Source organism: Carcharhinus amblyrhynchos, chromosome 18, assembly GCF_965287045.1.
Source record: "Carcharhinus amblyrhynchos chromosome 18, sCarAmb.v2.hapA, whole genome shotgun sequence".
NCBI lineage: Eukaryota > Metazoa > Chordata > Chondrichthyes > Carcharhiniformes > Carcharhinidae > Carcharhinus > Carcharhinus amblyrhynchos.
This window is the reverse complement of record NC_137341.1, coordinates 55,185,601-55,257,689: the sequence shown is the minus strand read 5'-3', so window position 1 is coordinate 55,257,689 and position 72,089 is coordinate 55,185,601. Positions and strand designations below refer to the sequence as shown.

Below are 72,089 nucleotides of genomic sequence, written 5' to 3'. Positions count from 1 at the left end.
CCTTTATGCCTGTCCTTCCTAAATACTGAATACCCTGGGACATTCAATTCCCACCCCTGGTCACCCTGCAACCATGTCTCCGTGATCCCAATTATATCATACCCATTTATATCTCCATGATTAATTCATCCACTTTATTGTGAATGCTCCACCCATTAAAGCACTGAGCCTTTAAGCTTGCCTTTTTAACATTGTTCACTTTGCTCCCAGTATTTTTCTCTGTAGCCCTTTTGAACTTTGTCCTCAGTTTCTTTGTCTATCACTTCTTTTATTCCCTTTTCTTCCTGTTGTTTCTGTTCTTGCTTCCTCCTTCTCTGACTCCTTACATCGGTTCCCATCAACACTGAGGGCCGAAGGGCCTGTACTGCGCTGTAATGTTCTATGTTCTGTAAAGAGATGGCAGAACAGCTGGATAAATACTTTGGATCTGTCTTCACTAAGGAGGACGCAAATAACCTTCCAGAAATACAACGGGACAGAGGGTCTAGCACGAAGGAGGAACTGAAGGAAATCCTTATTAGTCAGGAAATTGTATTGGGGGAATTGCTGGGATTAAAACCCGATAAGTCCCCAGGGCCTGATGCTCTGCATCCCAGAGTACTCAAGGAAGTGGCCCTAAAAATAATGGATTCATTGGTGATGGTTTTCCAGCATTCTATAGACTCTGGAAGAGTTCCTGTGGATCGGAGGGGAGCTAATGTAACTCCACTTTTTAAAAAAGCAGGGAGAGAGAATGGGGATTTATAGACCGGTTAGCCTGACATCGGTGGTGGGGAAAATGCTGAAGTCAATTATTAAGGATGTAATAACTGAGCATTTGGAAAGTGGTGACAGGATCGGTCCAAGTCAGCATGGATTCACTGAAGGAAAATTGTGTTTGACAAATCTTCTGGAATTTTTTGAGGCTGTGACCAGTAGGGTGGACAAGGGTGAACCAGTGGATGCTTTAGTAATGTATTGATGTGGATAGAGAACTCATTGGCAGACAGGAAGCAGAGAGTAGGAATAAATGGGTCCTTTTCAGAATGGCAGGCAGTGACTAGTGGGATATCGCAGGGTTCAGTGCTGGGACCCCAGCCATTCACAATATAATTAATGATTTAGATGAAGGAAGCAATATCTCCAAATTTGCAGATGACACTAAGCTGGATGGCAGTGTGTGCTGTGAGGAGGATGCTAAGAGACTGCAGGGTGATTTGGACAGCCTGGCTAAGTGGGCAAATACTTGGCAAATGCAATATTATGTGAATAAATGTGAGATTATCCACTTTGGTGGCAACAACCGGAAGGAAGATTATTATCTGAATGGTGGCAGTTTAAGAAAAGAGGAAGTGCAACGTGGCCTGGGTGTCATGGTGGAACAGTCGCTGAAGGTGGGCATGCAGGTAGAGCAGGCAGTGAGGAAAGCTAATGGCACGCTGGCCTTCATAGCAAGAGGATTTGAGTATAGGAGTAAGGATGTCTTACTGCAGTTATACAGGGCCTTGGTGAGGCCACACCAAGTATTGTGTGCAGTTTTAGTCTCCTAGTCTGAGGAGGGACATTTTGTGATTGGGGGAGTCCAGTGAAGGTTCACCAGACTGATTCCTGGAATGGCAGGACTGACATATAAAGAGAAATTAGATCGACTGGGCTTGTACTCACTGGAATTTAGAAGAATGAGAGGGGATCTCACAGAAACATATTAAATCCTGATGGGACAGGACAGGCTGGATGTGGGAAGAATGTTCCTGATGTTGGGGAAATCCAGAACTAGGGATCACAGTCTAAGAATAAGGGGTAAACCAATCAGGACCGAGATGAGTAAGAACTTCTTCACTCAGAGAGTTGTGAATCTGTGGAATTCTCTCCCAGTTGGGGCCAGTTAGTTAGATATGTTCAAGAGGGAGCTGGATGTGGCCCTTGTGACTAAAGGGATCAAACAGTATGGGGAGAATGTGGGAGTGGGATACTGAAAGTACATGATCAACCATGATCATATTGAATGGTGGTGCAGGCTCAAAGGGCCGAAATGGCCTCTCCTGCACCTATTTTCTATGTTTCTATAGAACTTTTTCCTTCGATCCCCCCATTGGATCTGGAGGATGTAAATGAGTCATTGCTGATAGAATTTTATTAACATTCTCATGCCACACTGATACACAGTGTGGGCCTCACTACAGTGCAGCAGACATCAACTGCTCTGTACTTTCAGACTGTTTTGGAGATCTTTGTTGGTCAAATGCAGCAGCTCAGGTCTGGACATGACGCTGTTATAGTGAAGCTTCTGGAACTGTAGAACAACTCAAACAGAGACTTCCTGATCACTGTGTATGATGGAAGTTGCTGTTGGTTAATATTTCAGTAACACTGATAACTCCCCCAGTAATTTCACTGTAAAATCGGGGACATTACTGCTCTGGGTGATTGGTGATTGGCTATTCATGATTGCCACGTTTTTGGTACCCTTGTGAAAAGGTCAAATCTGTGAATGATCAAGTCCGACACCTTCTGGAATTTATCACGTTGGAATGGAAGTTGAAAGCAGCCCCTCTGACTTTGCTTTCTAGTTATTAAAGCCTTTCGAAAAGCAGAGTCTGTGCCTTTCTAACCTACAAATGCCTTGCAAGCTTCAGTGGTGAGAGATTCCCCTCAGTATAAATATACACTGGGCTGTCCTTTTGTCTAAGAGTGGAGATAAAGAACTAGACCCAGCCTGGCTTTGACAGGTACATTGCAAAGCTTTGCCTGTAGGTCAGAAAGAGTTAATAAAGAATGATCTTACCAAGATTTTAGCAGCACTTTTTTTCATGATGTACAATTGGTGATAGAATTAGTTTGGTAACTGCTCTTAGTATTCCAGTAAAATGAAAGAAAAACGTGGGGTTTGACATTCACTCTGTTCAAGTGAATGGGCTTTGAGTGAATTAGAATCCTGTCCATAGTTACAGGACTGTTCCTGTTTATGTTCCGGTATAAGAAAATGACAAGAAGCACAACAATATAAGAAAAATTGCAAAGGACAGTTTAATTGGGTGATTGAGTGCAATCAAATGAAATTAACACAGTTCTATAAATATTTAAGCTTAAGTTTATTTGTGAGTGTCACAAGTAGGCTTACATTAACACCACAATGAAGTTACTGTGAAAATCCCCTAGTTGCCACACTCCAGCGCCTGTTCGGGTACACTGAGAGAGAATTTAGCATGGTCAATCCACCTAACCAGCTCATCTTTTGGACTGTGGGAGGAAATCGGAACACCCAGAGAAAACACACACAGACGCGGGGAGAACGTGCAGACTCCACACAGTGACCCGAGGCCGGGAATCGAATCCAGGTCCCTAGTGCTGTAAAGCAGCAGCGCTAACCACTGTGCCTCCCATATGTTAATAATTAAATATTAGAGGAATAGTGTTAATGGACTCACTGCACTTTGCTGTAATGTAGATGAGCTGCCAGTTGAGAATTTGAAGATTCTAATTATTTAATTTGACATCAGTTGAATTTTGTGATGTTTTGACAGTTTAATTACATTTTGTTATCATTCAAAAAAGTTCCAGAAAATAATGTCCTGCAAAATGTCGCTAATTCTGGAATTCCTTAATCGTGTGAGACGGACAAGTAGTCTGTTTACTTGCTGCTCATTTTTTGTGCTTTTCGACATCTGAGGGACACGAGCTGCTTGTGAAGAATGATTAGTGTGGAAGCTTAACCAAATTAGGCCAATACAAAAATAGGACAGCAAAGTGCAGTGAAGTCACCATTTCATATCATGTGATCTTTGACTGTAAAGGTGCTATATGTGGAGGATTGGTTCAGGCAGGCCTCAGCTGATTGACGTTTACTCATGATGTTATCTGATAAAGAGACAGAACTGGTCGCCAAAGTTGTGCAAGTTTTTATCACCTGCTTTTAGCTTGATGCATGAAACAGAAGAAGGCAGAATTCACACAAGCTTGTTTGATCACACTTCAGACATTCCTTATATCTTCAAACAAAGCCAGCTGAAGCTGTTTGCAGATCCACCTCAAATATTGTCTGTGCTCATTCGAATGCTCCGTATATCGCACTTGCAGTCCCATTAATTACAAGCAAATTTACGACAACTTGACAGATTGCAGGTGGTAGGACTAAAAGTGAGCACAGACAACAAATAAATAATGGTAATATACCATGGAGAGAGAATCGAGAGCTCCAGTGTCCATTAACCATTACATGATAGCAGTTTGAGAGTCAATCTGTTATGGCCATTAGCTTTTTAATTACTGAATATAACCCACAAAGGAAAAATATCAGCAAGGATTCATTTTTATTTTCACAATCCTGAATGGAACTTTTCCGTGATTTCCTTTGTTCTGGAATTCTTTTGGATAAACAGTTGAGGTTCTCGAGCACATGAGCTCATTTCACCCTGGTGACCTTTACTCCTAAATAAGACATGATTGTGGATCTGGTCACTTGCACCAACCTTCACTGAATGCAAGGTTATCTCTTGTGAGAATGTGTGTCTCATTAGCCTGGAGAAGTGAGACAGATAAAGGAGAGTAACAGTCTCAGATCTCTGAGCTTTGTTACAAAATCAGTCCCGTTTTCTTGTCCTGATATCAGTTTCATTGGGACTGAATTTAAATTTGGGAGGAAAGGTTTCGAACAATGATGAAATAACGAGGAAACAATACAAATGAACAAAACAAATGAGATCAGCGCCTCACTTATAAACTAAATACTTTACTGATTTTAATTTATTATCCTTCTGTTACGAATCCTAATTGGTTCCAGGTCCCAGTGGGAAGCCATCCTGTGGAATTGCCATCATCACCTCTCAGTAAAGGTCAGTTCTGCTGTGTACACGTACAGAATGTACGATTCACATTACTTCATTTTAACTTCAGTACTTTTCAGGTGTTGCAGGACTGCCTTCTTTTCAGGAATGGTCATATATTCCTGTATAAGCTTTCTAATCTCCACATCACTAATAAATCTGATGTGGACTTGAATCCTTCTCACTATATAATGGGAAGGTGATGCAGTGTGTTATTGACTATCTTATAGAGTTTTGTTTGAATAGAATGTGTCGACATTAACTAAGCACTGTACAATCTAAGCTATTCTCTTTAGTCTCAGTTGTCCCATGCTGAATATCAACAACATGAACATTGTCCACTGACTTTCAAATATTTCATTTCATTCAGAGAAACTGCACAATCTCTTTCTCTTGTCTATGTGTGTGTGCAGAATGGGAGGTGCCTTATTCCCCAGGATATCATTTTAATGGACACAGTCATTGTCCAGTAAACACCTGGCAGATTCCTGAGCTCATAGTTGGTGAAGAAATCCTATTTTCATTCAAACTTCATGGAAAGCAAAACAAAACTGGGGGAAGATGCAGTTTGGAAATGTGTCATCTCAGAAAACTAGGAACTATCAAACCATCCTTACAATAAATACACCACCAATGTTTCTCAAATAGCAAATAAAAACCTAGAAACTAGAAGCAGGAGGCCATTTGGCCCTTCGAGCCGGCTCCGCCATTCATTTTTATCATGGCTGATCATCCAATTCAATATCCTGATCCCTCCTCTCCCCCTCCCCCATATCCCTTGATCTCTTTAGCCCCTTTAGCGATATCTAATTTCTTGTTGAAATCAGACAACGTTTTGGCCTCAACTACTTTCTGTGGGACTGAATTCCACACATCCACCACCCTCTGGGTGAAGAAATTTCTCCTCACCTCAGTTCTAAAAGGTTTATCCCTTATCCTCAAACTCTGATCCTGTGGTTCTGGGCACCCCCACCAATGGGCACATTCTTTGTGAATCTACCCTGTCTAGTCCTGTTAGAATTTTATAAGTTTCAATGAGATCCCCTCTCACTCTTCTAAACTCCAGTGAATATAATCCTAAGTGACTTAGTCTCTCCTCATATGAGAGAACTGCTATCTCAGGAATCAGCCTGATAAACCTTCCCTGTTCTTCCTCAATGACAGGGACATCCTTCCTCAGATAAGGACACCAAAACTGCACACAATGTTCCAGGTGTGGCCTCACCAACACGCTGTACGATTGCAGCAAAACATCCCTATCCCTATACTCAAATCCTCTCACTATGAAGGCCAACATATCATTTGCTGCCTTTTCTGCTTGCTGTACCTGCGCACTTACTTTCAGTGACTGATGTATGAGGATTCCAAGGTCTCATTGAGTAACCACCTCTCTCGATTTACACCCATTCAAGTAAAATTTATTTATTTATTAGTCATAAATAGGCTTACATTTATGTAATGAAGTTACTGTGAAAATCTCCTAGTAATAATCTGTCTTCCTATTATTGTTACCAAAGTGGATAACCTCACATTTATCCACATTATACTGCATCTGCCATGCAGATGCCCACACACTCAGCCTGTCCAAATCACACTGAAGCATCGCTACATCCTCCTCACAGCTCACCCACCCACCCAACTTTCTGTAATCTGCAAATTTAGAAATAATACATTCAGTTCCCTCTTCCAACTCATTAATATACAATGTGAACAGTTGGGATCCATGCACAGATCCCTGCCGAACCCCACCAGTCACTGACTGCCAATCAGAACAAGACCCATTTGTGCCAACTAACTAAAGTAGCTAAGTGAACAAGCCCTGCAAGCTTTGTTGGTGCAGCTGTGCAGTAAGCAAGATTTCCAAACATAACTCAAACAGAATGTAAAAATCTCAACTGCAAATGGATAAATTGCTGTCTGATATAATCGTTTACACAGAGAAGGAGAAATCAGCATTTATCATTCGAAAGAGGCATAAAAACAGAAAATGTTGGAAACACACAGCAGGTCAGAGAGAGAAAGTATTCCAGCATCTTTCATCATCCAAAAGCAGCAGCCAGGGAGTCATAAATATCACTAATGAAAGTTGGGGGAGATGGTGGTGCAGCGATAATGTCTCTGGACTAGTAATCTAGTGGATCCAGGCTAATGGGTTCATATCCCATCATGACAGCTGGTGGAATTTCAATTAAATTAATTTAAAATTCTGAAACTGAAGCTAGCCTCAATAATGGTCATCGATTGTCATCAAAACCCATCAAGCTCACTTACGTCCTTTTAGGAGGTAGTGGCGGAAGCATAATGATAATGTCACTGGAATAGTAATCCACTTACTGCTCTCGGTTCAAACCCCACCAAGACAGCTGAGGGAATTTAAATTCAAATCATTCATCTGGAATTAAAAGCTATTCTGATGTTGTCCAGGAAACCATTGTTGTAAAAGTCCATCTGGTGACTAACCCCCTTTAGGGAAGGAACTGTGTTGTCCTTACCCCACCAGACACAGAGACTCACAGCACTGTGGCTCACGCTTAACTGCCTGCTGAATACTTAGTGCTTTTAAACCACCGCAAAGTCTCAAAGGAGCGAAACCAGACTGATAGCCCAGTTATCAACCTCGGCACTGGGAATGACAACGGCAAACTCAGCCCTTTGACCTGGGAAAATCCTCCTTACTAACATCTGGTGGTTTGTGCCAACATTGGCAGAACTTCCTCACAGACTGGTCCTAATCATAGCTGGCACCCTCATCATTGTCCCTGTGTGTGTCCTGTCCCACCAACAGGGCAGAGCCAGCAGAGGTGGCAGCACCGTGGTGTACAGTCAGGAGGCTGTAGCCCCGGGAGTTCTCAGCATTGACTCTCAATCCCATAAAGTCTCATGGGCTCAGGTCATGAGTGTAGAATCCTCTTGCTGCTTCCCACATACCCATTTCCCCCTCATTCGCAGATGTGTCTGTCCATAACAGTGACCACTGCACAGCCCTTATGGAGACACAGTCCTCACTTCTCACTGAGGCTTTCCTCCGTGCTGTTGAGTGATATTTCAGTGCTAAAGGTCAGGCTGAAGGACTCACAATAAGTCTTCAGCCAGAAGTGCTGATTGGATGATCCATCCGGGTCTCCTCCGAGGTCCCCAGTCTCCAGCTAATTCCATTCACTCCACACGGTACCAAGAAACAGCTGAAGGTGCTGCCCACTGCAAAGACAGTGGATCCTGGAAATATTCCAGCAAAGTAGGGAAAACTTGCCCTATCCCTGGCAAACTGTTACAGTGACAATACTGACATCAATCTGGGCAGCTTTTCACCTTGTTAGAGCTGGGAATGGCTGGGAACAGTCTCATCGTTTGTGCTTCTGTGCTGGGTTCACCCATCACTGAGGATGGGGAGACTCCTCCTCCTCCTCCTCTTCCTCCCCCTCCCCTTCCCCCTTCCCCTCCTCCCCTCCTCCTCCCCCTCCCCCTCCCCCTCCCTTCTCCTCCTCCCCATCCCCCTCCCCCTCCTCCTCCCCATCCCCCTCCCCTCCCCTTCCCCCTTCCCCTCCTCCCCTCCTCCTCCCCCTCCCCCTCCCCCTCCCTTCTCCTCCTCCCCATCCCCCTCCCCCTCCTCCTCCCCATCCCCCTCCCCTCCCCTTCCCCCTTCCCCTCCTCCTGTCCTCCTCCTCCTCCTCGTCCTCCCCCTTCTCCCCCTCTCCCCGGATATGATGGCTGGATACGTTGACTCTATTTCGGTTGGGCCTTGTAACGGCCCCGATGGAGTTCTTTCACTGCACGATGGATCTTTCTTCTGCCCTTCTGCCTCCTTGCCTATCATGGTTATCTCCAGGTGTGTATTCAAGGATTTCAAGGCAGGAGCACATCTCTCAGATCAAACTTCAATCCTGTTGACTTCTGGAATCCTTCCCCTGCTGCCACCGTGTTGTAAATTTGTGTGTTGTCTCATGAAGTGGTTACGATGTTTGTACAGTTCAACGATTACTGTTTATTGATACACACATAACCATATCCACACATACAGCACAGCCCTGACTAGGCCTATCTTCATGCTGACTTCTACCAGGTTCAATACTACACGCTAATACTCCCATGTGACTCTCTACATCATAACATGGGTGGTACCCCAGCCCCACATTAACCCTTACAGTCCTAAACATCCTAACACTCAAAACCCCCTCAGGGCGAGTATAGCCTGCTAAGAGACTGCACACCATTCTCCAGGTGTGGCCTCACCAGTGCCCTGTGCAACTGCAATAATTACACAATCTTTACTCTTCTACCCTAATGCCTTTGTCACAAAAGCTAACATATTCTTAGCTTTCCTCATTGCTGTATTTGTATGTTAGCTTTCTCTGATTTATGTACAAGGACTAGATACTGACCCAAAACTTATCACCGTTCCTGCCGGTGGGAGTTTCCCATCCTACTGCAGTGGGACCGTGGTGAGGACGGCTGGTTAGGTCATGCCAATGTTTCTGTGGAGTTCCAAAGTGAGGGAATCCCAAAGGAAATTCATAGAAATGTTATTATTAAACTAGAAAGAGTGCAGAAAAGATTTACTAGGATGCTACCAGGACTTGATGGATTGAGTTATAAGGAGAGGCTGGATAAACTGGGGCTCTTTTCTCTGGAGCGTAGGAGGCTGAGGGGTGATCTTATAGAGGTCTATAAAATAATGAGGGGGCATCAATTAGTGAGATGGTCAACATCTTTTCCCAAAGGTAGGAGAGTTTGAAGGGGGGAGAGATACAAAAGTGTCCAGAGGGGCAATACTTTCACACTGAGGGTGGTGAGTGTCTGGAACAGGGGTAGTGGTAGAGGCGGGTACAATTTTGCCTTTTAAAAATCATTTAGACAGTTGGGTCTAAAGATGAGTATAGTGGGATATGGGCCAAACTTGGAGAATTGGGATTAGCTTAGTGGTTAAAAAATGGGCAGCACGGACAAGTTGGGCCAAAGGGTCTGTTTCCATGCTGTAAACCTCTATGACTCTGCCAGGTCTGGGGTCACTTGCTCATTTTATATTAAACCTTGGACATCCGTTTCATTCTGCCCCAGTTAAAGATCATTCTTAGATCATCAAACACACCCTCACAAAAGGGTGAAAACATTTTTTTAAGCGGACCATTTTTGCTGTATGTCAGAGATTGTTCTTCAATACAGTCACTGTTGTAAAACTGTCATCACTCAATTCATCTGATTTTATCCTTCACACCAGAGGTAATAAATATCCCAACTTAAAGAGACTCTGTTTAAACTGTGTTCTCTTCACACACTGAGAATTGTTTCGATACACATAAACTGCTGCCACACTAATCTACTCAGAATAGCCCGAGCTGCTCCTGCTTTGAACACTTGACTCCTGAATGGAATTGGAGAAGCATTTTTGGAATGTGGAACGAGAAATTTCCGATCTGCTGCCAATGGACACTCCCATGTGCTCAGTGAGGGCACCGTCAGCTCTACTGACTGACATCAACTCACGTTGTTTGCAGAATTCTTTTACAGAGGTTGTGTGTCACAGACTGACCAGGAATCGATCTCTTGAAGATGTAGAAGGTTTTGTGTGTATCAAAAAGCAGAATCGAATCCAGTCATTTGTTGTAATCCAGTGAAATTACCACAAGTATTTAGTGTTGTAGGAAAGTTTCTTACTGACTGGTTTTATTAAAAAGATTACGTAACAGGTATTTAGCAGCTTAACAATTCTGATGATCCCAGTTCAGAGGGTACAAGGGCAGATGGTTTAGTTTTAGTGTCAGCTACGCAATTGTACAGATAAAATGCAGATATTTATACCGTAAACTTTTAAAAGTTTTTATCTGTTCATGGGATGTGGGCATTACTGGCTAGGCCAGCATTTATTGCCCATTCCTAGTTGCCCTTTCTGAGTCTGCTGCAGTCATTGACGAGTAGGTACATCCACAGTGCTGTTAGGGAGGGAATTCCAGGACTTTGACCCAGTGACATGGAAGGAACGGTGATACATTTCCAATTCAGGATGGTGCGTGACTTGGAGGGGAACTTGCAGGTGGTGGTGTTCCCATGTATCTGCTGCCCTTGTCCTTCTGGATGGAGTGGGTTTAGACAGTATGGCCTAGGGACCCTGAGTGAGTTCCTACCGTGCATTTTCTAGATGGTACACATTGCTGATATTGTTTGTTGGTCGTGGAGGGAGTGAATTCTTGATCACCTTCTTGATCACCTGCTGCACCTGCAGACTGGGTTTTTGCGACTCATGCACAAGGACCCCCAGGTCCCTCTGCACTGTAGCATGCTGCAGCTTTTCACCCTTTAACTAGTAATCCCTCCTACTATTATTTCTACCAAAGTGGATAACCTCACACTTGCTAACATTGTACTCCATCTGCCAGGTCCCTGCCCACTCGCTCAGCCTATATTCCAATATTCCAGTTATTGGAGATTAACTTTTATTATCAGCAAAGACTCAGCTCATCCTCTTCCTGACAGGAAAACTGACGCCGTGGGAGAGGGACAAAGTCTTTGTTAGTTTCATTAAAATTGTGGTAAAGAATTCATTCGAAAGGAAAGTGTTAGCCACCAAATCGAACAAATGCACCAAAATCTCTGACATTTCCTTCATTGGGCAAATTTTACTCCAAGGTTTTCATTAAAAAACAGAGATAATAATTATTTCACAACATTAAGAAAGCAGAATACTCTTTCATCCATTGTTCCTTCTCATGGGATAGGGAAGTCTTTGTGACCTTTACACTCGACAGGATTTTATCCCTTGCTAATTTGCTCAACTAATTTTCTCCCTTCTCTGGTGAAGAGGATGTTTTAGTTGCTGGAATATGATTCCTCTTTTATTACCTCCACACGTTGCCATGAAGCCTTGCTGGATTTGGAAATTGAGTCCTGGAAAAGAGTTTAATCACAGGAAAATAATCATTGAGTTTCATCTCGCCGATATCTGATTTGCACATCTGATTTTTTAAGGTGGATTTCTTAAATAGGGATCCGAATTGGGACTGGAAGCCAGTTTTCTTTCCTTTATCCTCAAAGAGATCCTCGGAGATCTCTTGTTACTGAATCCAGATTAAATGGTTCAAAGTAAAAACCCTGAAAGGTCCCAGTTTTAGACTCGAAATGGTACAGCTATTGACTGACTAAACTGGCTGAAACTTCACAGCCTTTTCAAGTCTGAAATAGTTTCCTGTATAAATGAAAACCTTATTACTAACAGTTATTCCACAGCTAACTCTAAGCTAGCTCCGGACGGGGACAGGGAAGGGGGCAGTGATATTGTCACTGGACTAGTAATCCAGAGACCTGGGTTCGAATCTCACCACGACAGGTAGTAAAGTTTAAATTCCATTGATGTTTGCCGTCCCTACCTGGTCCAGCCTCGGTATGACTCCAGACCCACAGGGACAGGGTTGGCTCTTAACTAACCCCAGAAATGGCTGAACAAGCCACACAGCTCAGGAGTAATTAAAGATGGACAATAAATGCTGACCCAACCACATCCCAAAAGTGAATAAAAGGAAATGTACCATAATGTGGCAAGGCAATCATTTCTAATACGAAACAATGCTTATAGTTTAACTTGGGGACATAGCCACGTACAATCATCATTCAGTAAAGGAGGAGATTGTGACAATTAAATAAAATGCATTGGTTAAAATGATGGGAGTTATTAACAAGTTCAAAAGTTAAAATATGGAATTTACTCATTGATTCATTCTATTTATTAGTGGGACATGGGTGTCGCTGGCTGGCCAGCATTTATTGCCCATCCCTAGTTACCCCTTGAGAAGGTGGTGGTGAGCTGCCTTCTCGAATCGCTTCAGTCAGTGTTCTATGGGTTGATCCACAATGCCGTTAGGGAGGGAATTCCAGGATATTGACCCAGTGACTGTGAAGGAACGGTGATATATTTCCAAGTCAGGATAGTGAGGGACTTGGAGGGGAACTTGCAGGTGGAGGTGTTCCCATTTATCTGCTGCCCTCGTCCTTCTAGATGAAACCAAAAGAGAAAATACCAAGAAATCTCAGCAGGTCTGGCAGCATCTGTAAGGAGAGAAAAAAAGCTGATATTTTGAGTCCAGATGCTCTTTTGTCAAAGCTGCTTTTTTCTCTCAGCTCTTTTCTCTCTTTACAGATGCTGCCAGACTTGCTGAGATTTTCCAGCATTTTCCCTTTTGGTTTCAGATTCCAGCGCCTGCAGTAATTTGCTTTTATCCTTCTAGATGGAAGTGATCGTGGGTTTGGAAGGTGCTGTCTAAGGATCTTTGGTGAATTGCTGCAGTGCATCTTGTAGATGGTACACACTGCTGCTACTGAGCGTCAGTGGTGGAAGGAGTGAATGTTTGTGAATGTGGTGCTAATCAAGTGGGGCTGCTTTGTCCTGGATGGTGATGAGCTTCTCGAGTGTTGTGGGATCTGCTCCCATCCATGTTAGAGATGGTCATTGCCAGCATTTATGTTACTTGCCATTTGTCAGCCCAAGCCTTATCGACTTGAGAAAAGAGTTTTCCACTACACCAATTGCCTTGATGGGCAGATATTTTTTCAAATATTCAGGTCTGAAAGACCAAAATCTAATCACTGTGACACCCAAATATATTTTCAAAATGATTTTGAGAAACTGTGTGCATTCTTTTCATTTGAGAATTAGGTTCTTGGATCGATATTAAATACTTATCAACATATCTTCGGAGACAACACTCACATTTTGAAGTGGATTACACATTTATGATTTCCAGCTGGTTCCTCACTTTAATGTTCAGATTATATTCCACATCAGCCAGAAATCTAGTGAATTATTGACAATGTCTACATTTGAAAAATATCAGAAACGATTTACAACAATTCCTTCATTTCTGAGATATTTGAATCTGTTTAACACATTGCAAGACAGCACTGGTGAAAGATGGATGAGATGTTTGTGTGAAATCTAAAATCGGACTTAAAAAAAATGAAAGGCTAATTTATGACAGTGTGAAATATTTGGACAGGCTGATCTGTATGATGTGCGTGCTTATTTGATTTGTTCCTGGTTAGATGATTGTATACTTGCTCACTGGAAGTCATGAAGATCAAGTTGGGATTTGGCAGCACATGAGAGGTAACTGTGAGCCTGCAGAGTGTGACTCTATCAGACAGGTCCCTCACACTCTGCAACACACTCATTTACCTCTGTGTATGAACTGTAAAAATAGACTGATTGCTTTTGGTGCAAGGTACAACGCAACTTTATTTTGCAATTAAAATTGAAATAATTAATAACAAAGGACCTTCAATTATCTTCAAATAAATTCTAGTTGTTAAAATATTTTATGTTTTTTAAGTGTTTAATTTCTTTATCTTTTGAGTCTTTCTATACCACATGCTGCACACAGTCTCCCTCTGCAGACTCTCCACACCCTCCGCACAATTTGCCGTTCCACCAATCTTTGTGTCATCGGCAAATTTCGACACCTTACATTCAGCCCCCTCCTCCAGATCATCTATATAAATGGTAAATAGCTGAGGCCCCAGCACCGACCCCTGGGGCACTCCACTAGTCACCAACCGCCAATCCGAATAGCACCCATTGACCCCCACTCTCTGTCTCCTATTTGACAGCCAATCCCCTATCCACGCTAACACCTTACCCCCAACTCCATGCCCCCTGACCTTCTGCAACAACCTTTTGTGCGGCACCTTATCAAATGCCTTCTGAAAATCGAGAAACACCACATCCACCGGTTCCCCTCCATCCACCGCACTAGACACATCCACATAGAATTCCAATAAATTCGTCAGACACGACTTCTCCTTAACGAATCCGTGCTGCGTCTGCTCTAACAATTCTTCTCAAGGTGCCTCGCTATTTCCTCTTTGATGACGGATTCAAGCATTTTTCCTACAACAGATGTTAAACTAACCAGCCTATAATTCCCTGCCTTTTGCCTGCTACCCTTTTTAAACAGCAGTGTAACATTAGCCGTTTTCCAATCCTCCAGCACTTCCCCGGAATCCAGCGAGGTTTGGAAAATAATCGCCAAGGCATCCACTATCACCTCTGCCATTTCCTTCAGAACCCTGGGATGCATTCCATCCGGTCCTGGGGACTTGTCCACAGTCAGTCCCTCCAGTCTGTCAAGCACTACCTCTCTAGTAACAATGACCTCATTCAGGCCCTCCACTCCTACCATCTTTCCATCGTTAATACCCGGCAAACTATTCGCGTCCTCCTCCGTGAAGACCGAAGCAAAAAACTTATTCAAGGCCTCAGCCATTTCCTCATCCCCCACCACTAAATCCCTCCTCTCATCCTCTAAGGGTCCAACGTTCACCCTAGCCAGCCTCCTTTTTATATATTTATAAAAACTCTTACTATCCTTTTTTATATTTAGCGCTAGCCTAGATTCATAGTCTAAAGGATAGGGCAATATCAGGATAACAGGAAAACTTCATCATTTTTCTTGCAATTGTGCTCCTGATTTAGTGATATTTACCAGCCTGCCTGTCACAGGAATTGCAGCATGGGAAGGTCCATTGAGCTCGAATGGAATTTTATGGTTTCGGGACAAGCAAAGCTGTAAATCCCTGCCCACTGTCTGTTATCCTGACAGGAGTGTGTGGTATTATCACCTGCTATCCTGTTATCAGGATTCATTAATCCTGGATTGTAATGATATCCTGGTGTTGATCCTACACGGTGTGTTGTCATATTGATGTGACAATCCTGTAACTGAGCTCACAGGTAAATTTCACTGTCTTTCCTGTGTAGAGTCACATTCTGCAGCTCTTCATTAACCCACGTTAATCACTGAATGTACCTTCTTTAATTTCATTGATCCTATTACATGATGTATCACATTGATGGGACAATTCACGGGAGTGAGCTTGTTATCCTGTTGTCCTGATATCCTGGTGAATCCAGAAACCTCCACGTATCCTTAGCGGAATGGATTCCGCAACGTACTTTCCCGTTTCTGAGGAGTGTGTTGTGAGGGTGTAACGTACAAGATCCATGAGATTTTTATCCATCTTCTCATTGTATATCCTGGCATTTATAGGGTGGAGTTTTCTGGCTGTTAATCTTTATCACAATTATGGTTATAATGGAAGTCTCACAACACCAGGTTAAAGTCCAACAGGTTTATTTGGTAGCAAAAGCCACTAGCTTTCGGAGCGCTGGCTCTTCGTCAGGTGAGTGGGAGTTCTGTTCACAAACAGGGCAATATAAAGACACAAACTCAATTTACAAAATAATGATTGGAATGTGAGTCTTTACAGCTAATCAAGTCTTAAAGGTACAGACAATATAAGTGGAGAGAGGATTAACCACAGGTTAAAGAGATGTGTATTGTCCCCAGACCGAACAGTTAGTGAGATTTTACAAACCCAGGCAAGCCATGGGGGTTACAGATAGTGCGACATGAACCCAAGATCCCGGTTCAGGCCGTCCTCATGTGTGCGGAACTTGGCTATCAGTCTCTGCTCAGCGACTCTGCGCTGTTGTATGTCATGAAGGCTGCCTTGGAGAACGCTTACCCGAAGATCAGAGGCTGAATGCTTGTGATCATGACCTTCATGACACATGACAGCTGACGAAGGAGCAGCGCTCCAAAAGCCAGTGGCATTTGCTACCAAATAACCCTGTTTGACTTTAACCTGGTGTGAGACTTCTTACTGTGTTTACCCCAGTCCAACGCTGGCATCTCCACATTATAACGGATAGTGTCATTGTAGGGAGAGCTGGGTTAATGTGGAGGTAGTGAGTAAGGACCAAAAAGTTCCCACAGCAGGTGAGGAAAACCCTGCTGGAACTAATGGGCTCGTGTATTATTGGTATTTCAGTAATTTCGGTGTTATAGAATCTCTGATTAACCTCCGTAATGGTGAGGACAGACTATATAGTCAGAATTTTACCAGCACGTCTGCCCTGGAATCGGGATGGGTGAGGCTCACAGAACGGAATTCTCTGTTGGCCTCAGGTGGGATTTTACAAGCCTGGCCCGAGTGGGGTGGTATATCCTGGGTTTTCCCAGCCCGCTGCACTGAATGGAGATTTGGCTGGCTGCCAGCTTTTGCAGCCTTGCTGCAGTGGGTGCGTGAATGGCAGGTAAGATTTTGCCCATTGTATTGTATCGTTGGTGCCTCTAAGGTGGCTGGAGACGGGAGAAGCTTTCTTTGATGCACGTCCAAGTGTGATGCAAAAATCCATGTGGTATAACTGCCATTTTACTTGTATTCACCTGTAATTACCTGTATTTTTTATTCTTGAATAATCAATGGCAGTTGCCACTTTAATGAATAGAAGCTCTATCACTGTTATAGTGTGAGATGGGTTGTACATTGCTCAGGTAATTGTGGTGTATCCTGTTATCCTGATAACCTAATATTCCCTCATCCATTGATATATCCTTTCATTACTTGTCCCATGAGAGCTGCTGGATACAATGAATAACCCAAACCAATTGTATTGGCTTTATTTTTCTGTCTCTTCCTATTTGTATTAGTTTGAATGTGATCTTTTTTGAATGTTTTATGGGGATTTGGGTGTCACTGGCTGGTCCACCATTTATTGCCCGTCCCTAATTGCCCCTGAACTGAGTGTCTCCCTGGGCCATTTCAGAGGGCAGTTTAGAGTCAACCACATTGCTGTGGCTCTGGAGTTACATGTAGGCCAGACCAGGTAAGGGTGGCAGATTTCCTTCCCTAAAGGACATTTGTGAACCAGGTGGGTTTTTCCGACAATCGACAATGGTTTCATGGTCATCAGCAGATTCTTAATTCCAGATATTTGTTGAATTCAAATTCTACCATCTGCTGTGGTGGGATTCGAACCCAGAGCATTACGCTGGGTCTCTGGTTTGCTTGTTCACTGACAATACCACAACATCACCACTTCCCCATAGTGACAGTCCTGGGAGATGTTTGCGGAGTTTGCCTATCACTAAGATGTGAGGTATGTGGAAGTGAGGGTTACCATGGTGCTGAGATTGTCGGTTTGATAAGAAGCTGGAGTGAAAGGTGTGGATCAGTGACTATAGAAACTGAAGGGGAATGGGTGTGGGAGTGTGGCTTCGAGATACTGGGGCATGAACAGAGAGTAAAGAGAATAAAGGTACCTGGCATAGCAAGGGTTAATGTGGATTGGGAAAGAGTACCTCCCACAGTGTGATGTAAAGAGACACATGACCTGAGACTACAGACAGTCGTGGACGGGGCAGAGACCTGTGTATGAGGAAGCACGGAGCTAGCTCTTAGCTTGAGTTATATCCTGTGTATGTGTCCGGGAATCACACAAGACTCACAGCCTCTTACTGGACAGCCAACATATGACAACACCCTTTCCATGACAACAGTGCTGAGATTATTGACATTGGAAGCTGGGATCTGGAATTATCTCCAAGGCAAACCATTTCCTATTGATTGAAGGATCCCAGATCCTGGATCTCGGAGAGATTCCTGTTCCTTGGGGAAAATCATCCTTCTCCTCTCTGCCCTGGAATAGGGTTTCATACATAGCATTGTAAAACCAAAGTGGTTTGTCTGGATTTCTTCCAGCCATCGTCTGCATTCTGGGGAATGATTCTGGGATTTACGGGGAGCTGCCTTTTCACAAAGGAATGTCACCCTCCAGAAAATCGAAAGGGTTTACGTTCAGCCATTGCTGCATTTGCCATTCACTGGCCGGTTTGCCTGAATTAAATAAAATCCCAGCATGCGTTCCATCTGTTGTATTTATCTTTCCAGCTCCTTATCTCTGGAGCTGTGAAAAAAGACAAACTAATGAAGTTACAAAGTAAAAGTCCAAAGGAAATTCTTCATGAAATCACGTTAGACTGTGGCAGCATTTACTTCTCAAATACACCTGCTTCACAGCGTCAGGGACCCGGGTTCAATTTGCTTGTTCACTGACAATACCACAACATCACCACTTCTCCATAGTGAAGTTTGCACATTCTCTGTGGAGTTTGCACATTCTCCTTGTGTCTGCGTGAGTTTCCTCCGGGTGCTCTGGTATCGTCCCACAATCTGAAAGATGTGCTGGTTAGGTGCATTGGCCGTGCTAAATTCTCCCTCAGTGTCCCCAAACAGGTGCCGGAGTGTGGCCATTTGGGGATTTTCCTAGTAACTTCATTGCAGTGTTAATGTAAGCCTACTTGTGACACTAATAAATAAACTTTAAACAAATTAAATTTTTCTAATCTCTACAAAAAATAATAATGTGATTGTAGCCCAGCAGAACAGGTTTTTTAGGAGTTAATTAGGTGAGCTGACTAATACTGAGGTTGACTGCATTGATTTGATTTGATTTATTATTGTCACATGCATTAACATACAGTGAAAAGTATTGTTTCTTACAGGTTATACAAACAAAGCATACCGTTCATAGAGAAGGAGAGAGTGCAGAATGTAGTGTTACAGTCATAGCGAGGGTGCAGAGAAAGATCAACTTAATGCGAGGTAAATCCATTCAAAAGTCTGACAGCAGCAGGGAAGAAGCTGTTCTTGAGTCGGTTGGTACAGGACCTCAGACTTTTGTATCTTTTTCCCAATGGAAGAAGGTGGAAGAAAGAATGTCCAGGGTGCGTGGGGTCCTGAATTATTCTGGCTGCTTTTCCGACACAGCGGGAAGTGCAGACAGAGTCAGTGGATGGGAGGCTGGTTTGTGTGATGGATTGGGCTACATTCACAATCTTTTGTAGTTTCTTGCGTTCAGTGTTGTTCAGGGTTCAGAGTCTTAGAAAGATCATTGTTTCTCTCTGTAGGGCTCCTACGTTTGTCTTCACCAACCTTTCTCTTCACCTATCTATAGAAACTCTTAGTGTCAGTGTTTATGTTCCCTGCAAGCTTATTTTTCCCCTTCTTAATCAATCCCTTGGTCCTTTGCTGAATTCTGAACTGCTCCCAATCCTCAGACCTATTATTTTTCTTGGCCAATCTGTATGCTTCTTCCTTAGATCGAATACTCTGTCTAATTTCCCTTGTAAGCCATGGACTGACCCTTTCACCCATTTTGTTTCTGTGCCAGACAGGAATAAACAGTTGCTGCAGTTCCCCCATGTGTTCCCTGAGTGTTTGCCACGGCCCATCCACTGGCATTTCTTTAAGTAACTCTCCCCAATCTGTCAAGGCCAACTCGTGCCTCATCCTCATAGTTTCCTTTATTAAGGTTCAGCACCCTAATCTCCAAATCAATTATTTCACTCTCCATCTGGATAAAATATTCTATCATGTTCTGGTCACTCATCCCCAAGGGGTCTGGTACAGCTGGATTGGTAATGATTCCTTCTCGTTACACAGGACTCAGTCTATACGGAATAATGTTAAAATTAAAGTCTTTAATTTGGCTCTCTATCTCCAATTTAACTGCTACAATGATTGAGTTGAAAGCATTGCCATGTTCCCCTACAGTAATTTGAAATGTAACTTCTATTGTTCCCTAATTGCCCGTCACAATAAGACAGTTTTATATTTGAATAGAGACAGGGGTATACTTAGCGCTGCATTGTGCTATAATGAAATAACATTCTCTTTGAAATTAAAACTTTGCCACACATTTAAATTAATTTTAATAACCTGGATGCAATTTAAGAAGTATTTAGATACGCACTTGCAAAGCCAAGGAGTCCGAGGCTGTGGGCCACGTACTGGGAAATGGAGTTAGAATATTTGGGTGGTTGGTCTTTGACTAGCACAGACATGATGGGCTGAAGGGCCTTTTTTGTGCTGTTTGGATTCTATAATTCTAATGAAAGATTTCATTTTTGTTCATTGGGTTCAAGGAGAGAGAATTTTTTCATCATTTGCAGAACTATGGAGACAGCATTACTTTTTTAACTTCTTGGAGAGGACAAGCCCCCTGTCACCCACCCCCGATCCTCCCTTTGTCCAAACTTACTGGACCAGACACGAGGGCCGGAACTCTACCACCTCTCCTTCCACGGAATCGAAGCGAGTGAGGGTCTGACAACGGGAAATCTCTGTGGACCTTAGGCAGGGATTACTGGTCTTGCCCAAGTGAGGCGGTAAAATCCCACCCAATGTGTGGTCTGAATGAAGAGGGTCGGAACAGTCCTGTCAGTGTGAAGGAGGAGACAGATAGGCCTTTAATTACTGACAGGATGAAGGGTTATGGAGAATGGGCAGGAAGATGGGATTGAGGTTGAGATAAGATTAGCCATGATTGTATTGAAGGAGGGAGCAGGCTCGAGGGGCTGAATGGCCTCCTCCTGCTTCTTGTTCTTATGTTTGAATTCCAAAGTATGGTAGGGAACTCCATAGAACATAGAACATTACAGCGCAGAACAGGCCCTTCGGCCCACGATGTTGCGCCGACCAGTTAAAAAACAATGACCCTCTAACCTAAACCAAACCCTTTCCATCCATAAACCTATCCACGGATCTCTTAAACGCCCCCAAACTGGCGCATTTACAACTGCAGCAGGCAGGGCATTCCAATCCCTCACCACCCTCTGGGTAAAGAACCTACCCCTGACATCCGTCCTATAACTACCACCCCTTAATTTAAAGCCATGCCCCCTCGTGCTAGCTTTCTCCATCTGAGGAAAAAGGCTATCACTATCCACCCTATCCAAACCTCTAATCATCTTATATGTTTCAATAAGATCCCCTCTTAGCCGCCTTCTTTCTAACGAAAACAACCCCAAATCCCTCAGTCTCTCCTCATAGGACCTCCCCTCCATACCAGGCAACATCCTGGTAAACCTCCTCTGCACCCTCTCCAAAGCCTCCACATCCTTCTTGTAATGTGGGGACCAGAACTGCACACAATACTCCAAGTGCGGCCACACCAGAGTTGTGTACAGTTGCAACATGATGCTGCGGCTCCTAAATTCAATCCCCCTACCAATAAACGCCAAGACACCGTATGCCTTCCTAACAACCCTATCTACTTGATTCTCAACTTTCAGGGATCTATGTACACATACACCTAGATCCCTTTGTTCATCCACACTATTCAGAGTCCTACCGTTAGCCCTATACTCAACACATCTGTTATTCTGTTAGAGGAGATTTCTTCTCACGATGGTGAAAGAAACTCATGCAAACCAACCACTTACCACTTTATGTGGTTCCTTGTGTCCTGAGCTATTTGAAATATCCTTTTAAGAAAATAATGAATGGAATCAAAGAGGGCGGCGTGGTAACACAGTACGGGTGGCACGGTGGCATGGTGGTGGGCGGTACATGGCACAGTGGTTAGCACCTTCTGCCACACAGTGCCAGGGACCCAGGTTCAATTCCAGCCTTGGGTGACTGTGTGGAGTTTGCACATTCTCCCCGTGTCTGCATGGGTTTCCTCCGGATGGGTCCAGTTTCCTCCCAAAGTTGACACTAAGGGGCAATTTAACATGGACGATCATGTGTAGGATGAATTGGCCATGCTAAATTACCCCTTAGAGTCAGGGAATGCAGGGTAAACACATGGGGTTTTGGGGATAGGGTCTGAGGGAATTGTTGTCAGCACAGGCTTGATAGGCCGAATGGCCTCTTTTTGCAATGTAGGGATTCTATGATTCCAGGTACCAGTTTCTGAATTGTTCAAAAAAATGCAACTGAATCTGTTTCCATATTTTCAGATTAAATCTGATATTTGTTCCAAAGGATTGTTGGGATTTTGAAGTAAGGATTCTATCTTTTAAATCCTAATAATTTCACATGTTAATGTAAACCAGGTTCCAGGTGCTGTCTCTGATATGTTTAAGTGTGTCGAAAATGGTAACATTGATTAAGTAATTATGGTACAATTCATCAAAACTACAAAGAGAATGTCAAACTAAGCAAGTGAAGAGGAAATAAATTACTTTTTTGCATAATCTTATAGAGTCTCAACAATTTTTATTATTTGAAGTTATCCCACAGAAATTGTAATATTTCTAAAGTAGCAATATGAGATTTCCTCTTTCATATTGAGATAAGCAATGATTTTCTCATCAAATGCCCTCGAAAAACATCAGAACCATTTCCAGTGCAACAGGCGCTGGTACAGATCACCTGATGGTGGGGATGAGCTCTTCCTGGTCCTTCTGATCTGGACATGAGGCCGTTTAAACCACACTGTTGATTTGTGCCCTCCTGTGGTCAGCTCACAAATTGCTATTACAGAAATTTCCCTTTAAAGTTTATAGAACATAGAACATAGAACATTACAGCACAGAACAGGCCCTTCGGCCCACGATGTTGCGCCGACCAGTTAAAAAACAATGACCCACTAACCTAAACCAATCCCTTTTCGTCCATAAACCTATCCACGGATCTCTTAAACGCCCCCAAACTAGGCGCATTTACAACTGCAGCAGGCAGGGCATTCCAATCCCTCACCACCCTCTGGGTAAAGAACCTACCCCTGACATCCGTCCTATAACTACCCGCCCTTAATTTAAAGCCATGCCCCCTCGTGCTAGCTTTCTCCATCCGAGGAAAAAGGCTATCACTGTCCACCCTATCTAAACCTCTAATCATCTTATATGTTTCAATAAGATCCCCTCTTAGCCGCCTTCTTTCCAGCAAAAACAACCCCAAATCCCTCAGTCTCTCCTCATAGGACCTCCCCTCCATACCAGGCAACATCCTGGTAAACCTCCTCTGCACCCTCTCCAAAGCCTCCACATCCTTCCTATAATGTGGGGACCAGAACTGCACACAATACTCCAAGTGCGGCCGCACCAGAGTTGTGTACAGTTGCAACATGACGCTGCGACTCCTAAATTCAATCCCCCTACCAATAAACGCCAAGACACCGTATGCCTTCTTAACAACCTTATCTACTTGATTCCCAACTTTCAGGGATCTATGTACACATACACCTAGATCCCTCTGCTCCTCCACACTATTCAAAGTCCTCCCGTTAGCCCTATACTCGACACATCTGTTATTCCTACCAAAGTGAATCACCTCACACTTCTCCGCATTAAACTCCATCCACCACCTCTCGGCCCAGCTCTGCAACCTGTCTAAGTCTCCCTGCAAACTATGACACCCTTCCTCACTATCTACCACACCTCCGACTTTGGTGTCATCAGCAAATTTACTAATCCACCCAACTATACCCTCATCCAGATCATTAATAAAAATTACAAACAGCAGTGGCCCCAAAACAGATCCCTGAGGCACACCACTCGTAACCGAACTCCATGACGAATATTTACCATCAACCACCACCCTCCGTCTCCTATCCGCCAGCCAATTCCTGATCCAATTTCCTAGACTACCCTCAATCCCATACATCTGCATTTTCTGCAGAAGCCTACCATGGTGAACCTTATCAAACGCCTTACTAAAATCCATATATACCATGTCAACTGCCTTACCCCCATCCACCTCTTTGGTCACTTTCTCAAAAAACTCAATAAGGTTAGTAAGGCACGACCTACCCGCTACAAAACCATGCTGACTATCTCCAATCAATTCATTACTCTCCAAATAACTATAAATCCTATCCCTAATAATTTTTTCTAAAACCTTGCCCACAACAGAAGTAAGACTCACCGGTCTATAATTCCCGGGGAAGTCTCTGTTCCCCTTCTTAAACAATGGGACAACATTCGCTATCCTCCAATCTTCCGGTACTATACCAGAGACCAACGACGACCTGAAGATCAGAGCCAGAGGCTCTGCAATCACCTCTCTTGCCTCCCAGAGAATCCTAGGGTAAATCCCATCCGGACCAGGGGACTTATCTATTTTCAAACTCTCAAGAATATCCAGCACATCCCCCTTATCAACTGCAATACTGTCTATTTTACACCCCTGCAACCCAGTGTCCCCCTCAGCTATGTTCATGAACATTTATGTTCAGCAACGTCTATTAATGTTTCCATGAGTTATCACAAAATAAATCTCCGGCTGTAAAAGTACTATCCATTCACATCGCTTTATAATTTCAGTTCCATATTTATTCTTCAATCAAAGCCCTTGCCCCTAACTGCTGGAAACAATTGAAACGATGGTTTGATTTGGTTTGATTTGGTTTATTTTTGTCACATGTATTAACATACAGTGAAAAGTATTGTTTCTTGCACACAATACAGACAAAGCATACCATTCATAGAGAAGGAAAGGAGACGGTGCAGAATGTAGTGTTACAATCATAGCTAGACTGTAGAGAAAGATCAACTTAGTGCATTCAAAGGTTTGATAGCAGCAGGGCAGCAAGGGTGGCACGATGGCACAGTGGTTAGCACTGCTGCCTCACAGCGCCAGGGACTCAGGTTCAATTCCCAGCTTGGGTCACTGTCTGTGCGGAATCTGCACATTCTCCCCATGTCTGCGTGGGTTTCCTCCGGGTTCTCCAGTTTCCTCCCACATTCTGAAAGACGTGCTGGTTAGGTGCATTGACCTGACTGTGACGGCTAGGGGAATTTCACAGTAACTTAATTGCAGGGTTAATGTAGGCCCTTACTTGGCTAATAAAGAAACTTTAAAAAGAAGCTGTTCTTGAGTCGTTTGGTACGTGTAACTTAATTACAAAGTTATCCCATAGAAATTGCAAAGTGTAATTTAATGTCCAAAGCCACACTACCAGAAGGATGTGGAGGCTTTGGAGAGGATACAGAAAAGATTTACCAGGATGTTGCCTGGTATGGAGGACATTAGCTATGAGGAGAGGTTGGAGAAACTTGGTTTGTTCTCACTGGAATGACTGAGGTTGAGGGGAGACCTGATAGAAATCTATAAGATTGTGAGAGGTATGGACAGAGTGGATAGTCAGAAGCATTTTCCCAGGGTGGAAGAGGCAATTACTCGGGGGGCACAGGTTTAAGGGGCGAAGGTTTAAAGGAGATGTACGAGGCAGATTTTTACACAGAGGATGGTAGGTGCCTGGAACTTGTTGCCGGGGGAGGGAGTGGAAGCAGATATGGCAGTAACTTTTAAGGGGCGTCTTGACAAATACATGAATAGGATGGGAATAGAGGGATATGGTTCCCGGAAGGGTAGGGGGTTTTAGTTAAGTCGGGCAGCATGGTTGGTGCAGGTTTGGAGGGCCGAAGGGCCTGTTCCTGTGCTGTAATTTTCTTTGTTCTTTGTCCTCAGACTTTTGTATCGTTTTCCCGACAGAAGAAGGTGGAAGAGAGAATGCCCAGGATGCATGGGGTCCTTAATTTTGCTGGCTGCTTTGCTGAGTTAGCGGGAAGTGTAGACAGAGTCAATGGATGGGAGGCTGGTTTGTGTGATGGATTGGTGCTGAAGGGCTGAGATTTTCAGTTGAGGTGAAACTTGCCCCATCTTCAGCAAGTGTCCGTTTTAGTGAAGTAATTGTCATTTGTATTTCACCAAACTCAGAAAGAGTGTAAGTGGGCAGGATTTCAGAACCATGCCTTTTTCAAAAGTCCCATTTTTTCCTTGCGTATGTGGAAGGTGAGTAATGCAGCGCAGCTTTATTCACCCAGTGAGTTGGGTTTATCAGCCTGAAGATAAAGCATGTTCGATTGCAGGTTCTAGTCCCCCACTCGCACGAGTAACTCAGTTTTAAATAAAAAAACTCCAGAAGAACAACACAGAACCACTTCACGTCACATCAGAGTGTGATAGCAAAGTAAAGACATGATTATTAATGCCTATACTGAGAATAAAGTTCCTTTCTCAGACCCACAAAGAGAGACAATTGATGGGAACCAATTATGTTAATGAACCAATGAGGGGATTTTCTCAATCACGTGGGTTTGGGCAGCTTTTAGTGTTTCACAAACAAATGACCATGGAAATCCAATTTGCAGTGGACCTCATTCACTCCTGAAATTCCTCCATCTTTTGCCCTAGTTAGGCAGATTTCAGCTGAATTGTGCTGAAATAACTAAAACATCTAGTGGAAACTCCAGGCCGAGTTGCCTGTAAACTATAAATTAAATAAAAGACTAACTTTCTTCCTTTAGTTACCCCATTAGCATTGATGTGTTTAGAGATCTTTGCGTTGATTTTCACATTCCATCCGGATAACTAACCCACAAGTGGACCTTGTGCCTGGTTGAAAAATTTTGCATCTCCTTTCCCCTGGGGTGGTTCCTGTGATGGGCTTTGAGATCTAGAATGCCTGGAATGTTGGAAATCTAGTCCCTTGCCTTGTAAAATCAAAGAGATTTTTAGAGGGATAAAGCAAAAATCAAGATTAATTCCATTAAACACCTGTGGACCAAATGCAACAGATACAAGGTAGTATTTCACGCGTACACAAACCTAGCTCTTGTTTTGTGTTACAGTTGATAAGGGAATAAGAAAATTATAAAGTAAATGTACATCTTTCATTTTATAAAACCAAGAATTATTCTAAGATAATAAAACATTAATGTTTGTTCTCTGTTGCAAAGTATTTCAGTGGAACAGTTAATCCAGCTGAAATTAAACCCATTTGATGTGCTTCTAATTGGTGTTGGTAACATTTTCCAGTAAATTGATCTGAGCTCAATTCCTGAACAACATTAAACAGGGAATGTTATCTGTCAGTTCCTCAGACTCAGGAATCCAGTACTCAAAGAATAAGATGTTATTCACAATATATGAGGGGTCATAACTCTGAATTAGCGAACCTTGATAATTGTCAATAACAGCTTCCAATATTCAGATTTATTTTATTTATAAACAATTCACTGTATTAAAGGAACGTTCTCATTTGGGACAGAAACATTGAGGATACAATTGGTAATGCAGTTACATAATCCAGTCAATGATTGGATTGCATCAGTGTCAATACATTAATATATTGCCCTCCCCAAAAAAACCTCACATAAAACACTGGAGATGTGGGTGATCCAGCGCCTGCTCCGGGGAATGTGTTTCCCTGTTCAATGGAATTGCAATTTTCCATTCAGCTTTCAGACTGAGCTATTCCCAGCCTTCCCAGGACCTTGTGAAAAATCTTAATTCAGCAACATTCCTTCAGCAGTAACAATACGGCAACGTAAATAAAATGCAAAGAGACAATTCCCGAAGTTGTTTGAAATTCATTTGTTTCCCGATGTGCAATGATAAGTGCCTGAGCTGCACAATGATTGACGGGAAGATTTCAGTAACTTTAAAGCCATGCTCATTTCAAGGTTGTTAGTAACTGGTTAGCGCTCAGTGAGAAATTGTGCCACATTTTGGCATCAAAGACAATCTGTCAACATTAAATGATTGCTTGAAAGTTACGAGAGTCTGGTGTCACCCCCCCCCTCCCCCGCCTATAAACACTTAAAAGACCCTGCTTCCCTGCAATGACAGGTCCCGTCAATCTTTGATGTCATGGGGGCCTGGTTCTAATGATGGATCTTAGCACTGGCTCAACTAATAGAGCTGACGAATGTGAATGTCCAGCATTTCATTGATGAGTGTTTGGTTAGAGCAGTGCACTCGTGATCTCCTTTAATGATCAATACGTCATCCTCCTGCTATCTGAATGATATGCAGGACAGGTTCAAATAGCCACTGTTTTCCTTCAAAGTGTTCAACAGAAACTTGGTGCTGATGGCTATTTACTTCAGGCTCTCTGGAGAGAAACTCTGTATCTGAATTGAAAGGTAAAGCCTGCTTCAGTAATCTATGTTCTGCCACACCTAACATTGCCAAATGATGTTGTGTTTATTAATAACTTCTGAGCTTTTTAACAGAATGAGCTATTCCCAGCCAGGTTTTTATGTAGAGTTCTGCCTTATTTATTGAATCAATTGTTCTAATGTAGCCTTACCACATTGTCCAAGTGTTGCGATTATTTCAACTTACTTTAGGATATTTCTTCATTCACTTCTGACAAGAAGCAGAAAGAATCTTTGTGAAATTGTCCTGCTGAATTTATTTTGAAAGTGGGTCGTGTTGCTTCCAAAGCATTGGTCTGAAATACTGTGGAAAATTGTAAAACACACAATGCTTTCTTCAACTTGTGTCATTTAGTATGATGACAAGCAGATGGTTGATTTTATTTTTCAAATTTTAATTACAGCTGAGCGCTCTAATGAATTGGTGAGTTTGAGTAGAAGCGGAAAGTGACAGAACAGATTTATAGAAATCTTTGTGTTGAGAATGCTTTCTGTGATCTTTCTATTTGCTAGTTTGTTTTTGTGGATTCTGCAAAGTGAATTCCATCTAAGAATGGAATTTGATTTAACCAGCCCCGCAATCGAGCTTCTCTGGAAGAGTAAGAGAAGGAAGTCAGAAGCAGCAGGATTGTAGGTGTCAGAACAAAGGCGAGATTTATAGTCTTCATATTCATGCCTTTGTGTCCAGTTTATGTCATCTTCACCTTCTTGGCACCAGCTCAAAGCAAGCTTTAAGAAAGAGAAATTTGATCCAGATGGCAACAATATAAAATCAAATTCACATCCGAGATTTGAGTAGATCCAATATTTCTTTCTTTGCACTAGGTTTGGCATCAAGACTAATCCTCACTCATTCACTGTCTTTCAAAGAGTATTGAGACCAAAAGGCTTTCGAATCTAACCTAAGATCACCATTGCAACCTCTTCCTTCCGCACACTTACAAAGGTATGCATTATTTGAAATTTTCTTTTTCAAGTTTACAAAGTTCACTGCTTAACAAGTGTATCATTCTTTGCAGCTCACATTGTACCATGAACCCCTTCAGCTCTGTCTTGTTCATCGCCTTGCTGGGGGCAGCAATGTCCCAGAACAGGTCAAATTCAAAGGGTATATCCAGAAATGCTAACCCAAGTAGAAGGGCTCCGAATCCAGCTGGTGAAGCAACACAAACAGTCAATAATGAACAGTCACCGCATGGTAATCTCACTGCGTCCCGAGATAACAGCAACAACCTCATGTCTCATGGCAGGACTCTCGCTCAGACCCTCTATCAGTGCTCCAAATCAACCACTACTGATGAGATGAAACTTAACTTTCTGAAGAGTACAACAGTAACATGCAATGATGGAACTCCAGCAGGGTATAAAATACATTTTAAATATGTTAAATGTAGAAAAAGTACACACGTCTCCAGTTTGATTGCTTCTACTTAAAGATTAAAATATTCAAACTGACATTTTTAAATAGAATCAAATTTACACAACATATGGCTGCTATGATTGTGTATTATGGATTTTATATTGACTTTTGTTGCATTTATGACTTGTCAATTCACAGATATTACATAAGGGAGTCCAAAGGGAGCAAGCGCTGGTTAATATTTTTAGAAGGTATGTGAAATATAACAAACTAATGGATGTAAACTCTCTATATGTGAATGGAATTATTAAACTCACCACATTAACTGGAAAATAATTTGAACTGAGTTTATAGGTAATGCATTTAATGAATTTATGAGATTTTTAGATAGTTAATTATTATGTCGATATTTTATTGAAACAACATTGGAAATTTCAACTGATGAACTCTATGAAAAAGCAGTTAGCACAATGCTATACCTCGGGTGCTATTTTAATACAATAATCCATTGATAATGTCCACAGGAATGTAGTGAATTCACTGGAAAGGGACAATTTTAACCTGGCTTGCCAGTCAAGAAACTGGAGCAATTGGGTTCAGTGTTGGGTTCATCCCCTGCCTGATTTTCCTGCCTATTGAATGATATTGGACAGGATGTAATATCAGCATCTCACCCCATCCTATGGGCTTTCCACCTGGTGAGTCAGGGTGTTGTGGGTTTCCGACAGCGATGTGGAGGACTTCCTTCTCTCAGAGGATAATGGAACAGTAGAATTCTTTACCGTAGGTGCCGTAGAGGCTGGGTCAGTATGTTTGAGGCTGAGATAGACAGGTTTTTAATCAGTAAGGGAATTGAGGGGATCGGGAGGGGAAAGTGGAGTTGAGGATTATCACATCAGACCAGTCATGGTCTCACTGAATGGCAGAGCAGGCTCGATGGGCCGAATGGCCTATTTTGCACCTACATTTTCTGGTTTTATAGTCTAACAGTTAGATTAAAACTGCCCCTTTGTTTTTGTGAAGTTTTCAATTCAGAATTTAGGCCTTATATTGTTGTACAATTCCTGTTCTGTGACTGGCTTTGTGGAACTGGATAACTTTTTTTTATTCGTTCATTGGACATGGGCGTTGCTGGTTGGCCAGCATTTATTGCCCATCCCTAGTTGCCCCTTGGCTAGACCATTTCAGAGGGCGATTACTTGCGTTCTGGAATTAGTTGCAAATAGGTTGTAGTGGTCTCAGTGTAGATCCCAGTTTCAATCTGTTTACTCGCCAGTCAGAGTTTCAATACGCTGGTCTGCTATGCAGATGGTTTTGAAACATTATTTATGTCTGCAGTATATTTAAATTCTCATGCAATTTCTGGTTAAAGTATCAGGCATCACGATAGGTTGACATATTTCAGTAATGGTTCAATGGGTACCGGCTCATCCCCAACTCAGAATGTTTCAAATTAATGTCCCGTTCCGGTGAGCTGAGCAGATAATCTATACTGAGACTTCTGTGCCCTCTCAGAGCTCACCGTCTCTCGTATGGGATGTGAAGCTGAGGTTGACACCCTCAGGTGAATGTAGAATCAAATCTCACGAGGCTATTTGAGGAAGAATTCTCCCGAGTGTGATTCCTCTAATCCTTCAAACAACTCCACCAAATCTGATCATGACCTCATTACTCTTTGTCACATTCCTGACATTACAGCAATGACTATGCTTTGAAATTAGCTGTGACACATTCGGAGAGACCCTGAGGTCAAACACATCGGGGTAAAACCAAGAGAAATAAAATCTGAAAAAAATAACTTGGTCAAGCGAGGAAGTTACTAGAGCAAAAGTTGTAGAAATGATTGTGGATTAAAATGATTACATTTTATTGAGAAGTTGGTGATAGAAAATCTTTGAACAAAGAACAAAGAAAATTACAGCACAGGAACAGGCCCTTCGGCCCCTCCAAGCCTGTACCGACCAGGCTGCCCGACTGAACTAAAAGCCCCGACCCTTCCGGGACCATATCCCTCTATTCCCATCCTATTCATGTATTTGTCAAGATGCCCCTTAAAACTCACTATTGTATCCGCTTCCACTACCTCCCCCGGCAGCGAGTTCCAGGCACCCACCACCCTCTGTGTAAAAAATCTGCCTTGTACATCTCCTTTAAACCTTGCCTCTCGCACCTTAAACCTGTGCCCCTGAGTAATTGACTCTTCCACCCTGGGAAAAAGCTTCTGACTATCCACTCTGTCCATGGCCCTCATAATCTTGTAGACTTCTATCAGGTCTCCCCTCAACCTCCATCACTCCAGTGAGAACAAACCAAATTTCTCCAACCTCTCCTCATAGCTAATGCCCTCCATACCAGGCAACATCCTGGTAAATCTTTTCTGTACCCTCTCCAAAGCCTCCACATCCTTCTGGTAGTGAGGCAACCAGAATTGAACACTATATTCCAAGTGCGGCCTCACTAAGGTTCTATAAAGCTGCAACATGACTTGCCAATTTTTAAACTCAATGCCCCGGCTGATGAAGGCAAGCATGCCGTATGCCTTCTTGACTACCTTCTCCACCTGCATTGCCACTTTCAGTGACCTATGTACCTGTACACCCAGATCCCTCTGCCCATCAATACTCTGCCATTTACTGTATATTTCCTATCTGTATTAGACCTTCCAAAATGCATTATCTCACATTTGTCCGTTTTAAATTCAATCTGCCATCTCTACGCCCAAGCCTCCAACTGATCTATATCCTGCTGTATCCTCTGATGGTCCTCATCGCTATCCGCAAATCCACCAACCTTTGTGTTGTCCACAAACTTACTAATCAAACCAGTTACATTTTCCTTCAAATCATTTATATATATTACAAATAGCAAAGGTCCCAGCACTGATCTGAGGAATACCACTTGTCACAGCCCTCCATTCAGAAATGCACCCTTCCACTGCTACCCTCTGTCTTCTTTGACTGAGCCAGTTCTGTATCCACCTTGCCAGCTCATCTCTGATCCTACGTGACTTCACCTTCTGCACCAGTCTGCCATGAGGGACCTCGTCAAAGGCCTTACTGAAGTCCATGTAGACAACATCCACTGCCCTACCCTCATCAATCATCTTTGTCATTTCCTCGAAAAACTTAATCAAGTTAGTGAGACATGACCACCCATTCACAAAATCATGCTGCCTCTCACTAACATGTCCATTTACTTCCAAGTGGGAATAAATCGTGTCTCGAAGAATCCTCTCCAATAATTTCCCCACACTGATGTAATTACCTGGATTATTCTTGCTACCCTTCTTAAACAAAGGAACAACATTGGCTATCCTCCAATCCTCTGGGACCTCCCCTGCAGCCAGTGAGGATACAAAGATTTCTCTCAAGGCCGCAACAATTTCCTCCTTTGCCTCTCTCAGTATTCTGGGGTATATCCCATCAGGCCCTGGGAACTTGTCTACCTCAATGTTTCTCAAGAACTCCAATACCACCTCCTTTTTGATCTCAACATGACAAACTATCTACACATCCTTTCCCAGACTCATCATCACCAAGTCCTTCTCTTTGGTGGATACTGATGCAAAAGTACTCATTTAATACCGCACGAATTTCCTCTAACTCCAGTCATCTCACAATTTATCTGGACTTTACTCTGGTAAACTTAATTATATAAGAAAGCAGCAAGGTAAGTGATAAATAAGCGATATTTTTATTAAAATTGAATAAAACATTTCCATTTTAATAGAAAAAGAACATTACAAATTCCTAAGAACTAGAATAGATTTAGGAAGAATGTTCCTAATGGTGGGGGAGTCCAGAACTAGGGGTCAGAGTTTGAGGATAAGAGATAAACCTTTTAGAACTGAGGTGAGGAGAAATCTCTTCCCCCAGAGGGTGGTGAATGTGTGGAATTCACTCCCACAGAAAGTAGCTGAGGCCAAAACATTGTCTGATTTCAAGAAGAAATTAGATATTGCTAAAGGGGCTAAAGGGATCAAGGGATATGGCGGGGGGGGGGAGCGTGGGGGGGGCGGTTAACAGGTTATTGAATTCAACGATCAGCCATGATCAAGATGAATGGTGGAGCAGACTTGAGGGGCCGAATGGCCTCCTCCTGCTTCTTGTTTCTATATACTGTAAACTGCAGCGTATAAAACAACGCAGTGTACAAAGTAACTCAATATTTCTGGCCCAAAAGAATGTTTTCAGGTTAGCACTGTGGGTTCGCACTGTGGGTTAGCACTGCTGCCTCACAGCATCAGAGACCTGGGTTCGATTCCCGGCTCGGGTCACTGTCTGTGTGGAGTTCACACATTCTCCCTGTGTCTGTGTGGGTTTCCTCCGGGTGCTCTGGTTTCCTCCCACAGTCCAAAGGTGTGCAGGTTAGGTGTATTAGCTGTGCTAAATTGTCCTTAGTGTATAGTGAGGTGGATGCATACACTAGTGTATAAATTAACTTCCAGCCGCAAGGTGCCATGCTCATGTTAGCTGCCAACTTCAATGTTGCACCTTGCAAATGCATTCCTTACTTCCCGGACCTTATAACTGGGAGCAAGCAAGCAGGCGAAACCAGCTGTGGTGTGTAAATGTTTGTGTGCTTGACCCCTCTTTGTATCAGGAATGAAAGACAATTCGAAACAGTGGCCTCTCACATCGACGCTGGTGTTTCAGATTTATACTCGGCAAACAGATCGATCTTAGTCTCACAGTTATTTCGAGGCTTCAAAGGTTGATTTATGTGCTGACATTAATGGTAAACTCTTTAACCAAATTAAAATCCCACTCAATTTCATTACTTTAATTTTCATTATTTAAATGGAAGCAATGGTCTCGTGGTATTACGATCAGAGTCATTGAGGTTTACAGCTTGGAAACAGGCCCTTTGACCCAACTTGTCCATGCCGCCTAGTTTTTGCCCCTCAGCTAATCCCAATTGCCCGCGTTTGGCCCATATCCCTCTATACCCATCTTACCCATGTAACTGTCTCAATGCTTTTTAAAAGACAAAACTGTACCCATCTCTACTACTGCCTCTGGCAGCTTGTTGCAGATACTCACCACCCTCTGTGTGAAACAATTGCCCCTCTGGACACTTCTGTATCTCTCCCCTCTCACCTTAAACCCGTGCCCTCTAGTTTTAGACTCCCCTACCTTTGGGAAAAGATATTGACTATCTAGCTGATCTGTGCCCCTCATTATTTTATAGACCTCTATAAGATCACCCCTCAGCCTCCTACACTCTAAGACTATTATCAATCCAGAAACACAGCTAATGTTCTGGGGATCCGGGTTCGAATCCCACCGCGGCAGATGGTGGAATTTGAATTCAATAAAAATATCTGGAATTAAGAATCTCCTCTTGACCATGAAACCATTACCGATTATCAGAGAAACCCACCTAGTTCATTAGTGTTCCTTTAGGGAAGGAAATCTGCTGTCCTTATCTGCTTTCATGCAACTAGGGATGGGCAATAAATGCTGGCCAGCCAGCGGTGCCCATATCCCACAAATGAATAAAAAACCTTTCCCAAAGCTCCATTTGTATTAGATAAATGATGTAGGGGGCAGCACGGTGGCACAGTGGTTATCACTGCTGCCTCACAGTGCCAGGGATCTGGGTTCAATTCCCGGTTTGGGTCACTGTCTGTGTGAAGTTTGCACATTCTCCTCGTGCCTGCGTGGGTTTCCTCCAGGTGCTCCAGTCTCCTCCCATTGCCTGAAAGACGTGCTGGTTAGGGTGCATTGACCATGCTAAATTCTCCCTCAGTGTAACCCCAACAGGTGCTGGAGTGTGGCAACTAGGGGATTTTCACAGTAACTTCATTGCAGTGTTAATGTAAGCCTACTTGTGACAAATAAATAAATAAGGTCCAGTGTTGGATAAATATTGTTGGTCAAGTGAGGAATCCAGCCTTATTTATTTTCTATTTCTTTTGTGAATGAACACAGGTGGCTGGTGTTGTTATAACAAGGAAAGTTGTGATGCGAGGTACAGATCCATTCCACGGCTCATGAGTTCCTCTGAATGGCCACAAGTTCACAAAGGTAAAGATATTCTGTGGAGCCTGAATTTAACAGTAACCCAAGAACACGCTATTTGTTCGGTATGGTCTGGTTTGGTTCAGTTCTGAGTGCTTGGTGCTGCGCTGTGTGTTGCTGTGAGCTGAGGTTTCTTTAGGCAGGCACCTTCTGCACAGCCTGTGTGTAGAGGGTAAGTAACTGGGGCACTCCTTAACCAATCTGAACAAGCACAGAGTGAACTCACAATAGTCGGACATCGAGCTGAAAGACAAGTCAATGGGAGGAAGGAAAGTCTGGATTAAGAGAGAAAGAAAAGGAAAGAGAAAGTTTTAAAAGTAAATCCTTCTTTACAAGTTCATAAGTTCGTAAGATACAGGAGCAGAATGAGGCCATTCGGCCCATTGAGTCCACTCCGCTAGTCGATCATGGCTGATATGCTCCTCATCCCCATTTTCCTGCCTTCTCCCCATTACCCTTCAACCCCATTCCCAATTAAAAATCTGTCTCACTCCTTCTTAAGTTTACTCCCTGTCCCAGCACCCTCCGCACTTTGGGGGGAGAGAATTCCACAGATTCACAACCCTTTGAGAGAAATAGTTTCTCCTCCAACTCCGTGTTAAATTTGCTGCCCCTTATCCTAAATCTCTGACCTCCCGTCCTAGAATGCCCCACAAGAGGAAACATCGGCTGCACGTCTATTTTATCCAGACCCTTTATCATCTTGTAAACCTCAATTTGATCTCCCCTCATTCTTCTAAATTCCAGAGAGTGTCGGCCTAAACTGTTCAATCTCTCTTCAAACCCCCTCATCTCTGGGATTAATCTAGTGAACCTTCTCTGAACTGCCTCCAATGTCACTACATCTTTTCTGAAATAAGGGGACCAAAACTGTACACAATACTCCAGGTGCGGCCTCACCAATGCCTTGTATAGTTACAGCAACACTTCCTTATCTTTATATTCTATTCCTTTAGTTATAAATGCCAACATTCCATTCACTTGCTTTATTATCTGCATTTATAATGTTTAACAACAATTAGAATTTGGGGCAATGAGGCTCCACACTTGTTAAAGTTAATTCTCAGTGCCTAAGAGGCTTTTTTGTCACTAGTTGAGACTTATCATACTTAGAAAAAGGATATTAAGTCTGAAATAAACACCCAAACTATCTGTGGTAAGTTTAATTCATATTAACCATGGGTGCGGTGGCACAGTGTTTAGCACTGCTCCCTCACAGTGCCAGGGACCCAGGTTCAATCCCGGCCTTGGGTCACTGTCTGTATGGAGTTTGTACATTCTCCCTGTGTCTGTGTGGGTTTCCTCTGAGTGCTCTGGTTCCCCCCACACACCAAAGGTGTGCAGGTTAGGGGATTGGCCGTGCTAAATGTGCAGGGTTACAGGGATAGGGTGGGAGATAAGGTGTGGGTAAGATGCTCTATTGCAGAGTTGATGCAGACTAGATGGGCTGAATGGTCTCCTTCTGCACTGTAAGGATTCTATGATATACTGGAGTGTCACACCATTTACTACTAGATCAGACCAGGAGATGTGATTTTCAGAAAGGTAATGGCATCTTGGAGAACATTGCTTGGATTTTCACATTTGGCTGTGATTCTCTCTACATCTAAAGAGCTGTAAAATTTACACAGAAATAACTTCGGAGCCCCATTAACCTGACAACAAATCCCAATCCATTATTTCCTTTGATGCTGATTTATCGAAAACAGATTCTAGAAGTAATTTATTTTTGAAATGAAGGAAACAGTATTATCATCAATGGGAAAATATCAGCTCTGAGGAACAAGCTTGCTTACACTGTTTATTCACTGTGGCAGGTTCTGGTATCCTATCAGCCCAACCAGAGGAAAACCCACACTGGTGGAATGCAAACACTGTGTAAGTTCCTCTTTTACTTTCTGTTTGTCAAGAACTTGTTTTGCACGAAGCGAGGTGAACCTGGCAAAACTTCAAATGTAAAGAGTCAGGAATTACTTTGCTCAAACAGTTGAATAGTCGGGGCAGCACGGTGGCACAGTGGGTTAGCCCTGCTGCCCTCACAGTGCCAGGGACCCAAGGCAGCACGGTGGCACAGTGGGTTAGCCCTGCTGCCCTCACAGTGCCAGGGACCCAAGGCAGCACGGTGGCACAGTGGTTAGCACTGCTGCCTCACAGCACCAGGGACCTGGGTTCGATCATTGTCTGTGTAGAGTTTGCATGTTCTCCCTGTGTCTGTGTGAGTTTCTTCCGGGTGCTCCAGTTTCCTCCCACAATCTGAAAGACGTGCTGGTTAGGGTGCATTGGCCGTGCTAAATTCTCCCTCAGTGTAACCGAACAGATGCCGGAGTGTGGTGACTAGGGGATTTTCACAGTAACTTCATTGCACTGTTAATGTAAGCCTAGTTGTGACACTAATAAATAAACTTTAAACTTTACTTTGAAATAAAACCACGACTAAAAAGTGCTTCTATTTTATATATCTGAGACAAAATATTCCCTGTCTCTCCCATGTTTAGTTATCTTTGCAGTTTGTTTCCATGTGAAATTCTCAAACTAAAAGCAGAGAAACCTGGTTCACCTTGTCCTAGTCAGGAGTCTCACAACAGAGACAGAGACTTCTTACCGTGTTTACCCCAGTCCAATGCCGGCACCGTGTTCTAGCCAGTGTCAATGGGGGCAGTTGTTAGGAGGTACACACATTGCTCACCCTCTGACCTAACCTCCGTATACTCAGCACCCAGTGCGTGAGAACCTTGGAGTAATCAAACCTTGTCTCAGTTTAGTGAGAGATGACAGCAGCACGGGGGATTTTCCCTGGGATCCAGTCTGAACACTTCCCCTTTGCTTAGTCTTGCAAACTCCAGGTCACAAGTTGTAGAGAAGAGTTCCAGCCTGTCTTAACGGGGCAATGTAGGCGGCACGAGAGGTTTCACCAAGAGGGTGAAAGAAGAGAGGAATAACTTATTCAAATATACTTCACAAAGTGAATGACGAGTACAATAATTCCAGCTGTTATCTTTGTAACAATAAACCGATTTTCTTGAATGAAATATTGAGCTCCAAACAGGGAGATTATACATCAGAAAAATAATAATTTCAGTACTGGATTACTGAATATTCATGGGGTAATTACACAGCTGAATAAAAACACAACATGGTAACTGGGCGCTGAGTACAAAATGAGTGAAATGGTCAATTAGTCGTTTTTGATCCTTACACGGGTTTCCCTTGAACGCACGGCGAATTACTGGCTCAGATTCAGCTGCTGAAGATAATTGCCCATTATTCATCAGATTTTTACTGAGTGATTTGTTTATTTTCCTAAAAGCAACCTCCTTTCATTCTCCCGAGTGCTGTAACATCCACATCTAATTACCATGTTTTCAACGTGACTTCACAAAACCATTCTCATATCATTAAAAAGCATTTCAATTTCTAAATAACAGACATCCAGTGAATTTAGTGAGTTTGTGAGAGCCACACACTGGAATGAACATTCTGAACAAGATTGCAATGGCTTTGATATTTCTTCACTAAGTAAATTTAAGCAGCAGATTTCAGTCAGGAAGACATCCTGTAGTTGGATCTTCTCCACCCTCTAACTTATTCCTGACCTCCCAGCTTTGTCAATGCATCAAATCGATCGCGTTTCTGCCCCTCCTCAGTTCTGAAGATTGATAATGGGCTCCGAACATTCTCCCTATTTCTGTCGACCCAGCTGGGTTTTCCCAGTACTCTGTGTGGGTTTCCCTGTCTGGGATTGAGTCTGAGGGGGGTGAGGACAGGGAGGGCGCTGGGAATTTGAACGGGTATTGTGTGGCCTGGGAGTTGTTGGGGGTTTTCTGAGGTATCGCTTGGTGAGCTGAATGGAATGGGCCCACCATCTCACCCAGGCGCCTGGCCAGTAACTTTCTAACTGGCTGGAGGGGGACTGGAATTTCTGGTGCCAAAGTTTAGTGACGACCCCCTGGCCGAGCCCCCCCCACCACGTGGAGCTCAGGAGGGACATGGTGTACCTAGCTGCTGGGAGGAGTGGGCTGGGCAGGGAGAGGCAAGAGAGGCAGTCACCAGCACAACCAGTGCCCAGAGCCTCCAGCACAGGCCAGTCCTCCAGTCCCAGAACTGGGTGGACCTCCTCAGCCAGGCTGCCAGGGTAAGAGAACCCTCAGAGGGTCACACTAACCATGGTGATTGGTACAGGGGACACCAAGCTCATGCCAAATAGTCTCACTGCAATCCATCTAAAGGGTGGCACAGTGGTTAACACTGCTGCCTCACAGCATCTGGGTTCAATTCCCAGCCTCGGCTCACTGTCTGTGTCTGCACATTCTCCCTGTGTCTGTGTGGGTTTCCTCCGGGTGCTCTGGTTTCCTCCTGCACACCAAAGATATGTGGGTTAGGTGGTTTGGCCATCTGAAGAATGGTGAGACTTTGGGAGAAGATGTTCTTCCTGAACTGTGTACTCGTTGGAGGAGGTTGTCCTGGAGATGGATCCTGCCTTTTCCAGTGTCTCTCACACATCCCAGTTGGAATGGAAACCAGCAAGAGGCAATGGCTGCTGTACAATCCTCATTGGACCCCCCCATCACTGTATGTCTCCAAAATCACCCAGCTCCTCAAATCGTCCAATAGCAGCAACTGTCCAACATTCAGGAACCTGACTGAGACCCAGCGCTCAGGCCAAGAGTACCAAAGGCAGAGAACGATCCAGGCCTGTCAGCATCCCCCTGGTGCCCTTGTTCTCAAAGACATTGGTTTTTGGGATCCTGGCCTGCATCCATCCTCACCTCTCCGTGGGTGGGAACCTCTTGAAGATGAGTGAGTAAATATTACTGCCACAGATTACAACATGCCCTCTTGAACAATCACCATCATGGCTCTTCCTGGGGATCTGCAGAGGGCTCAGATCTCATGAAACTTTCGAGGTTTTCTTCACTTGATAATAGAGACCCTGACACAACCTCACTCCAATCCAATGGCTTCCCTCAGGGTAGGTACAATCCACCCTGTGTACCTCATCTCCTCATCCTGCCCAGAACCTCACTCACCGCCCACACATACCGGCCATCCTTCCCATCAGCCTTTGTTCACACTCTGTCCATCTGACTTCAGATAGCACCGGGTCACATGCAGGAACAGGGAGAGGTGACATCCTGACCATCACTCCCATCGAGGAGCATGGCATCACGCTGGCTGGGGGGGTGGGCACTGCCCTTGGTGATGGCAATGTGTACCCTGCACCAGCTGATCCCACAGCCCAGGGGAAGGGATTATCTCAGAACCTGTCAGATCCATTCTCAGTGAGAAAAGAAGCAAAATTAGTTTCGTATTTTTAACCACAACCTGAACTGGTCAATAATCTGTCAGCAGCCAGTTTTCAAAGAGATTTATTTTGATGATGAATGTATGAGGAATTTCTGACTTTGGAAGGAGTGAGCTGACAGTTTGGGATCAGTCGCTGTCACTTCCTCGAATGTCCTTTCTAATTCAGTCGGTGCTCAGGAGGACAGCTCCAGCTCTCAGTGGGGGCACATCCAGCAGACTCTAGGCAACGAGGGGCAATATCCTTCAAAGGGCAAAACAGAGGGGTATCAGGAAGGTGCAGACAGAGAGAGAGGGGCAGAAATACAATGGAGAACAAACCCCACAACACAGGATCTGTTACTGACGGCAGAATTTCCAATAAATAATCAAGAACCAGGAGACTGACTCCAGGGAGACGGTCACCGATATCTGTGCCCTTGTTTCCAAAGACCCAGGTCGGCATCAATGAAGCGAGGATCTGTCCTACCCTCTGTCCCGGGCTATCGTCTCCCCACTAACACCCCACCATCACCTGCTGCAGTGGCCTCTCTTCCCCCAGGGCCGTCAGCCACCTCAGAGCCAGCAGTGTGGGCAGTCTAAATAAGTCTCATATTTCACCTGACCCCCCCTCCATTCCAGCCTCCAACTGAACAAGAAACACCTCTCTGTATGAATGAAGAACTAATCCCCACAAACATCGAAATTCCAATCAGTTACCCATTGGAACAAAAACGGAAAATGCTGGAAGATCTCAGGAGGTCTGACAGTATCTGTGGAGAGAGAATCGAACCGAGGTTTCGAGTCAGGACGTCTCTTCATCAGAGCTCTAGTATTTTGCCTTTGTTTTAGTATTTCATAAGAACATAAGAAATAGAAATAAGAACATAAGAAATAGGAGCAGGAGTAGGCCATCTAGCCCTTCGAGCCTGCCCCGCCATTCAATAAGATCATGGCTGATCTGTCGTGGCTCAGTTCCACATTCCCGCCCTCTCCCCATAACCCTTAATCCCCTCTCTTATCAAGAACCCATCAACCCGCTTCTTAAAAATATTTAGCGAGGCAGCCTCCACCACTTCAACGGGCAGAGAATTCCAGAGATTCACCACCCTTTGAGTGAAGAAGTTCCTCCTCAACTCCGTTCTAAACCACCCCCCCCTTTATCTTGAGGCTGTGCCCCCTAGTCCTACTATCCTTTCTGAGCGGGAAGAGTCTCTCCACCTCTATCCTATCCATCCCATTCATCATCTTATACGTCTCAATGAGATCTCCCCTCATTCTTCTAAACTCTAACGAGTACAAGCCTAGTTTATTCAGCCTCTCCTCATAGCTCAACCCCCTCAACTCCGGTATCAGCCTAGTAAACCTCCTCTGCACTCCCTCCAAGGCCAAAATATCTTTGCGTAAGTACGGCGACCAAAACTGCACACAGTACTCCAGCTGCAGCCTCACCAATGCCATATACAGCCGCAGCAAGACCTCCCTACTTTTATATTCAATCCCCCTCGCTATGAAGGCCAGCATCCCATTCGCCTTCCTGATCACCTGCTGCACCTGCAGGCTGGGTTTTTGCGACTCATGCACAAGGACCCCGAGGTCCCTCTGCACCGTCGCCTGCTGCAGTTTTTCGCCACATAAGTAATTTCACTGGAGACAGGTTTCTGATGCTGTCCCAGATCCTCTGTATCACCGCCTTGGCTTCAGCTCCAAGACACAGTGGTTAGCACTGCTGTCTCTCAGCACCAGGGACCCGGGTTCGATTCCTGGCTTGGGTCACTGTCTGTGTGGAGTTTGCACATTCTCCCCGTGTCTGCGTGGGTTTCCTCCGGGTGCTCTGGTTTCCTCCCACAGGAAATGCCTGTTGACTCAAACAGGAGCTGGAGTACATCGACTAGGGGAATTTTACAGTAACTTCTTTGCAGTGTTAATGTAAGCCTACTTGTGACTAATAAATAAACAAACTAAACTTTAAAGGCAGAAGATTCCATTTTCAAGTCCAGCTCCCAGGTGAAAGCTGAACACCAAAACTGACCCTCTGGAATACTGAGGGGGTGCTGAACTGTTGGAGGTGCATCTTTCTGCTGAGATAGTAAATCAGGGCCTTGTCTGCACTCTCCGGTAGATATAAAATATTCCAGCAAACTATTATCAAACAGAGCCGCAGATTTACCCTAGTGTCCTCCACAATATTTATCCCAAAATCAATGTCACAGAAATAGGTGATCATAAATAGTCAATATCTTTCCCCAAAGGTGGGAGAGTCTAAAACTGGTGAGCAGAGGTTTAAGGTGAGAGGGGAGAGATACAAAAGTGTCCAGAGGGGCAATTGTTTCACACAGAGGGTGGTGAGTGTCTGGAACAAGCTGTTAGAGGCAGTAGTAGAGGCGGGTACAATTTTCTCTTTTAAAAAGTGTTTAGACAGTTACATGGGTACGATGGGTATAGTGGGATATGGGTCAAACGCGGGCAATTGGGACCAGCTTAGGGGTTTAAATAAAAGGACGACATGGACAAGTTGGGCTGAAGGGCCTGGTTCCGTGCTGTAAACCTCTATGAGTCTGTATTGCTGTTTGTGGGATCTTGCTGTGTGAAGATCGAGTCAGACATTTCCTGCATTACAACAATGATTCATTGACAAAGTAAAGCACTTTGGGGTGGCCTGTGTTATATTACACACAGATGTAAATATTTTAGATCAAACACAAAACACATTGGGGATATTTAGGAATAATCTTTTATTTTTATGAACATCCTGTGGTGTTTGGAGGTTTTTGATTCATCCAATCCATTTAAACATGATGTGAGATTGGTGATGAATGGGTGCAGTGTGGAATATTAAACAGGTGTTTGTCAGAGCTTCTCCATGTGGATTTCATATTTAATCTGAAAGCAACTTGATAAACTGTTCATTCATTTGTATTTTTTATGGAACAGCTTTGTGCCATACTGTTCGAGTGATGTGTGGAGTGGAACTGCACCCAAAACTCGCCAAGGTACATTTTAATGCTATTCTTCGATGTATTATTGTGAGAAACAGATGTGAAGATGGTTCTGTTCTTTAATGTAGGTGTTTTCTTTCTAGTTGATTATGCTTTTATGGGCTCATTGATCCTCAAGGAAGTGATTAAAGATTTGGTTCCCAAGGGGATTAAACTGGCAAAAGTTGTCATGCTAACTGGAACCAGGTAAGCAAGTTTTACTCCTCATTATCAATCCAACAGTGCTGAGAGTGAGTTAGAGAGAGTTTCTCCCTGCTGCCCTTTATTGAACTGCAGAAGAAATATTGAACAAATTAGTTTTCATCACTGCTCTTGTATTGGGTGAGGAGGAGGTTATGATTTGCACATTAAGGTGTTTGATTTGAAATTTTAATTTGTTATTCCCGGATTCTCCACAGATTCCAGCCATCTGCTCAGACTTGACTGGAACAGACTTTGTTTCATTGTGTGATTGGCAGCCTGAGTTTTGGCACTTTTGCAAAAAAAATCTTTTGACAAAGTTATACAGGAGGGTGGGAACAGGAGGAGGCCACTCAGCCCATCAAACCTGGTCCACTATTCAATATGATCATGGCTGATTGGCCACTTCAGTGCCTCTTACCCACACTATCCCCCGAATCCTTTACATTATTGTTAATCAGAATCTATCAATCTCGATATTAAACACACTCAATGGCTGATCTTCCCCAGCCCTGTGGGACGGAGAATTCCAAAGACTCACCATCCTGTGTAGAAAAAAATTTCTCCTTATCTCGGTCCTAAATGGCTTCCCCTTTAATTTGAAACCTTTGTTACTCTCCGTCTGTGACAGTAATATCCATTCTGAGCTAAGGGGACTATAACTGCACACAGGTACGGTCTAACCAAGCTCTTACACAATTGAAACAAGACCTCACTACTCCTGGACTCAAATACTCTTGTGTTAAAGACTAACATTCCATTAGCCTTCCTAATCACTTGTTGCACCTACATGTTAGCCTTCAGTCACTCATGGACAAGGACACCCAGGTCCCTCTGTACATTCACACTTTCTAATCTCTTACTATTTAGGAAATATTCTGCATTTCTGTTCCTCCTGTCAAAGTGGATCACCTCACATTTTTTATATTCTATCTGCTGAGTTCTTGCTCACTCACTGAGTCTGTCCAAATCCTCCTGTAGCTGCTTTAATCCTCCTCACAACACACATTCCCTCCCAGCTTTGTATCATCCGTGAACTTGGGAATATTACACCTGGTTCCCACACCCAGATCATTGAACTATATTGTGAACAGCTGAGGCCCAAGTACTGATCTTTGTGGTACCTCCCTAACCACAGCCTGACAATGCCAGAGTGACCCATTTATTCCTACTCTCTGATTTCTACCTGTTAGCCAATCCTAAATCCGAGCTGGGATATTACCTCCTATCCCATCAGCTTTAATTTTGCCAATTTGATTTGATTTAGTTTATTTATTATTTTCACATATATTGGTATACAGTGAAAAGTATTGTTTCTTGTGCGCTGTAGAGACAAAGCATACCATTCATAGTGTACATAGGGGGGAAGGAAAGGAAAGGGTGCAAAGTATCGTGTTATAGTCACAGGTACGGTGCAGAGAAAGGTCAACTTAATATAGGGTAGGTCTATTCGAAAGTCTGACAGCAGCAGGGAAGAAGCTGTTCTTGAGTCAGTCGGTACGGGACCTCAGACTTTTGTATCTTTCTCCTGAAGAAAGAAGGTGGAAGAGAGAATGTCCGGGGTGTGTGGGGTCCTTGATTATTCTGGCTGCTTTGCCGAGGCAGTGGGAAGTGTGGACAGAGTCGATGGATGGGAGGCTGGTTTGCGTGATGGATTGGGCTACATTCACATTTTGTAGGTCCTTGCGGTCTTGGACAGAGCAGGAGCCCAGACCAAGCTGTGATACAACCAGAAAGAATGCTTTTTATGGTGTAAAAGTTGCTGAGAGTCGTAGCGGGCATGCCAAATTTCCTTAGTCTTCTGAGAAAGTAGAAGTGTTGGTGGGGCTATTTTAACTATGGTGTAGGAATCGGGGGGGGGGGCAAGTTATTGGTGATCTGAACACCTAAAAACTTCCTCTGGAGACATTATCTTCTGAAAATTAAATGTCCATCGACTCTCCTTTATCAATTCTGTAACATCCTCAAAAAACTTCAACAATTTCATCAAACCTGATTTCTCACTCATTAATTCCTGTGACTCTGTTCAATTAGATTGTCCAAGTGTCTATTTATCACCTCCTTTACAATAGATTCTAATCTTTTCCCTGCTAGTGATGTAACGTGGAACTGGAATCACAGGCTGGAGGGGCCCAAGGCTTCTCTCTGGCCCTATACTGTACATTTGTGTTTACCTGATGCTGACTTTGGCTGGGATCATCCTGTTCCGCTCGTAGCTGGGATCGTCCAGTCCCGTCCACTGCCAGGATCATCCAGTCTCATCCACTGCTGGGATCATCCAGTCCCGTCCACTGCTGGGATTATCCAATCCCGTCCACTGCTGGGATCATCCAGTCCCGTCCACTGCTGGGATCATCCAGTCCCGTCCACTGCTGGGATCATCCAGTCCCGTCCACAGCTGGGATCATCCAGTCCCGTCCACTGCTGGGATCATCCAATCCTGTCCACTGCTGGGATCATCCAGTCCCGTCCACTGCTGGGATCATCCAATCCCGTCCACTGCTGGGATCATCCAGTCCTGTCCACACTGGGATCATCCAATCCTGTCCACTGCTGGGATCATCCAGTCCCGTCCACTGCTGGGATCATCCAATCCCGTCCACTGCTGGGATCATCCAGTCCTGTCCACACTGGGATCATCCAGTCCCGTCCACTGCTGGGATCATCCAGTCCCGTCCACTGCTGGGATCATCCAGTCCCGTCCACACTGGGATCATCCAGTCCCATCCACTGCTGGGATCATCCAGTCCCGTCCACTGCTGGGATCATCCAGTCCCGTCCACTGCTGGGATCATCCAGTCCCGTCCACACTGGGATCATCCAGTCCCATCCACTGCCAGGATCATCCAGCCCCGTCCACACTGGGATCATCCAGCCCCGTCCACTGCTGGGATCATCCAATCCCGTCCACACTGGGATCATCCAGTCCCGTCCACACTGGGATCATCCAGTCCCGTCCACACGGATCATCCAGTCCTGTCCATTGCTGGGATCATCCAGTCCCGTCCATTGCTGGGATCATCCAGTCCCGTCCACACTGGGATCATCCAGTCCCGTCCACTGCTGGGATCATCCAGTCCCGTCCATTGCTGGGATCATCCAGTCCCGTCCATTGCTGGGATCATCCAGTCCCGTCCACACTGGGATCATCCAGTCCCGTCCACACTGGGATCATCCAGTCCCGTCCACTGCTGGGATCATCCAGTCCCGTCCAGTGCCAGGATCATCCAGTCCCGTCCACACTGGGATCATCCAGCCCCGTCCACTGCTGGGATCATCCAGCCCCGTCCACACTGGGAACATCCAGTCCCGTCCACACTGGGATCATCCAGTCCCGTCCACACTGGGATCATCCAGTCATGTCCACACTGGGATCATCCAGTCCCGTCCATTGCTGGGATCATCCAGTCCCGTCCACACTGGGATCATCCAGTCCTGTCCACACTGGGATCATCCTGTCCTGTCCACACTGGGATCATCCAGTCCCATCCATTGCTGGGATCATCCAGTCCCGTCCACACTGGGATCATCCAGTCCCATCCACTGCCAGGATCATCCAGTCCTGTCCACTGCTGGGATCGCCTGTCCCATCCACCACCGGTATTGACCAATCCCACTCATTGCTGGAATTGACCAATCACGCTTGCTGCTGGTATTGTCCAGTCCCACCGAAAGTCAATGGTCTTTTTCCTATCCCGCTGCACCCACACTGGCGGCAGGGCTGGACATTCACAACTCTTAGCTTCCATGTTGTTCCAAAATCATTGATCCCAATGATTATAGGGAGGCTGCAGAGTACGTTTACTGACAGGAGACTCAACCATCCAGACAGGCAGAGATCCCACTGAATTATTTGTACACTCGATTCCGTTTTCTGACTGTCCGGCAGAATGCTGGGCAGGGAAGTGTGAGCTACAGCACAGCAATCAGTAATGTGGGGACAGACCTTGACAAAGACAGAAGTTGGCGAGATTGGTGGAGAGATTGGAGTGCAGATACAAAGAGAAAATGTTAGGTTAACTCCTAATTAATTATGCATTACGGGGAGGCAATGGTCTATTGTCGCTTGACTATTAACCCAAAATGAATGTTCTGGGGACCTGGGTTCGAATCCCGCTACGGCCGGTGGTGGAATTTGAATTCAATGAAAAACTTCTGGAATTAAGAATCTACTGATGACCCTGAAACCACTGTCGATTGTCAGAAACATCCAGCTGGCTCACTAATGTCCTTTAGGGAAGGAAATCTCTACCTGGTCTGGCCTGTATGTGATTCCAAAGTCACAGCAATGAGGTTGACTCTCAACTGCCCGTGGGCAACTGGGGATGGGCAATAAATGCTGGCCAATCAGTGACGCCCGTGTCCCACAAATGAATAAAAAAAAAATTAAGCACAAAAGTGAAATGAAAGAAGATTTGTGATACCCAATGTCTAAAAGATAGTAAACAGAATCATTTTGAAATTTTTTGACTATTTGGTGCATGTAAAATGACATTAGGAACTGTTTATAGTTGTTCTGATGTAGTTGAGTGACAGTGAAAATTATCTGATGTGATTATTTTGGGAAGAGTGTATCCTGTGGAAGTTGATAACACTGCGGTGAGGAGATTATGAGATGCCGGTGTCAGAGTGGAAAGGTCAGGCTAACTCCAAATCTTCAGTCGGTGTAAGGAGAGAAAAGAGCTGATGTTTCGAGCTGGGCCTTTGACAAAGGGTCACTGGACTCGAAACGTCAGCTCTTTTCTCTCCTTACAGATGCTCCCAGACCTGCTGAGATTTTCCAGCATTTTCTCTTTTGGTTTCTGCAGTATTTTCTTTTATTTTTTTCTTTAGTCAATGCTGTTTATCATGAGAGGAATCGGATTCTTGATTCCCTTCCCTCCCGTGGAGAATCCTTGTTTCTGTTTGTTCCATCCCCAGGACAGTGCAGTTAAATCAGGAACTCTCCACATGGAATCACCCCGTGCCCTCCTACTTTACAGCACAGCAGCTGGACCCTGATGTGTTGTCACTCTCGTATCTCTGAGATAAAAGGATTGTGTTCTAACCTGCCAGGCTAAACCTTACCCAACGCACTTTAATTACATCTTCCTGGGAGCTCCTGTATGACACTCTGAACAGTGTTGTGGGAAAAATTGAATCAAGCTACATTTATACAAAAATATATATCATTAACAAAATACAAAATTTAGCAGATTAGTCACTGGGACCATCACAAATCTGAATTTGGTTTAACTATACCAATCGTTCCCACAGGCAATGCAACCAACTTATATTCAGGGATGTGTCTGAACGTCCCAGCATTTAATTACCTAATGGTACAACGCTGGGTATAATGACAGGGCCCTCTTGTGATCTGGGCTGGATATACTGGGGGTAAAATGATATTTTGACAGGGTTCAGAATGGTCACATTTCCAGCTTCCAAGAGGAATTGAATGGGATGTAAGATTGGCTGTGAGGTTTGTCAGTGAAACTCCTATCATCCTATTCACACCATCACTAAAATTCAATTTAATTCCCTGTATCCCATGTGTCCCCTGAGTTCAGGTGAATGGGGTGGGGGTGGGGGGGGTGCGGAATCTCATTGAGATTTATAAAATTCTAACAGGACTAAACAGGGTAGATGCAGGGAGGATATTCCTGATGGTGGGGGAGTTCAGAACCGGGGGTCACAGTCTGAGGATTCAGGGTAGACCATTTAGGACGGAGGTGAGGAGACATTTCTTCACCCGGTGAGTCTGTGGAATTCATTCCCACGGGAAGTAGTTGACGCCAAAACATTGAATGTATTCAAGAGGCAGCTGGATAGAGCACTTGGGGGTGAATGGGATCAAAGGTTATGGGGAAAAAGCCGGATGGGGCTATTGAGTTGGACGATCGGCCATGATGGTGATGAATGGTGGAACAGGTTCGAGGGGCTGAATGGCCTCTTCCTGCTCCTTTCTTCTATGTTTCTATGCACTCGTCTTCCCATTCACTTTCCCCTCTTCAATGAGATGGGAATAGTTACACATTGTTAAACTGAATTATTGTACAAACGGCAAGTAGCAAACAAAGTAAAAGTAAAGTTTATTTATTAGCCACATTCACACTGCAATGAAGTTACTGTGAAAATCCCCAAGCCACCACACTCCGGTACCTGTTTGGGTTCACTGAGGGAGAATTTACCATGGCAAATACACCTAACCCACATGTTTTTGGAGTGTGGGAGGAAACTGGAGCATCCGGAGGAAACCCACACAGACACGGGGAAAAATATGCAGACTCCCGATAGCCAGTGACCCGAGCCAGGAATTGAGGCCAGGTCCCTGGCACCCACAGAACTTGCTGAGGTCCCACTGAGGTTTGAACTCAGATCGCTGGATTCAAAGTCCAGAGTGCTGACCATTACACCATGGGGCAGTCACGAGAGTAATGAGAATAGAGAAACCTCACCTTCAATTTCACTTCCCTTCTTCAAAAGTGAGAAGGAGTTTCATTAACAATGTCCTTTTATTATTGAATTACTGTGATGGCCCGATTTTACCGCTGTGGAAAAATGGGCACGAAAACTTGGTAAAGTCTGGCGTGAGGCCATTAACGTGATCCGCACCCACATCCACACCCACATCCGCACCCACATCCGCACCCACATCCGCACCCACATCCGCACCCACATCCACACCCACATCCGCACCCACATCCGCACCCACATCCGCACCCACATCCGCACCCACATCCGCACCCACATCCGCACCCACATCCGCACCCACATCCGCACCCACATCCGCACCCACATCCGCACCCACATCCGCACCCACATCCGCACCCACATCCACACCCACATCCACACCCACACCCAGTTTACTGAGGCCTGAAAATGGCTGCGATCTAATCCGGGCCTAACGGCAATTTAAATGTATTTGCATGTATTTCAATTGAATTAATGAACTGCCCACCCACATTTACCAGCATTTCCCCCCCTTTACCACCGTGTTCACCCGCCCAGATTCAGTGTGAAACAGACACACTGGGTAATGGTCTGTTTTGGGCACTCCAGCTCCTGAAGAGATAAAGTTCAGAGCTTCCAGCGGCTCTCAGACTCAGATCCGCGGGGGGAGGCGGGGGGGGGGCTTCTGACTCAGATCCGGGGGGGGGGGGGGGGGGGCGGGGGGGGGGGGGGGGGTGAGCCAGATCATTCTCTGTGAGCGGGGGTAGGGAGAAGGGAGGCCCGATCGGTTTCTTGTGGGAGGGGGAAGGGAGGACAGATCGTTGTCTGGTGGATAGGGGCGGAGGGAGGTAGAGGGAGGGCAGATTGTTGTCTGGGGGAGGGGGGAAGGCAGGGAGGAGTGGGGGCATCGCAGCCACTCTGTGGGTGATCGGCGGTGGAGAAGGGGGCAAGAGTCGTGACCGGTCTGGGTAGCGTGGGTGGGTGGATAAGGGGGACAGTTGTGTTGTTTTGTGGGGGTGGGGGGAGGGGGGGTGGGGGGTGATGTCCGTGGGGACCGTCGCTCCCACTTCTTGCTCCTGGGCAGCTTTCCCCACTTTCTGTGGCTCAGGGACACTGTGACAGGGGCGCGATTTTCACATTTTTTTCCTCACGGTACACGCACAGTTCAGAACCCCGATTGTTTGGGGAATGTTAAACCCCACCCACAACACGATTCAGGCAGAGTGCGTATCGGGGCACCTGGAAACAGGTTTCCAAGTCGGATCTGAAACATTCCCAGATTCAGCACTTAAAATCAAAATAATAACATCAGGCTCTGAGCTTCTTTACAAACAAATCGAAACTGTGAAACGTGACCTCCTGCAGTCCAGTTTCCAGCTTCTGAATCAGTCCCATGTCTCAGTTTCCTTCTCCGCTATTAAACTGTTCTGATTTCTCAATTCTCCCCTTGTCTCTGTTGTGAAAGAGCACATTCCCTCGACCTATTTCCACTTCCTTTAAAGTTTATCTATTAGTCACAAGTAAGACTTACATTAACACTGCAATGAAGTTACTGTGAAATTCCCCTAGCCGCCACACTCCGGCCCCTGTTTGGGTCAATGCACCCTAACCAGCACATCTTTCAGACTGTGGGAGGAAACCGGAGCACCCGGAGGAAACCCACGTGGAAAGAATGTGGAAGCTCCACACAGACAGTGACCCAAGCCGGGAATCACACCCAGGTCCATGGCTCTGTGAAGCAGCCGTGCTAACCTCTGTTCCACCATGCCACTTTGCCAGAAGACTGTCAGCTTTCCTCTCTCCTCGGGGTTTGACTTCTGCGAGATTATTCCTCACCATTCTCAAAACAAGTAGGCACCAGCGTGGATAACCAGCTTGTGATTTGTTAATTATTCCTTCCTCTCTCAGTGTGAAGTAGATTGTGAGCTGTATTTCACAGCTGTATAGGGCATTGGTGAGGCCGCAGCTGGAGTACTGTGTGCAGTTTTGGTCGCTGTACTTACGCAAGAATATTTTGGCCTTGGAGGGAGTGCAGAGGAGGTTTACTAGGCTGATACCGGAGTGGAGGGGGTTGAGCTATGAGGAGAGGCTGAATAAACTAGGCTTGTACTCGTTAGAGTTTAGAAGAATGAGGGGAGATCTCATTGAGACGTATAAGATGATGAATGGGATGGATAGGATAGAGGTGGAGAGACTCTTCCCGCTCAGAAAGGACAGTAGGACTAGGGGGCACAGCCTCAAGATAAAGGGGGGGGCGGTTTAGAACGGAGTTGAGGAGGAACTTCTTCACTCAAAGGGTGGTGAATCTCTGGAATTCTCTGCCCGTTGAAGTGGTGGAGGCTGCCTCGCTAAATATTTTTAAGACGCGGGTTGATGGGTTTTTGATAAGAGAGGGGATTAAGGGTTATGGGGAGAGGGCGGGAATGTGGAACTGAGCCATGACAGATCAGCCATGATCTTATTGAATGGCGGGGCAGGCTCGAAGGGCTAGATGGCCTACTCCTGCTCATATTTCTTATGTTCTTATGTTCACAGGCCGTCTGGTTTAGCTTTAATACATAACTTCACTGACACGTGAGCCACTCAATTCTTTGCCTCTGTGGCATCAACCTGTGATTGGTGAAATTCTCTTTGCGATTTTTGTGTTTTAAATGAAATGAAACATTTTACTGACTCAGAGCCAAGATTGACCATGTGATACCAGTTTGATATAATTATGTCATTAAATATTTAACCTGTTATTTGATGTAATGATGTATTGGATTCGCCATGAGATGGAGAGTTGAGTATTTTAATAAGCAGCAGCAGTAAGAATACATTAAAAAATTAAAATTGAATAAATGATGAAACTTGTAAGAAATGTCCGTGGAAGTTTTTCTGATGTTTTGGTTTGTGATGTGTACAGTGCTGGTGGAACGGGGGTGTTACTGAATATCGAACGGGTGGCAAACCTGCTGGCACAGCTGGGTGCTGACGTACAGGTCCGGGGTCTGGTGGATTCCGGCTGGTTCCTGGACAATAAACAACCACGACAGACGGAATGCCCAGATGTAACTTCCTGCAGTCCGAATCACGTCATTAAAAAGGGACTCAGGTAAACCAGCTAATTATCGGTATATTCATTATCTTACAAAACCTGTAAAATCCCAAGGTGGGGATTCAGGTTATTGCTGTGAATGCAGTAGAATACTTACCCAGAGTTTCTTATTTTTAACTTCCCAGCTCACCGTGTCATTTCCTGTATGACAATAGTTCCAGAAAGAGAAGGAACCAAAAAGAGAGAAGTGCACACATCCACAGTGTGGAGTTGTAAACTGTGAATATTATACCCCAGACACACACACACGTATCAGGCTAGTCACGGGCTGGATACTGTCCGGCCCAATATCCACCCCTTCCCTTCCTCAGAAGACAAAACAAACAGCCCAGGGCCTCAAATCAGCCACCCAGGAGTTGGAAATTGTGGTGGGGGAGGGGGATGCGTGGGGGAGGGGGGAGTGGAGTGCGTGGGGGAGGGGGAGTGGGGTGCGTGGGGGAGGGGGAGTGGGGTGCGTGGGGGAGGGGGAGTGGGGTGCGTGGGGGAGGGGGAGTGGGGTGCGTGGGGGAGGGGGGAGTGGGGTGTGTGGGGGAGGGGGAGTGGGGTGTGTGGGGGAGGGGGAGTGGGGTGTGTGAGGGAGGGGGAGTGGGGGAGGGGGGAGTGGGGTGTGTGGGGGAGGGGGAGTGGGGTGTGTGGGGGAGGGGGAGTGGGGTGTGTGGGGGAGGGGGAGTGGGATGTGTGGGGGAGGGGGAGTGGGGTGCGTGGGGGAGGGGGAGTGGGGTGCGTGGGGGAGGGGGAGTGGGGTGCGTGGGGGAGGGGGAGTGGGGTGTGTGGGGGAGGGGGGAGTGGGGTGTGTGGGGGAGGGGGAGTGGGGTGTGTGAGGGAGGGGGAGTGGGGGAGGGGGGAGGGGAGTGGGGTGTGTGGGGGAGGGGGAGTGGGGTGTGTGGGGGAGGGGGAGTGGGGTGTGTGGGGGAGGGGGAGTGGGATGTGTGGGGGAGGGGGAGTGGGGTGTGTGGGGGGAGGGAGTGGGGGAGGGGGGAGGGGGAGTGGGGTGTGTGGGGGAGGGGGAGTGGGGTGTGTGGGGGAGGGGGGAGTGGGGTGTGTGAGGGAGGGGGGAGTGGGGTGTGTGGGAGAGGGGGAGTGGGGTGCGTGGGGGAGGGGGGAGTGGGGTGTGTGGGAGAGGGGGAGTGGGGTGCGTGGGGGAGGGGGGAGTGGGGTGCGTGAGGGAGGGGGAGTGGGGTGCGTGGGGGAGGGGGGAGTGGGGTGCGTGGGGGAGGGGGAGTGGGGTGTGTGGGAGAGGGGGAGTGGGGTGCGTGGGGGAGGGGGAGTGGGGTGTGTGGGAGAGGGGGAGTGGGGTGCGTGGGGGAGGGGGGAGTGGGGTGCGTGAGGGAGGGGGAGTGGGGTGCGTGAGGGAGGGGGAGTGGGGTGTGTGGGGGAGGGGGAGTGGGGTGTGTGGGGGAGGGGGGAGTGGGGTGTGTGAGGGAGGGGGGAGTGGGGTGTGTGAGGGAGGGGGGAGTGGGGTGCGTGGGGGAGGGGGGAGTGGGGTGCGTGGGGGAGGGGGAGTGGGGTGCGTGGGGGAGGGGGGAGTGGGGTGTGTGAGGGAGGGGGAGTGGGGTGCGTGAGGGAGGGGGAGTGGGGTGTGTGGGGGAGGGAAAGGGGGTGGGATGTGTGTGGGAGGGGGAGTGTGATTTGGGGCCTGTGAACCACCCCACTGATGGCCGAGGACCTCCTGTCGGTCTTTAGTAATGTTGTGCGTCCTGAAGGAGTTGATTGAGGACCCAGAGAGCTGTGGGTCAGGCCGGCACCTCCCTTTACCCTGCCCCCTGCCCCCTGCCCCCTCACTCCCTCCCCTTCCAGACCTGGGGAGGATGTGCCCCCACCCCCACCCCCACCCCCACCCCCACCCCACAGAATCTCATCATCACCAACAGTTTCCAAAGTTTCCCAAAGAAATCGAACTTAAGGAATTTGAGGAGATGAATTTTCTGGAAACTTCTCCCATCCCGAACATGATCATTAGAAACAGAAGTAGCAGGAGACCATTCGGCCCATCACCTCTGCCCTGATATCACCTCCAGCTCTCTGATATGTATAAATTGGAGTTAGCTCATCACTCCCGCGTTGCTATGGTGATGGAATGACAGGAAATTCAACCCCCAAAAACTCTTTATTGTTCTCAAAACGGCAACAGCGGAAAATGTTGTGGAACTTTAATGTTTATTATTTTTATCCGTGTCACAAATAGGGTTACATTAACAATGCAATGAAGTTACTGTGAAAATCCCCTACGTTATAATGAAAATAAAAAATATATTTGAACGGTTAGTTGTTTGTGTTTAGGGAATGTGGTCTTTTTATGAATTTTATAAATGATTCAGTAGCAGCTTCCTGTTGTTTGGCGTTGTTAAATATGATGATTATTCTGCAGTTTTACAATGAGATAATGAGAGCTCTCTCTCTCTCTCTCTGTGTGCAGGCTGTGGAATGGAGTCATTCCCGAAAGGTGCCGACAGCAGTTCAGACGTGGAGATGAATGGCAATGTTTCTTTGGCTACAGGATGTATTCATCCCTAAAATGTAAGTGGAGTTTTGGACGTGCTCGATTTCTGTGTTTCTGTGTGGGTCAGAGGGTCAGTGTAACCTGCGGTGTCCTTTTCCAGCGCCGGTGTTTGTGGTGCAGTGGCTGTTTGATGAAGAACAGTTGAAAATGGAGAACATCCAACTTGGGAGCCACTCCCTCACAGAAAACCAGTGGAACTATATCCAGAATCTGGGTAGAGACCTGAGGAATTCTCTGCGGGACGTCTCGTAAGTAAAGCTGCAAAATATAAAACTTTCAAATTAATTTACGGGATGTGGCGTTGCTGGTTAGACCAGCATTCAGTGCTCACCTCTAATTGTCCTTGAGAAAGTCGTGGAGAGCTTCCTTCCTGAACCACTGCAGGCAACGTGGAGGGAGTGAATATTGAAGGTGGTGGATGGGGTGCTAATCAAGCGAGGCTGCTTTGTCCTGGATGGTGTCGAGCTTCCTGAGTGTTGTTGGAGCTGCTCCCATCCAGGCAAGTGGGGAATATTCCATCACACTCCTGACTTGTGCCTTGTCGATGGTGGACAGGCTCTGGGGAGTCAGGAGATGAGTTATTCTCCGCAGGGTTCCCAGCCTCTGAGCTGCTCTTGTAGTCACTGTGTTTATCTGGTGAATCCCGTCTGTTTTGGTCAATAGAAGCCCTCAGCATGGTGATTCAGTGATGGTAATGCCATTGAACGTCAGGGTAATGGTTAGATTAGCTCTTGTTGAAGATAGTCATTGCCTGGCACTTGTGTGGCGTGAATGTAACTTGCCATCCCCAGCTTGGACATTGCCCCTGTTTTGCTGCATTTGGACCTGGATTGTTTCAGTATCTGGGGAGTCCTGAATGGCATTGAACATTGTGTAACCATCGGTGAACATCCCCATGTCTGACCTTACGCTGGAGGGAAGGTCATTGATGGAGCAGCTGAAGATGGCTGGGTCTAGGGCGTTGCTTATTGGACACAATCTTTATTGCTTCAGTGTGAAGCTCATTATAATAAATGTGGGCGTGCTGTGTAGGAATGGCTGAAACTAGAGACTCCCATCCCCAATGCACCATGTTAACCCGAATACCTGTGAGCTGGTCCTCCCCAGCTGCAGCAAGTGGGTTCCAGTTATTGTTAGAGGATAGCCTGTTCTTGGATGTAATCGAGGAGGACGTGTGTAAAATGGAGGACGGGAAATTAAGATTAAGTTGAGGAACAAATCTCTATCCACCTCCCAATGGAACGGGAATCTTCCTGAAGACTGGGTATGAGTAGAATAAATGTCACTAACGTGTACCAGTTTCTGCAGCTGGAACTGCTGACTGTTACTCCAGCGCTCAGCCTGTATATTACCGCCTTATTTCCAGCAGTCCGAGGGAAGTCTACGGTACAATGCAGGGGGCTGACTCGGGACCTAGTCATCAGATAACCAAATCTTAGATAAACCAGAGAATTCATCCAGTTTAACAGGACAGTCAGACTAGAATATGATTGGTCAATTCAGAGTGCAATTGATGCTGATTCTGAATTTTGAGTTGGCCTTTTACTCAGGTGTTGTTTTGATGTTTTTCTCCTGAATTACTCTATCTTCTTTGGACAAAGCCGGCACCTTGTTACTCTAGATAATCAGTAGTTGGAGTAAGCAGCAGCAAAGGATCCCCCGCTGGAGCTGTAGCACAGAGGAATGAAAGGTTAACTTGCTGTATTGATGGATTTGCCCCAGTGTGTGTGTGTCTCACCAATCTGTGAGAAACATAATTCCTGTGTCCAAAATGACCTGCCAGTGGATATCCCTGAGCAAGTGGCCTTTGTGGGTTTGGAGGTGGAGAAGGAGGTGATAGATTACGAGTGGGACTCACAGTCAAAATACTTCATGATGGTGGCAAGAAATATCTGATCTCCTCCTTGTAACTGTGCCTATCTGTACCAGTTTCCTCTTGACATCATTGACATCCCATTGACCTTTAAAAAAATGGCCATTTTCTCAAAGTAATGTATACTATTAAACCTCAGTGTACATTTTAGTACACAGTATTTCCTCATCTAGTATGTATTATAGAACATCAGTGAGCACTGTAGTACACAGTGAGTATTTCATCTATCTAGTGTATACTACAGAATCCCATGTACATTGTGGTATACAGTGAATATTTTCTCTAGCTAGTGTATATTATAGAATCACAGTGTACACTGTAGTATACAGCGAGTATTTCCTCCAGCTAGTATGTATTATGGAATCACAATGACTGTTATTTATCATTTATATTAATGATTTGGATGAGAATATAGGAGGCATGGTTCGTAAATTTACAGATGACACCAAGGTGAGAGGGGAGAGATACAAATTCCAGGAAGAGTGTTGTGTGGGAAGTTGGGAAAACAGTGTGCTGTTCTTTGTGTGGGAATTCAGGATCAGTAACTGTCTGCTTGCAGCATGAGGACAGGCAGATCGAGGCAGTTTAACATTTGTATCTGAAGAATGTTTCCTTGGGCAATAAGGTTTAAATGTTACTGTGAAATTATCAGCCTGGATTACACGCTCACAGCCTGATGTCGATATTGACAACACCCAGACAATCTGGCATGGAAGACTGCAAAGTATTCATTAGAACAGTGAGCAATTTATTTTTAAATAGTTATAAACTGTTGACAGGACTTGGAACAATTTAAGTTCTCAGTGTGTGGAAGCATTTAAACCGTGAGTTACAAGAGTGGTGTAAATCACTCAATCTGTACGCAATGCTCATAAATCCTTTCAATGGCTTAAGATGCCTGAGAAAGGAGCTGTATAGTTTGAGTGTTTTGTAAATGTGTGCACTATACAGATATTCACCGTCTAAGAGTTTGTGCATAATTCTAATGATCTTTATTTCAGAGCTGTCTTTGCCCCAGCTTGTCTCTCACACACCATGATCTCAAAGAGGTAAGATATTAAAATGTTAAACAATCTGAAAACTATGACCTAAAAGTATAACTGGATTTGTATTCTTCTGTGAGGATTAAATCGCGTACAGAGAGCAGTTACTGTCAGAGCACATCTGCACTGTGTCAGTCACAGCCGTCACAGCGCTGTTTGACAAGAGATTAACACATTGCCACAGCTATATTTAAATCATTTTTTTATATCGAGGGCAAAGTTCCAGTTAAACTAATCATTGTCTCACTAAAATAAGGAAACAAATGATATGACATGGATTAATCCTAATTTTGCAAAGTTTTACTGACACAATCTTAGTTCATTTGTTTGTAAACAAAATGATACAAATTATTTCTGCTGTTGTTATTGGTTATGGACCTGGACATTTATGAGTTCAGTACCAATGTTAGAGATTTTCAGATGGTCTTTAATGATGAACACACAAGGGACTTTTGATATCAAAAATGCTTTTTGGAAAATGAATTCTGTTAATCGCAGCAACAAGTTTATCCTCACACAGAGTAAAACTTCTCAGCAGTTCACGAAAGGTGAGCACACAACGTGGGGGGAAATGAATCAGCTTTTGACAAAGGGTCAACTGAACTCAAAGAACAAAGAAAATTCCAGTACAGGAACAGGCCCTTCGGCCCCTCCAAGCCTGCCCCGACCATGCTGCCCCCGACTGAACTAAAACCCCCTACCCTTCTGGGGACCGTATCCCTCTATTCCCATCCTATTCATGGACTTGTCAAAACGCCCCTTAAAAGGCACTATTGTATCTTCTTCCACTCCCTCCCCCAGCAACGAGTTCCAGGCACCCACCACCCTCTGTGTAAAAAATCTGCCTTGTACATCTCCTTTAAACCTTGCCCCTCGCACCTTAAACCTGTGCCCCCAGTAATTGACTCTTGAGAAAAAGCTTCTGACTATCCACTCTGTCCATGCCTCCCATAATCTTGTAGACTTCGATCAGGTCTCCCCTCAACCTCCATCACTCCAGTGAGAACAAACCAAGTTTCTCCAACCTCTCCTCGTAGCGAATGCCCTCCAAACCAGGAAAACATCCTGGTAAATCTTTTCTGTATCCTCTCCAAAGCCTCCACATTCCTTCTGGTAGTGTGGTGACCAGAATTGAACACTATATTCCAAGTGCAGCCTAACTAAGATTCTATAAAGCTGCAACATGACTTGCCAATTTTTAAACTCAATATCCCGGCTGATGAAGGCAAGCATGCCGTATGCCTTCTTGACTACCTTCTCCACCTGCATTGCCACTTTCAGTGACCTGTGTACCTGTACACCCAGATCCCTCTGCCTATCAATACTCTTAAGGGTTCTGCCATTTACTGTATATTTCCTATCTGTATTAGACCTTCCAAAATGCATTATCTCACATTTGTCCGGGTTAAATTCCATCTGCCATCTCTACGCCCAAATCGCCAACCGATCAATATCCTTCTCCAACTGATTGAAACATCAGCTCTTTTCTCTCCTTACGGATGCTGCCAGTCCTGCTGAGGTTTTCCAGCGTTTTCTCATTTGGTTTCAGATTCCATCATCTGTAGTATTTTGCTTTTATTAGTTAATGAGTCGGGGTGGGTTTGACAAGAAGGTTGGAAGAGGTCTTTTCCATTCAGGAGAGGGGGATGCAAGGGGAAAGAGTTTGTGCAGACAAAGACGGAATGGTTAGAAGGAGCGTCAACAACAAGTGAACTGGCCTCTCGAAATGCCTGTAGATCCTGTCTCTCAGTAACCTTCTCACAATTTACCCACCACAGATGTGAGGCTCACTGGCCTGTAGTTCCCAGGCTTTTCCCTGTAGCCCTTTTTAAACAAAGACACAACATTTGCCACTCTCCAATTTTCAGGCACCTCACCTGTGATTATCGATGATTCAATTATCTCGGCTAGGGGACCTGCAATTTCCTCCCTAGCCTCCCACAATGTCCTGGGATACACCATCAGGTCCCAGGGATTTCTCTACCTTGATGCGCCTCCAGCACCTCCTTTTCTGTTATATGTTCACTCTTCAAGACATCACTATTTATTTCACCAAGTTCCCTAAATCCATCCTTTTCTCAACAGTAAATACTGATGGGAAATATTCATTTAGGATCTCACCCATCCCTTGTGGATCTGCACATAGATGACCTTGTTGATCATCAAGAGGCCCTACTCTCTCCCTTGTTACTCTTTTGTCCTTTATGTATTTGTAGAAGCTCTTTGGATTCTCCTTTGTCTTATCTGCCAATGCAATCTCGTGTCCCCTTTTTGCCCTCCTGATTTCTCCTTTAACTCTACTCTTACACTCCCTATACTCTTCAAAAGATCCACTTGATCCCAGCTGCATTTGCATATCATCTGCCTCCTTCTTCTTGACCAGGGCCTCAATATCCTGAGTCATTCAGGATTCCTAACTTCTCCCAGCCTTGCCCTTCACTCTAAGAGGAATGTGCTGACTCTGAATCCTGGTTAACACTTTTTTTGAAAGCCTCCCACTTACCAGCTGCCTGTTTGTCTGCCGACTGATTCCCCCAGTTAACTTCTGAAAGTTGCTGTCTAACACCATCCAAATTGGTGATGTCCTTTCTCCTCCTTAACTTCACAAAATAATAATGTACAAGCGGGACAGTCTGAACCAGAACGGGAAGAACATCCCTGTGGGACGTTTTGCTCAGGCTGTTGGGAGGAGGTTAAACTAATTTGGCAGGGGGAGGGGACACAGAGTGTTAGCAGAGTAAGGGCACAGAATCTCACAGCAAAACAAACCAGTCAGAGGAAGTGCAGCTGTATTAGGTTTCAGGGGAGTAAGGCCAGGCTGGGTGGCCTCTACATTAACACCAGGAGGTAAAACGGATGGGTTGAGGGCAATGATTAATACATGGCAGTGTGATACAGCACAGACATGATTAAAGGAAGGACACGATTGACAACTCAACATTCTGGGATATAGAATCTTCAGGTGAGACGGGGAGGGGTTAAAAGAGGAGATATTGTATTATTAGTTAAGGAGTCAGTTACTGCAGTAAGGAGAAATGATATCTTGGAGGAGGCATCAAATGAAACTTTGTGAGTAGAGCTTAGGAATTAAAAAGGGGCAGCCACATTGTTAGGTGTTTATTTTTGACCCCCAGATAGCGAGATATTGAGGAGCAAATCTGTGCTCGGTTTGTGGAGGTGTGTAAAAACAACAATAATAGGGTTACTATATTCAGTGGTTTCAACTTTCCCAGCAATAACTGGGACATACATAGTGTTAAAGCTTGGAAAGAGTAAATTTTTTGAAATGTGTACCGGAGAACTTTTTAAATCAATATGTGGAGGGCCCAACACAGGAGGGAGCTGTGCTGGACCTGATTCTGGGGAATGAAGCTGGGCAGGTGGTTGAGATGATGGCGGGGGAGCATTTTAGTGATAGTGATCACAACATGGTACAGTTTAAGCTAGTTATGGACAAGGAAATAGACAAGCTGCAAAAAAACATTGGATGGGGGTGGGGGGAGAGTGGATTTTAGTAAAATAAGACAGGATCTGGCCGGGGGGTGCTGGGAACAGCTACTAACTGAAAAATCCACAGAACAGCAGTGAGGGACATTCAGAAAGGAAATGGGAAGGGTGCAAGCCCAGCATGTTCCCTCCAGGGTGATAGATAGGAATAACAAGCCCAGGGAACCAAGGAGGACCAGAGATATTCAGGACACAATGAGAAGGAAAAGAAAGGGGTTTAAAAAATACAAGGGAAGCAAATCAGTGGAGGCATTAGTGAGATATAGAAAGTGCAGAGTGGAGCTTAAGAAAGCAATTAGGAATGCAAAGAAGGGACATGAGAGCGCTCTGGCTGGTAAAAATAGGGAAAATCACAAGATATACTTATAGAATATCAATGGGAGGAGGATAACCAGGGAAAGAGTAGGGCCCATTAGGAACTAAAGGGTCAATCTGTGTGTGGAGACAGAGACAGAGACAGAGACAGAGACAGAGGCTGCACTGACATGGGGTTTATTTCCTTTGTTCAGAATGTTAAGGAGTTATTTAATTAAGGTGTTTGAAATACTAAAAGGATTCGCTAAGCTAAATGGAGAAAAGCTCATTCCTCGAGTCTTAAATTAAGAGCTCAACTTTTCAGAACTAAATCAGGGAGCACTTTTCACTCACAGGGGAGTGAAACGTGGAAATCTGTCTTCAGTCAGCTATTGCTGCTGAACCAACTGTAAAAACTAAAATCAGAGAAAGCTTTCCAGCATCCACACTATTCTGCTTTAATTTTGTAGAATATCAAGAGATATGCTTTAAGGGGGGGAATTAGAGGTATAATTTCATCATGACCAAAGGAATGGGAAAGCAGACTAAAGGGGCTGAATGGCCCACTGCAGTACCTTAACAGTCTTATATTAGACACGTGTTCAATTCGCTGATAGTCCAGTGATGAGGCTTTGTGACAGGTTCTGTGTGAGCAGAATAGGAAATTGGGGCATTAGATTTCGCTGTTTGAAATCTTTTACTCTTAAATTTATATTTTCAATTTGATGTTATTCTGACACATTCCCGTTCTGTTATCAGGAACCTCCAAAACAATTTAAAAATTCCTTGTAAAGCTGGAAGGAGATGCACATTTTGAAAATAATAGAACTTTATAAAGTAGTATTTATTCTGTAGAGCGTGGTTAAATAAATGTTTGTTGGGATGGGTGTTGGATTGAATTGTAAACTCAGTTCTGGTTAATTAATATTAATGTCGGCTATTCTAATGAAGGGATTTATTGATGTTTAACTCTTTTCTGATCTGGTTGACAAACTAAACCATTCCTGTGATTTCTTGTTGATTGAATTTGTGTGGCGTTGTGCCGATCTCCCATCATAACCTGGCAGAAATGACTGGATCAATGACCTTTTAAGGCATTTCTCCAGGAGTTTTGCTAAAGTTACATTGGACAATTTGTGTAAAAATTGAAGATATTTGTGTATTTGTATGAATCTAAAATTAATCAGTTTGTTTAAATCCTAAACTCTCAATTTATTCTTTACCATAATAAAGGAAATCATAAAACTTTGCTGTATAGTAAAACAAATTGATTATATTTTCAAACTACTTTGAATGATATGTTTGGATTCAGTCATACCCCAAAAGCACAAGAACATGTGCTGATTCTTCACCACTGGTGGACACACTCAGAGCAGTGCTGTACTACTGTCGAAAGTTTACTAGAAACTTTCAAGAGAGTTTTATTTGGCGACATCAATAAAACTGTTAAAGCCACAAATGATATTCCTGATGGTGGGGGAAATCCAGAAACGGGGGTCACAGTCTGAGGAGTCCGGATAGACCATTTAGGATGGAGATGAGGAGACATTTCTTCACCCAGAGAGTGGAATTCATTCGGAATCTTTGGCATCAACTAGGAAGTAGTTGTTGCCAAAACATTGAATGTATTCGAGAGGCAGCTGGATAGAGCACTTGGGGTGAACGGGATTAGAGGATATGGAGAGAAAACAGGATTAGGCTATTGAGTTGGATGATCAGCCCTGATTGTGATGGATGGTGGAGCAGGGTCGAAGGGCTGAATGGCCTCGTCCTGCTCCTATCTCTATGTTTCTATGTAGAGCCAAGCTAGACTCTTTATTACTCCAACAATGTGTATTTGTATAACCATTCTTCAATATTTTGTTTTAGCAACTGGTTGGATTTTCAGGTGAGGGGAGTTACCTTGAACCGAGCTTTACAGTGTTGGGACCGAACTCTTCAGGATAATAAAAGTTCCAGAGCTCCTGTGAGAAACTGCTCCTTCCATCTGATTGATCAGTGCCGGTTGCCGCACTGTAACCCCACCTGCCCCGCTCTTCGTGACCAGGTCACCGGTCAAGAGGTTAATATGATCCAGCTCCTGATGAACATGGGCTTTGATGTTCAGAGAATAGCTCAGCAGCTTGGAATGGAACCCAGTCACCTGCTGGGGATGCTGAGTAACGGGGGTTAAAGTCTTAAAGCAATTTCAATTAGTCAGAAATATATATCTCCCTCTGTGTGATAATATTTACAGTGACAGCAATCACAGCATTGCCTGGTTAACACGGCTGGAATTTTAAATTAGCATGCTCAGAATGTATTCCAGTTACACATAACTATATATTTCTAACCTGGCATTGCTCAAAGCATTGTTTCAACCCCTTTACTGTTTCTTGGGAAAGCGATGGTTTCATTTCTACTGAACATTTCTGTAAATTTATTCTTTATTTTTGGTGAATATGTATCAAAGGTTTTGACCATTTAGAATTTCTGGAACATTAGCAAAGTAATACATAAATGACTCAGATTAAATGAGTGAAATGAAATCACATTAGTTTTACAAAGGGTTTAAGTAAGTCTGCGTGTTACCAGCAGTTAAGGGGTTAAACAATAGATCCATTGCTATCACAATCACTTCCATCTATCTTATTGCTGCTGTTTTGAGTTTAACTTTGAGAAGAGGGCATTTCCAATTGGTTTAATTATTTGATTGCCTGAGTTACAATAAAACTGGTTAGTTTTTCTAAAGGGCGGTTAGGTGAGTATAATATTAAAACAGACTCATCAGTTGAAAGATTAGTTTGGACACCTCCTTTATTCTGGCCAAAAGCAAAGTGGATATCAGGGATTCTGAAACTCGGGTTACACCCATCATGTTAAGGCTCACATCGAGACAGAGTGAATCCTCTCCGTTCAACACTCCAAAGAAATACAGGTTCCAATAAAAAAACAGGATTTATCTTCTTCTGTCTGTAAAGTTCAAGAAAGATTCTTTTATTGAACAGCTATAGGCCAGTCACATTCTTTTCTGATTTCATACAGAATAATGGACAATGAAAATGTAACTGTACAGTCAACGGTCGAATAAACTCTGACCTGCTTTTACAAACAATGATTCTAGAATTTTAACTTCTCAGAATTAAGAATATTAACTTGACATTAATAGAGAAACGAGGGCCAGCAGGTTAGCCAATCAGTCGTATCTTTCTGCCTTTCTGTATCATTATTTGCTGCTCATTGGAGGAACATGTGAGTAACCCGGGGTGACCGTTCCGAATAATGAGAGGGTGTTTGACAAGATGAGGAATGTAACATTAAAACCAAATCGATGATGATGAAAAATACTTTGTACTGATTACACCGATACTAATAACTTATATTAACAACTATTATGTGTAATATATTCTATCACCAATAAGTTATGTCACTTACAGACATTTACATTTACGATTCAGTAATTTCTCTGTCTTTGACCATAATCAGGTGAATGTATTTATAACAGGATATACTCACTTAACTCATTGTCACTACCTGAGCTGTTAATTGTAATATCATTTGAAATAAAATTACTACAGCCGTAAATTGTTTTGTGGAGCAGTTTTATATTTTTGGCTTTGAGTCTAAACATACTTTTCTTGCCTGTGGGAATGTGAGACAACCATTAACTCACAACAGTGAAATCATCTCAGGGACAGCTCTGTCATTCCTGATAGACATACGGTTGTATTCCATTATGGTGGAGAATTAAGAGGTCCCGGGGAGGATATGAGGTCCTGGGGAGGATATGAGGTCCAGGGGAGGATATGAGGTCCCGGGGAGGATATGAGGTCCTGGGGAGGATATGAGGTCCTGGGGTAACATTTATGGAGAATGAGCCTCAAGATATTAAGCCTCACCCCCCAAAAAATGAAAATGACCCCTAAACAATGATGAAATGTGTGCCAGAAGAATGCACTTTATCACAGGTGTAATATTAAAGCTGTGGATGTGGAGAGGATGTTTGCTCTTGTGCGAGAATCTAGAACGTGGGGTCACTGTTTAAGAATAAGAGGTGGAATTTATGAATGTGAATGAGTGGCAGACAATTCCTGACTTGTGTCACTGTCTGTGCGGAGTCTGCACATTCTCCCCGTGTCTGCAAGGGTTTCCTCCCACAGTCTAAAAGACGTGCTGGTTAGGGTGCATTGGCCCGAACAGGCACCAGAGTGTGGTGACTAGGGGATTGTCACAGTAACTTTGTTGCAGTGTTAATGTGAGCCGATTTGTGACTAATAAAGAAACTTTAAACTTTAAGTAACATAACAGTGTGAAAAAGCAAGTTCACCAGCTGGGTTTTTTGGTTGAATCCGGTACGGCACCCTGTTCCTGTGTTGGGGAGGGGGAGGGGCGGGGGAGGGGGGGGTGGCGGAGCCTCGGTGAAGCCGGGTTCAGAGCTCTCGAGCGCCAATGTGCAGGGCACCCTGACACCCTCCTGAATTGGGACCCCCCCCCGCCCCCCCACAGCCCCCAAACACCCCCCCTCCCCCCCACGCCACAGACATTGTCACACCTCCACATCAATGCAGGCCACTGGAATTGGATATCCGTACCCCCACAACAAGTCACCTGGCACACCCTCGACATAATTCCACCCCCTCCCCCCGTCATAACTCACTTTATGAACCACCCCAGCATGCCCCTCACCCTACATGCCCCTCACCCTACATGCCCCTCACCCTACATGCCCCTCACCCTACATGCCCCTCACCCTGCACAACCGCACCCTTGGCATTGCCTTGCAGACTTAAAGTGCCCATCCAAACACTGCCAGTGAAATCAGTAAATGCTGTTGTAGGGACACAAAGGCTGAGGGAAAGTTGGTCTTTCTCTCGAGGCTGCAGTAAGAGATACAAGTGGATTTCTGAATTCAGCTTTAGGCACTGTGATTCGGGGAGAATTGATTGGCCATTGAGAATGCACAATGTAAAATCTCCAGGAGTAAACCATCGCACACAGCCTGTGGGAATCCGCAATTCACTTTCTTAAAGAACAGTGGAAGTTGTGAAACTTCCAATACTCAGAATGTTCTTTACTGAAGGGAAGTGAATCTGGGTCTGGGAAGGTGAGTCCGGATAGTGATCGAATCGCATGATATAATTGAGGAGTTCTCACTCCTGTTCCTATTGCACCAATTACCTGATTGGTTTAATTTGGCATTGCTAATTTCTATAAACATTACTGGAGAAATTCTCTGCCCGTTGACATCTGCACCGAGGAGGACCATGGCAGCAGATACATCAGCCACCATCACCTGGAGATTCCTCTCCAAGTCACTCACCACGCTGATATGGAGATATATCACTGTATCAACTCTAACTTGTCTCTGCATCAAAGTCTTGGAACTCTCTCCCGAACTCTGAGTCTACCTCCCTAACAGCGCTGTGGGTGTACCTACACTACAGTACAACAGTTCAAGAAAGCAGCTCACCATCACCTTCTCAAGGGTAATGAAGGACAGGCAAGAAGTGGTAGGTTAGCCAGCGACACCTACATCCTGTAACTGAAGGATAGAATGGTACTTCTGAAACGAAGGCTGTCTGTATCTCTCCCACTGGGATTCCTCTGCTTCTGCATATTCAGATTGTCAAAACTAAGGACCCTCAGTACAGGGACGTTGTTCCCAGGCCTTACCCAAAGCAAATCCTCAACCTTTTAAACCACATCGTGTCGAGGATTTCTTGTTAGCCGCAGCATTTAACAAAAAAGTGGAAGAGAAATAAAAGTTGCAGAACTGTAATTTGAGAGAACAAAGAACAAAGAACAAAAACAGCCCGGGAAACAGGCCCTTCGACCCAACGAGCCCGCGCCGCCATCTCAACACCACCAGTCCCCCCCTCCACCCATGACCCCTATCTATTGTTTTATGGCCATCCACATTGAGGGAAACTAATTTAGGGACAATTTATTCCTGCCAATCAGCCTAACAGCACATCTTTGGGGTGTGGGAGGAAACCGGAGCACCCGGAGAAAACCCACGCAAGCACGGGGAGAATGCGCAAACTCCCACAGACACCGACCCAAATCCATGTGTCTGCACAGCAATCAGCGATAGTCACTGAGCTGCCGTCTTGCCCAGTATCTGGTCCAGTTTAGGCACACACTAACGACATGAAGCACTAGGCTATTTTCAAACATCCAAAAGCAGCCCCAGTACGACCCATCGCGTGTATGCCCCTCGTTGGACACGAGGTGGACCGACTTAAAACCTGTAAATTAAAAGAGAAAAACGTTAGTATCATTCCTCATCCTTATACATTATCAGGGACGTCCCAAGGCTAATGAACTTTATCTAAAACAATCTCCTATATCCTTCCATCTCCAACCCACTCATGTGCCTGTCTAAGTTACTCTTAAACAACTCCAGCGTGCCTGCCTCCACCACCTTACTTGGCAGAGCATTCCATACCCCCACTACCCTCTGTGTGAAAAACCTCCCTCTAATATCCGTGTTATACCTCTCCCCCCTCACCCTAAGCCCGTGGCCCCTCGTACTGTGTTTACCCATTAAACAAATGGGTAAATATAAATATTTTCATGTTATGTTCCAATTAATTCCTAACTTCTTCTATCGCAGCCTCTCACTGAATGGCAGAGCAGACTCAATGGGCTGAATGACCTGCTTCAGCTCCTGCATCTTATGGTCTTAGCTTGAAATGACCCTAGTTAAGAGAGACCCTCACTCCTGCAGGATATACCTGGAGGTTTCTGAGATTCCTGTTTCATTCTGGTCCAATACACACATTTTTAAATAAAATCTATTTGCGCGCTCCCTTCAACTATTTGATTTAAATTTTTTTATATTTGAAAATGACACCAAATCCCAAAGTTCCTGACTCCTGACCGAACTCCCCCCTTTGCTGCATGTGGAATTGTGAGTCTGACTTTCAGAGTAAGGATCAGCAAAAGGAACCGGAGAAGAGGAAGGAATTCTGAGAAACCGGAGCTGGAGAAGATCCCGCACAGTTTGGTCCAGCTCCTCACCAGCTGATTCCAAATGGGACAATTCAGGAATGTTAAATGTTGTGCGAGGGACCCGGGGGGAATCCAGCAGCAGAAAATATTCCTTTGACATCAAGGCTGAAGTTGGATTTTTCCCATGACCCAAACTGGACATCAGCAAAGGGGCAGAACTTCCATCAGCTGATTCTCAGCAACAGCCAATTGCATCGGTGGAAATATTCTCAAAGAGAAAATCATTCAGTGGGGTTTTGAAGAATCTAAAAATAAAAATCCAAACGGAAATTACACACATTGAATTTAATATGCAGCATTTCAGCCAGTTCATGGTACACAATGTCATTTTCACTGGAGAATAAAGTTTATGCAACTCTACAAAGCTGTAAGCAGTTACAATTCCCACTAATACAAGATTTTAACACATTCGAAACCCTAAAACTTGTCCAGCATAAAAACCGGGCAAAGATATTTGTGTTATATATTAATAATTGTAAAACAAAATGAAAATGCACACAGTTTAAACACAAGAATGCTATTTGGCTTTTGCTATATGGCTTTAAACTAAGAGGGGGTAGTTATAGGACAGATGTCAGGGGTAGGTTCTTTACCCAGAGGGTGGTGAGGGATTGGAATGCCCTGCCTGCTGCAGTTGTAAATGCGCCTAGTTTGGGGGCGTTTAAGAGGTCTGTGGACAGGTTTATGGACGAAAAGGGATTGGTTTAGGTTAGTGGGTCATTGTTGTTGTTTTTTTTTAACTGGTCGGCGCAACATCGTGGGCCGAAGGGCCTGTTCTGCGCTGTAATGTTCTATGTTCTATGTTCTATTTAAAAACAAAACATGGGTTATATAGAAAGGATATTATTAAACTAGAAAGAGTGCAGAAAAGATTTACTAGGATGCTACTGGGACTTGATGGATTGAGTTATAAGGAGATGCTGGATGGACTGGGACTTTTTTCCCTGGAGTGTAGGAGGCTGAGGGGTGATCTTATAGAGGTCTATAAAATAATGAGGGGCACAGATCAGCTAGATAGTCAATATCTTTTCCCAAAGGTAGGGGAGTCTAAAACTAGAGGGCATAGGTTTAAGGTGAGAGGGGAGAGATACAAAAGGGTCCAAAGGGGCAACTTTTTCCACACAGAGGGTAGTGAGTGTCTGGAACAAGCTGCCAGAGGTAGTAGTAGAGGCGGGTACAATTTTGTTTTTTAAAAAGCATTTAGACAGTTACATGGGTAAGATGGGTATAGAAGGATATGGGGCAAACACAGGCAATTGGGATTAGCATGGAAAAGTTGGGCCAAAGGGCCTGTTTCCATGCTGTAAACCTCTATAACTCTATGACACTATTTGCATTTCACTAATTGATGTTTTTACTCTTTCAGGGGATGTGGGCACCCGTGGCAAAGCCAGCATTTGCTGCCCATCCTTCATTGCCCATCCAGGAACAGGAACAGGAGTCACCTGTTCACCCATTTGGGAGGACGTTTAAGAGCTACCACATTGCTGAGTGTCTGGAGTCACATGTAGGCCAGACCGGGTAAGGACAGCAGATTTCCTTCCCTAAAGGACATTGGTGAACCAGATGGGTTTTTACAACAATTACTGATAGTCACAGTTACTGATTTTGTTATCATAAGACCATAAGATGTCGGCCATTCGGCCCATTGAATCTGTTCCATCACTCAATGAGTTCATGGCTGATCTGATGTGATAATCCTCAGCTCCACTTTCCTGCCTTCTCCCCAAAACCCTCGATTCCCTTCCTGACTGTCTCAGCCTCAAACACACTGACCCAGCCTCCATAACCCTCATCGGGAAAGAATTCCACAGACTCACTCCCCTTTGAGAGAGGAAATTCCTTCTCATCTCCATGGTTGGAGTGTTTAATTTAATCCGGTTAGAAACGTAGGCTGGGGTTTTACAGTCCCGCCTGCCCTGGGAATCGGAGCGGGTGAGGGGCGAACCCTGGAAAGATCTGTTGACCTTGGGTGGGATTTTACGGTTTTGAGATGAGCAAAGACATGAAGTCCCACCCCTTATTATATTAATAAGGTTTAAGTGATTTTAGAACATTGAACATTACAGCACAGTACAGGCCCTTCGGCCCTCGATGTTGTGCTGGCCTGTGAAACCAATCTAAAGCTCATCTAACCTACACTATTCCAATATCATCCATATGTTTATCCAATGACCGTTTAAATGCCCTTAATATTGATGAATCCAC

The 72,089-nt window shown here is 44.7% G+C and overlaps 1 protein-coding gene and 1 non-coding gene across 2 annotated transcripts; one reads left to right on the top strand and one right to left on the bottom strand.

Moving 5' to 3' along the window:
• The first annotated feature begins 29,187 nt into the window (after nucleotides 1-29,187).
• notum2 (notum pectinacetylesterase 2) lies at nucleotides 29,188-65,094 on the top strand. Its single transcript, XM_080206170.1, has 12 exons — nucleotides 29,188-29,246; nucleotides 29,320-29,661; nucleotides 29,859-29,911; nucleotides 35,594-35,689; nucleotides 37,501-37,561; nucleotides 43,898-43,956; nucleotides 44,046-44,148; nucleotides 53,480-53,668; nucleotides 56,088-56,188; nucleotides 56,272-56,419; nucleotides 59,046-59,093; nucleotides 64,758-65,094. Exons 2-12 carry the CDS (start codon nucleotides 29,333-29,335, stop codon nucleotides 65,059-65,061), a joined length of 1,491 nt encoding a protein of 496 aa, XP_080062296.1. The 5' UTR covers nucleotides 29,188-29,246; nucleotides 29,320-29,332; the 3' UTR covers nucleotides 65,062-65,094.
• Nucleotides 50,475-50,545, bottom strand: trnaq-uug (transfer RNA glutamine (anticodon UUG)). The gene has a single exon. It is a non-coding gene; the product is annotated as a tRNA-Gln (tRNA).
• Nucleotides 65,095-72,089: the final 6,995 nt, after the last annotated feature.

Excerpts from the sequence above, each read along its gene's own strand:
- notum2 (XM_080206170.1), top strand. The coding sequence starts at position 29,333 with ATGAACCCCTTCAGCTCTGTCTTGTTCATCGCCTTGCTGGGGGCAGCA. Across the intron at positions 29,912-35,593 it reads CTGGTTAATATTTTTAGAAG|GTGGCTGGTGTTGTTATAAC; the intron begins GTATGTGAAATA and ends GAATGAACACAG. Across the intron at positions 43,957-44,045 it reads TGCACCCAAAACTCGCCAAG|TTGATTATGCTTTTATGGGC; the intron begins GTACATTTTAAT and ends TTTTCTTTCTAG.